This window comes from Cyclopterus lumpus, chromosome 6, assembly GCF_009769545.1.
Source record: "Cyclopterus lumpus isolate fCycLum1 chromosome 6, fCycLum1.pri, whole genome shotgun sequence".
Taxonomy (NCBI): Eukaryota; Metazoa; Chordata; class Actinopteri; order Perciformes; family Cyclopteridae; genus Cyclopterus; species Cyclopterus lumpus.
Genome location: NC_046971.1, coordinates 6,325,902 through 6,390,733, shown reverse-complemented (window position 1 = coordinate 6,390,733; position 64,832 = coordinate 6,325,902). Strand labels below are relative to the sequence as shown.

The window sequence follows — 64,832 nt, the reverse complement described above, 5'->3', positions numbered from 1 at the left end:
TCCATGTTGGTTTTCTCCAGTTACAAACCAGACGACTGGGCAAATAGTTTTATGCAATGTTAACCTAAACATTGTCCAATCTGTCTATCGTATCCTGATAATTAATATCCATTTTACACGGAAATTAGTGTCAGGCTTCATGCCAAAGGTATTCCTCTTCTATAAAACTGCAGATATAAAGTGATGCATATTATTTGGGTGAAAGCTACTCCAAGTAGTCCAAGTCAAACATGCTATTTCCTCAGTTTGCTTGAGAAAGTTGTTTTTTAAGTATCAAGATACCAAACTGTCTTTGTTATTAAGAAGGGCATGGATATTCTTTTTGAGACAGTACATATAAAGTCAAGAGCTTAAATTGAACTGCAATTTAAACTTAAATTGAACTGCAGTCTAATAAGGTTGAACCTTTTAGTATTATTCTAGCCACACAAATACAATTAAGTGTGAGAAAAAAAACAAAAAACAAAATATATTTTATTTAAATTTCCATTATTTTACTAAAGTATCCCTTCAGTGCTAACAATCTCCGTATAGGAGCAATCACATGACCAAATGTATCTCTCCGATCTACCCTGTCAGTTCAGATCTGCATTGACATAAACCACATCTCCCAGTTCCATTTCCCAGCACTGTGTCTTTTGCCAGCTTCCGAACATGCAGTACGGCCTAATTCTCAAGTGTTTATTTTTACAGAGGCCTTATATTCCAGAGATTATACTGTGGTCTTCTTCTTGCATATTAAAACAGCATGGAAATCGTAAATCAACATGGGAAGTGTCATCTCCAGTAAAGAGGAAAAAGAAAATAGAAAGATTGCAATAACACTATGACTTTACCAGGTCAGGAATTGGAATACCTCGGAGGGAATACTGACGTTTGGCAGGCTGAAAATCAGAAAATAATAATTTGCATTATGAACTCAGATGCAGTTAATTCATTATCGAAAGGGAGTGTTTAATGGCTACACTGCATTCCCTTGACAATACATAAAGCTGCACTTTAATGTATTCTTACCTTAGTTTTATAAATGCGTGATATTAAAACAAGTTTCAGTGCTAACAATCAAAGTTTTGTATGAATGTTGTACGTAGCCTCATCCATCACACTTGACCTGAGTGATGACTTTTCTTTCATGTGAATATAAGAGTGACTAAGAACGGTCTTTTCCTCTCACTGACTCTTTCTGGCTTGTTCATTTATTCTAATGAGTCATTTTCCACACACACACACACACACACTGAGCTGTGACATTCTCACCTCAAGAAAAAGAAGAAGAAAAGCAAATTTATGTTTTCCAGGTTTGTGGACCCGATATTAAATCCTGATGATTTACTCCTGGCGCTGTGTTTAACCGCAAAAAGCGCCATTGCTTCCATGACGGTAAGTCATTTTAAATAGTGAAGTCAAATTGTGGTCAGAGGTATAGTAGGTGAAGACGACCACAGGCAACACACGAGGGGCTCAGACTTTCCTAATTGCAGAGCAATTTTTCGTATATGACCTCAGGCAAATATAACAAATAAGGTAAATGAGACTTAAACTGCTTTAATGTATGGGTTGGAAAATGTCTCATCTACTATTACACACAAAAAAATGCAGAAATGTAGCTGCGATATCTTAAAAAAATAATAGCATGGGTGAACATTTACCATTCCTATCTTACATTTGCAGTTAATTTGCAGCTACATGTTTATTTTTACTGCAAAACATTTAGTCCCACAGCAGGAATCAATGTGGCACTCATACAGCAAAAAGGAAAAAAGGGAGGTGTGTTCGGTACTGATGCCATAAGCAGCTCAAATATAAGATTATTGTGCAACACAGCCTCAGATCTTATCACTGAAGTACTGTATCACTTACTATAGGTGGTCAAATGGACATTTGTGAAATAACTCCCCCCCCCCCATTGGGATACCACCACAGGCTCTTTTTAAATGAGGGTATTTCATCAAAATAGTGTTTTCTCGGTGTAAAAATTGAACTCTGTATCTGAGTGTGATAGTGTGTTGTATCCCTTCTCTCCATTCTCCACTGTGCATCATACAATTCCATGGGAATTCATTTGGTTCCCATTTGTTGTTGTTGTATGTTGTTGTTGTTCTTATTTTAACCCTCTGATGGCGCACGCACGCAAACCTTCCCCCAGTGAGAACGTGTGAGGACAAACAGCTCCTCCGCTGAGCCGGGTTTCTCACTCCGAACACTCGGCGCGGCAGGTGGGAACAGTTGGACTTCATCAGATGTGTTTATGTTATGAGGATGCTAAGCGTGTTTTGGTTGCCGTGTTTTGGTTGCGTTTCTATGTTTGTTTCTATGAATCAGTGAGCAAGTTATGTGACGGTTGGTTTTTAAAATTTTTTTAAAAAAAATGGTTGTTTTACATGTGTTTACATGTTTTTGTCCATTTTGGAAATGATGTGGTTTCAATTTTGGATCACAAAAACAAAAAAACAACGACGACTGTTTCTCATGTTGTGTAAAAAAAAAAGAAAGAATACACCTCTTAGTATAATTAAACAGCACTGAGCAATTGCAGCTTTCAACATAACAATAAAATGGAATCAACACTTCCTTAAAACAATTTAAACAAAAAACGGACCTTTTATATCCTTCGTTAATTTCACTTTTATTGCGGTGCTGTTGTATAGATGACATGTATAGTTATGAGGTGGACCTTAAAAACTGACGACTGAGAATACAATACTGTATCATTAGACAACCTTCACCCGTTAATGTGTTACTCATGGTCGGTGTCGACTCATTAAACATGAACCGTTCCATTGAGTAATTGCGTGCCCATTCACTCCCTCCCGACTGCTCAGCTGATGTGACTTGGGCTATTGCTGTGCTCTCCTGGCGGCGAGCAGATGATGAGAAACCAAATCCTTTCCAGATGTTCCTGCCGGTGGCTCGAATTTGAGTCTCAAAAGAACGGGCCGATCTCCTTTCATTGTACGGCAGCACTTGTCCCTGGTGTCCCCGATGAAAGGGGTGAAAACATATCTATATATATATGTGTATGAGTATGTGCGTGTGCGTGGCCTCACTCACTGACCCCCCCCCCCCCTCATGAATTCAATCACTACCCTGTCGCTTACATTGTATGTCAGCAGCAGACAATGTTTAAGAGAACGAAGAAAGCACATCTGACCATCAGATAGAACTGAACCTTTCCACTTCGTGAAAGAAATATTGTCTTAGCCTCAGTCAAGAAGCCCAATTCAAACCTTAGACGATGTGGCTTCAGACATCTGTACCGATATATAACTGCCTCTGCTTGCGTTGCTATCATTTTTCCTGCCTTTCTCTACCTCACTCATGCTGGCCATCGTGCCTCTGTAGGGAAAAGTGTGCACACTTATACGTTTTTTCTTATATTGGAAAAGATCACGTTGCTGCTTTTATTGTGATTAAAACTCTATACGCAAATCACTGGAGACTGATCCGGTTGATCAGAGAAACAAAAATAGGTTTTCCAGTGAAAACATGACTTGTCCCCCCCCCCCCCCCCCAGCCCCCCCCCACCCCCCCACAAAACACAGTATGTTATTGTTAAAGGATTATTGTAAAGGGTGACTGAAATGCAAAGCACAAGCCACAATTGGTCTGCTACGCTGTAAAATCAACAGTCCGCTTACGATTCACATTTCTGTCGAAAAAATGTGAATCGTAAGCAGCTTTTCACACTTCTGTTGGACAGAACATGTGCGGAGACTTGGATGTTATTCAGGCGGTCGCTTTTTTAGGGAGTTATGTTTGAGTTGAGTGTGTGTGGTAGTGACGATGTTGGTGTAGTGATTGTGATTACATTATCAGATCAGTCCCAGCTGGATGGTTTTTTTGGTAAATCTATCAGACTAACAAATTTACTTTGAGGCTCTGTCTCAAGATGTAGTTTTAAAACTCTTATAGTTCACACCACCGGGTCCCTTTAGTAGCTTTATATTGTCGCATCCTTTTCATGTGCAGATCTAGCATGCTCCCAGTCATGGAATTGTAGACGTTCATCTTGTCCATGTTGACTTAAAAGTTGCAGCTGGGAAGGCTTCATCTGCAGATGAAGATGATGTGAAACAATAGAAAAAGCTCCAGAACAGCTGCGGTGAGATTCTCTTTCGCAACTGTCTTTTCAAAAAGACCGAACTTTAGAACCTTTAGTTTATACGACCTTTGTTCTTTTTCTGTATTTGGTGCTCACGTGGTGCATATTGCGAAATAGAGTGATGTTTAATCAAATAACCACAGGCTATCTTCTGACCAGGTACAGTAGGATTCCAGCATAGGAGTACCGGTTGGTATTTGGGGTCTTTGGTTCACACTTGGAAGCAAAGGGCACTTTCACACTGCACAGTGGACAAGGCAAGTCAATATTATTCATAAAGCACATCAATTTGCCTCAAAAGGCTTTACAATATGTCTCTCAGTCTTTTTGACCCGTGGAAAAAACAGGGGAAGCGTGGAAAAAAACCCACGATGGACAAAATAACCAATTCTCTTCTCATGGGAAGAACTAATTGACGTTGAGGTTGCATGAGCAGAGCCACCAGGGACCCGAAGCAAATGCTTGACCCGCGGTGCCTCCCAGCTGGTTAACCTGGCAACGTCTGCAACGGGATTGAAAACCAAATGGCACATTTTCTCACGACTGGTTGTACAAATGTTTGAAAACCACAGTCCTGTTCAGATCTGGATGTTCCAGAAAGGCATTGTGTGGAACCTTTACACCGCAACTGCTTCTTTGGGCAAGTGTGTCTTCAAAACAAAGCACGTGCATCATGTTTACATTGAGTATTTATGATTCCATATCATGCAATGATGTTCATCCAAACTAAATACAGAATGGCACATGTTCTCTTGGCTTTTACATCAAGTTAACTCTCCTGAACTCTACTATCTTTTTTTTTTTTTTTTTAATAAAGATGCTATTAAAGCAACGTGACCATAAAATATTTTTACACTAAATCTTGGAAGATTCCCTGGTGGATCCGATGATTTTTCCACATTCGTACTGGTTATTGCTGTTATAAATTTAGGCTCCCGTGGGTTGTTAAAGCCCAAACATCATTTGAGTCTGATGGTCAACATCACATATCCCAGTTACGGCTTTTAGGTTCGCAACATAGCTTTCCAAATGTTGAATAAAGTGTGTTCAAAACAATATGAGGAAACCTTTAAATTCATAAATTCATCAGTAATCTCCTCATGTCACACTTGAAGTTTGTCACGTGGCATCCTGGAAAGTCCGTGCCACATTTCACATTCATTAGTAGACATTTGCGTGCACGGGTGCTTGTTTTGGTTGCAGAAATGTTTTTTTGGTTGCATTTTTTGTTGCATTGGTACGGTTGCAGGTTGCATTGATAATTCATTTGTTCAGAAAGTGAACCGTGCAGCGTTGACGTATCTCGGGAATAACCTGCTTCGAAATGACAGCAATACACCTCCGCATGAAGAGACAACTCTGGACATGAATGACATCAAAGCTTCTTTTAAAGGACCAACTATAGAGGGGAGACGTTAGTGAGGGGAAAGATGAGTAAAAACACTATGATGTATGGCCAGTGTACAAGCATTTAGGTGTTGCTCTTATCCCATATGTGCTTTCGTCATGTAGCAAATATGAATTCCTCTTACTTCCTGTGTGGGGCCTTTATTAACAATGGACACCATAACAGGAACTGGACATTGACCACCCCCTCTTTTTATTGTTAATTGTTTACTTTATTTACCTGGCATGTGTTTAACTGCAATGGAGGCTTGCATTGTGTGAGAGGTTAATGCTTGGTGACGATGAGTAAAGCTCATGCAGGCACTCGGGTCAGCTCAGTAGGTCCTTGGGGAACAAAGCGAGGACAAAAACGTGTGTCCCAAGTGTGCAACGCCTGCTGCATGCTCCATTTCTACATATCCTATTTGTATCGAGCAGTGTGATTCGTTTGACGTTTTACCCCCTTCTCAATTTTCCTAGAATTCAAAATAGCCCGTTTTCCAAATAGCTCGTTTTCCAGAGCAAATGAAGATGAATATGTTTTGGATCATGAATAATAAGAGTATTAGCAGAATTCAAATATCCCTGAAGGGACACAACGAAACAACAAGACAGTTGTTGAAGAGTAAAGTGACGTATTTTTATTAAGTCCTTATATTTGTTTACGCCACGATTAGATGTCTTTTTGGTTATCATCAAATAAGAGGCTTGTTTTATTCCGCTTGCATAACGCTGGTGTTTGCGCTGTACAGCTGCGAGTCAATTGCATGACTCCAACGAGCTCCTTCTGGTGCCAAAGACAAACAGAAAAAGTTTTACATTTTTCTTTGACAACTATTATTGATGAAGCTTCTTTTTTTCTTTTCTTCGCAGCAGCAGCCCTGCACGAATTTCATAAACACAGTGTGACTCGCAGATTAATCTGTATTTCGTCAGATGCTGTATACACAAGTATTCATAGTATATCCTTCCATCTATTCTTGGGGTCAGAGGGCAGAAATAAGAGACAATATGTGGAAGGGGATATTTCTAGATGCACTTCCTTTTTTTAAAAAAATGTAGCGGACTTCACCCCAACGCCACTTGAGTATTTTTAATTAATCGCACCAGCAATTTTTTTTAACATGAACGACATCATCTTCCGGATGAAAAACAGCAAATGGTTCAGACAAGGGCCATCACTGACTTCCTGCTTTGCGTCCAACTAACGTGACTCACAGTCATATATACATATATATAGTCATATACCATCAACGTGAGAGGCATATAGCAGCGTAGTCGCTGGCTGCACATAACGATCATGTGACACGTGAACAAAAAGGAAAACTTGAGAATCAAAGTCTCTACGAAGGTGAGAAATCCAACTGCCTTTCAAGCAAGATGGTGAAAGATTAAAGTATATTGAATATGGCTTCTTCTTTCTTTTTTTTCGGTGCATACTAAAGTTATTTTATTTTTTTACATGCATTCATTGATTATAGGCAATCTCCAAGCCTCCATTTCCTGTGTTGCTTCCCTTTGAACACTGAATCCTTCTGAAAAAGTTACTGATCCTGAATTCATGTTGTTTTTCTTGCATGTGAAGAACTATAATTGAGATAGAAACCTCCTCATATTTTCTTTATCTTTTTTGGGGCTATTTTTTAAGGTATCCGTGAAGGTCCTCAAGCCCCACCACTAAGTTGTATTTATTTATGAAATGTCTTAACAACAAGCAGACATATTGCTGTTAAATGTGGTACAGGTAACCATAGTGATTGTGATATGCCTAAATTCACACACATTCACGGTTCTGAGGATGACTACCAATGACTTTGACACTCTTCATCTAGCACCATCATCAATACTTTAGTTTAGGAACAAATACTAACCCTAACCCTAACCCTAACCCTGTACTTATTAAGTTTTGTGCTAATTATCAAACGTTAGCACGCTCACATGCTAAATGAAGCTGGTGGACAAGGTAAACACGACATGTCCCATTATAGATTTGAGCGTGTTGGCATACTGACGTTATAATTTGGAACAAAGCACTCACAGAGAAGCGCGTATGGTTGGAGACTCCAAGTCTTGTTCCTCGGTATGCTGCAGATTACAGAGCCTTACAAGGGTTCGGCCAATGACGATCCAAGTTGGCCCTCGGGTGGAGGAGATCAGCCTGTTAAGGTTATTGGTTGTGGTAAATCCAGTTATGTGATGATGATGAAAATGATAAGATGATCAAATAAATCACATGACAGATAAGCTGGAAGCATATTTATGCTACAGCACATACAGAACGTTGAACAACCTGATATGACTGCACTGATTAAGATGTTTTATGTTTATTGTGTACAGGACGGGAATGTTCATGAAGCTAAAGCATCCTGAAGAGACAGGAGACAACGAGATATTCCTCGGGCTTATGGAGGATGAGAGCCATATCTTCTGTGCAAACTCATATTGCGGATTGACGTATTGAACACATACTATATCCCTCATCTCCTTCCTCCCTCTGGGTATTTGAACGCATCACAATACGTTTGTATGGATAGTGTGAAGCATTGTGTGTGTGTGTGTGTTTTTCATAATTCACGTGTGATAATTGTCTTTTTAATAGTGGGTCGTGATGGTACCACCATCATTTTAATTTATTTTTTTAAAGCTTGAAGCAGATCTTTAAGGACCAGACGGATTGGATTTTAGATTTGTACCTTCAAGTCACACAAGTTCTGCGAACGTAGACTTAAACACGGCTTTGGGGGAGAGTGGTCGCCCCGTAACCACAAGGTACCCGGTTCGATCCCCGCTCTCCCCATATGTTGAAGTGTCCTTGAGCAAGATGCCGAACCCCCAGTTACTCCCTGGGTGCTTCACTGCAGCCCACTGCTCCTTAATAACTAAGGATGGGTAAAATGCAGAGAATAAAGGGATCAATAAAGAGTACATTAATATTATTATTATTAAAACACAAAAGAAACTCTTGAAGGAGATGGCCGGCTGGATGGCCTTGAAACAAGTACTCTTCGATTCGAGAAACACAGTGATGACAGAGTGATTGAGGCCCAGGAGCTGGAGGAGTGAATCATTCAGTTTGAGGAGGGCGGAGGCGAGAGACCCGGAGAGATGTGACAATGACGTAGCGTGAGTGTGTGTGTGTGTGTGTGTGTGTGTGTGTGTGTGTGTGTGTATGTCCCATCAACAATGATGACACAGAGCACAACAGCACAGAAGAATAAGTATAGGGGTCTTCATCACAAATCCACCTGCCATGATGCGGGGCATGTAATTGGTCGGAGCTGAGTGAGTGTGAAAGTGAGCAAGAGTGTGACGATAACAAAGCCAACAAATCATGGGGTCTGAGAACGTCCAGCTCAGTACTGCTCTGCGAAAGACATGAATGAATTTGCTGAAGTGTCAGCTCTTATTGGTTTGTTCAGTAACTCCTGCAACATAATCCTTTTAAAAAAAATAATAATAATAACAAAGTAATTGGCTTTTTAATACTTACTCTGTACTCTCCAACAAAACCACTATGTTTTCCAGAGCATAGAATTTCTGGGTGTTTACGATAGCATCTATGTCTTTGACGTCACAAATAACGTGTCATACATTGTTATACACTTTCATTTTTACTATATATACATTGTATACCCTTTTTTTTTAAAAATATTTCCTTTATTATTTAAATTCTTAAATGTAATAAGCCCTGCCCTTCTATTTTTATTTTATTGTATTGTATTGTACATATTGTAAACATGTTTGCTGCTGCTTCAAAGAAATTTCCCCCTGGGGATGAATACAATACATATCTAATCTATCTAATCTAATCAAAAGTATGGAGCATAAATATGTGCAGCAAATCTATTTGGGTCGTTTGAGACTTTTTTTTCTTCCTGTATTCAAGTTGTTAGGTAATATGTTAAAAGAAAAGAAATACATTGTATTACTTTTATTATTATTATTTTAACATTTGTATTATTGTTCTATTCATTACAATATATCTTTATTACATAGAGATACTTTACTACAGTATTTCAACGTGAAAGATAATTTAGTAGTTGGCAGAAATAAAATCTTAAATCAAGGTCCACTTGCTAGCTTTTTTTAAATCTCTCACAAACTGAAAGGGAAACATGTTTTGAGTTTACCTTGTTAAACGTATTCATTTAATTTGTCCCAACAATATCAATTCCCCCCCCCCCTGAGACAATGTAATATTGATTTACAAGACCAATAAAAACATTTAATTTCTAACAATGCTGTATTTGGCCGCAGCACAAAGCTATTTTAAACAGCTGTGCTCCAGTGGAAGTAAAAGAACGTTGTGCCAATTCAATTATCTGTATCACATTGCAATTAGAATTATAATTCATTAATTAGTTCTATTGGTTCTACTGTTCTATTGTTAATTAGTTCTATTGGTTCTACTGTTCTATTGTTAATCAGTTCTATTGGAATACATTCTCATGTTTTTATTTTCCATTCTGCTATAGTATAGATGCATTTATCAACCTGAACATATATCTCACTTACTATGTACAGTGGCATAACTTTTGCATAATTTGGTATTCAAAGTGCTTGCATACTCGAATAAGAACTATTTCCCCTGCACAATGTAAATATCATGACCGCGCATGTGGAATGAAGATCGATTTGAATTACTAGTAAATAAAAACAGCTCTATAGAGGATTGTTATGGACTTATCAAAGTCAAGGGGTTTTGGGGGCAAGATGCAACATTTGCTATTGATGGTAAAGCCTACATTTCTTGGAAATACATATTTTGTAGATGCCTCAGTGCTTCCAAATGTAAGCCTTTAACTTTAACTTTAAGCATCTTATTCCATCCAAAATCATGATTTACTATTTAGAGAGAAAGGTGTGTGTGTCTCTCTGTTTGAATGAGCACACACCCTGGATTCCTATTTTGTAACATAACAAATGTTCTACTAAATCTCAGAAATATTCATATTCTAAATTACGTATTGGGTTGACCAAGATAAATGTATGGGACTAGAGCTAGGGTATTTTGAAACTGCAGGGGCCACAAACATTTTAGACAAATGTCACCATCTAGTGGTGAACTGTTGCCATTACAAAACAAGGCTTCTTCGTTTCACCCGCAGTGATTTGTAAACCAACCTTCTTCACGCACAGAAGATGCCTATTGGTCAATAAAATAACTCGAAACCTCGAGCTCATTTCTGATTGGATCATTGAAACCCAGCAGCCAGCATGCTTTTCGTTAGTTTTAGCCATCTCGAGCTTTAGCTCTCTGATAAAAAGTCTGACTACGACAATCAACAGGTTGGTGTTTTAGTTTATATACTGCAAGTTAATTTACATTAATTAATTACGCACCTGCTTGCGTAGATTATTAAAGCCTCACGTGCCTTCTTAGTATTTGTCTCAAAGTTATCGTTCTCAGTGACCAGTTCTAATTTATAGAGTTCGCTAATTAGCATTGAGTTAGCACGGTTACGTTTGTTTCCCTAAGGTTAGCATTAGCCAACGACTCCTGTGTGCTGTTGCGAAGTGTCTCGCGGCACCGGGTCGTGAAACTCAGTCGCAGCAAGTCGCGACGGGACCCCACTGTGCTCCCCCCACTCTGCTCCCAATCCGGGTTTAAATGTGGCGGTTGGCGTGGTTTGTAAAGTGACGACGTGGGAGGCGCAGCTCGGAGCCAACTGAGGCTAGGTTGCTAGGCAACAAATAATCCAGATATTACGTTTAGTTTTGACTATAAAATTTAAGCTTTTTAATGTTAATTATATGATGAAATAAAAAAACGAGGCGGGGTGTAATGCGTACGTTAATAAACAATATACAAAAAACTGCACTTACAGAATATAAACGTCAACGGGATTGGATAACCAGTACGGCCAGTCACCATGGTAACAAGCCACAAGATATAACGCTCACCGCGCGCATGTAGCTAAACAACGTTAGCTTTACTGGTAATATGTTCGACTTGGTGCATCAACATTATTAACGTTATGAAGCGCTAAAATGCTTTGGTGCTCAACAACGCAGACGGCGTCCTGGCGTAAGGTAACGGCCAAGAACATGATGATAGCTAAGTTAACGTTAGCCTTTTTACGTTGCTGGATCGCAGACGTTAGCATGACAGCTGTGTTTGCCACCGTCCCGTTGAAGTAATTAATACGAAGCGTTATGTCTATTATCGCCCCTGCATAAGCAGTAGATATCTGCGTTTAACCTAGGTTATCTCACTTCAAGAAACACCGCAGTGTTCTCAGCACGGTTTTAAAGGCTTCTAATCCGCTTTGCACGTCTTAATTCTAGTGATGGGAGAGGCGCCTGCGGTGATCCTCCAGCACCTGAAGAGTGTCAGGTGGTGACGGTGCAAAAGCAATGGTGTTCTGTCTGACACAATGAAGAAGATATTCAGCTTCACCAAGAGGAAGAAACACCCGTCCGGTACTCCCGACAATGGGAGTGTGCTTTCTGTTGGCTATGAACTTAAAGAAAAGGACCTCGGGAAGGTTCACAAGGCTGCCTCAGTGGGTGATTTGGCAAAGCTCAAGCAGCTTGTCAAAAAGAATGATATCAATCAACTTGACAAGGAGAACAGGTAAGTGGGATTAAAGCACTTGTTCTCGCATCCTTGACAGTGTCTGACCTGTTTCCCTCAAAAAGAGGCCTGCTAATGACTGTAGCCATGCAGATGGACCTCTATCTTGTGCTTTTGAAATGAAGCACTAATAAGAATGTAGCAACTTTAGGGTATATTGTTCAGTATAGTATAGCATATCTTCTACATAGTTGAGCTGGGTTGTGGTAAAACAATGTCCAGTATGTTTTACTGGTAACAGCAAACCGACAGGTTATTTAAGCACCAAGTAAAAATACACTTGACACACCAATGTTTCTTTTCTACTTATGTTCCAAGGTAGGATCTAATTACCATTCAAAATTAGTGTGTGTCAGAAGTAAGAGTGGTGTAAGTATAGAGGCAAATTACAGAATGGAAACAATAAGTTGATTGTATTTAAGAACAAGCAAAGTAAGGCCTAGGATAACAATACCTTTCAAAATACTTCTATGGATCATTTGTAGTGTTTTTATTAAGTATAAGAATGCTTGTGTATGAAAAACTCTCCTCTCCTGTTACAGAACTGCACTTCATATTGCCTGCGCCAGTGGACATGTTGAGGTGGTGCAATTCCTCGTTGAGAGCAAAGCTAAGCTTAACCTATGCGACAATCAAAATAGATCTGCCTTAATGAAGGTAATCCTGGATGATGAGACTCCACCACAGAGTGATTCCTCATTTCATTTCCAAATATAATTGTGATGATCATAGTTGGCTACTTTCCTCACACATATTGTTTCAAGCCTCGTTCAGTCCTCTGCAATCACGTCATTCTCCTCTATATCAGGCAGTGCAGGGCCAACATGAGCGCTGTGTGAGCATACTGCTGGAGAATCATGCCGAGCCTAACCTCGTGGACGTCAACAGCAATACAGCCCTGCATTTGGCAGCGAACATCCCATCCATTTCCACTACTGTCCGGCTGCTGGAGCACGAGGCGGACATCAATGCACAAAATAAGGTGATTCTGTTGACCACAGAAACATTTCTTAGCCTTTTGGGATACCCTGTATCTTGTTTAAGAAAAAGCTATTAACACATATGCCATCACAGCTCCTAATAACGGTATTTATTGTATTAACCAAATGTGGCCAGTAGGGGGAGGACCTCTTAGTGGGTGTGATGGTTTTCAAGTCAGAATGTTTGCTGTGAGAAAGATGTATTGTGCTTGAGAGTTGTCTCGATGCATCTTATGCATTCAGTGACGTGTGTCTGTGGGCTTCAGTCAAAATCTTGTAAATAAAGACGGATATTAAATCAAAAATGTTTCGGTCACCTGTGATATTTGATCACACCTGTCCAATGAATGAGGTTGTTGACTGATCTAATTTTCAGGATGGATTCACACCCTTGATCGTGTCAGTGCGGGAGGACCATATCGAGATGGCTGAGTTTCTCCTCAAGGAGGGTGCTGGTGTAAATGTTATGGACCAAGCCCAAAGGTCCGCACTAAATAAGGACACATTTGCAATACATGTCCAATAATTTGAATGTTGCTGAATTCATTGTTTTTTTTACCTGCAGGTCCCCATTAATGATTGCTGCTGGTAATGGACAAATTAGTATGTTGCGACTGCTCCTGCGCTTTGCTGCAGATATCACACTAAAGGATACCAAAGGATGGTCAGCTGATGACTACGCAGTGATGAATGGTCATCATCCGTAAGCTTTTCTTTTCTGTACATATGTTCCTACAGTTGTATGTCTTCAGTAATTTATGCATTTATGGTGTTTTTTACAGTGTAATTCTTCCTCTTTTTCTTGTTAAGGCTCATGGCATTTTCACTGTCTTGACTCTCATGTAGTTGTTCCCTCCTCATCATTGAGCACAGCACTCAGAGGAATGATGGGCCTTCCCTCTCCAATCAAGATCCCAGCAAAAAGAAGAAAAAAACACTGTTAGGCAGTCCTTCCCAAGCTGCTGAAGCAGGCTTCTCTTTGGGAGGACCAGCCACTGACAAAGATGGTAGGGAGAGTTTTTGTCACCTAATAGTGGATTAAAGTGGTGGGAGGATATTTTTATGTCTATTCGTTATTGACTGTGATTATTTTATTTATTCCTCATGCATTACCTCTTGACTGGATCTAGAGCATGGAACAAATGAAGCAGGGCGAGGTATTACTTTGCTTAGATGCGCTTTGTGAGCAAAATCAGTCAAAAGCTGTCAGTTTTGTGCCAGTAGAGATCATTAATATTTCCTAAGAATGGATAATTAACCTGCTCTTCTCTTCAGGAAATGCACTTCTTTATGCCGCTTAGCACTTTGTGCATTATACTTTTTCTGCTTCTTAAGATTTAGATGCTCTCCAGAACTCACATTTGAAAGTTTTAATATTAAAATATGACTTGTACCTTTTTGTAAAATATATTCAAGAAATAAAATAAAATAAGCTTTGCCGCTTTGTTGCAGATTTTGAAGACAATTCTCAATCGGAGTCACTAAGTCGGTAAGCATCATTTTCTTGTAATGTGGAACTCACAATTACAATTGGCTATCCGGCTCAAACCATTCCTCCTTCCTCCTCCAGGGTTTCAAAAAGTGCTGCAGATGAATGGGCTTCGTCAGAAGATGATGATGAATCGGTTTTAATCGAAAAGGTTGGTGCTACTTTTTTTTTTTTTGCAACTGTGTTTTTCCTCAATTCTGCTCTGGCCTTCATCTCATATGCTGTCTTTCAGAAACCACATAAGGTAAACCTAAGGCAAATGATTGCATCTAAAAGAGGAGAAGGTACTGAGAAATTCTTTTGTACATTAATTATTGTCTTGCTGTTGTCCCTCCAGTTTGTGGTTTCTAGAAGTGATGTTTTATCCCTGCCTGCCCTGTAGCTTCCGCACTGCCTGACAGATCCTTGAGCGGTACAGAATCTGAGCCAGAGAGTGAGAATAGAGTCCAGAGAATTCCATCCCTCCCGAATGCTTTACCATCCAGCAAAGCTCTGCAGCACCCAGTAGATCCCTCTCCCATGTCCTTCCTTTCCAAAGCACCTCAGACGACATCTACCCCTCTTCCAAGCTACAGAAAGGTAAAATACTTGTGTTGAAGTTTTGCCACTTTCATTTCTATGACGCTTTTCTCTCCTTCTATTTTTCTCCCAAATGCCGGAGAAAGGCAAACGCATAGAGCAGCCTTCAAGTAGTAAAGCGGGGTCAGACTCTCAAGAGGGAAGCCCAGAAGCAGAGGACTCTGAGGAGGAAGTTGGAGAGGAAGAAGAAGATGATGATGATGATGAAGATGATGACGACGACGAGGATGAGGAGGAAGATGAAGAGGAGGAGGATGATGAAGAGGAGGAGGAGGAGGAGGAGGATGATGACGACGACGACGACGACGACGACGACGACGAAAGTGAAGAGGAGGATGGGGACGAGGATAAAGAAGAAAATGAATGTGATGAGGATGACAAATGTGTTGCATCTGTCGAGGCCAACCCTAATGAATTTAAAGATATACAAAAACCTTCTATTACCGGCGCCCTTAAAATGATTGACGACGACGATGCTCAAAACATACCTGGAAGTGACATCGCTCACGGCAGTGAAACTAGTCCTGGTACTGTAGGTGAGAGTCTGGATGCCAAAACGGAGACTAAAAAAAATGACACTGTCTGCCCAGCTGGAACAGCAAGTTACGCAATGCCAGCAACATTAGATGTAGAGGAGGATTGTGTCGTGTCAGCTATTAGGGTAGAATCAACATTTTCTGATGAAGATGACAGCCATGAGAAGGAATGCGCCCGGTCAGCGGACCTGGGTTCAGCAGGAGGCGCCACGACATCCAGACATCACACGCAAACTGGTTCCCCAACTGCGGTCAAGGAGGAAGAGTTTGAAACGGAGATGGGAATTGATGCCGACGGCTCCTGGAGCAATGAGCAAAACGGCGGCGATGCAGTGAGCAAGGACAGTGCTGATGAAGAGGATCACCAAACGGGGGGACTTGGTCGCAGCACAGTGCTAGCTAATCAGAGAAATGTTGAAAATACAGAAGGCTCGTCTGATGCTGGATCAAACAAAGAAGCTTTCAAAGGTGCCCAACGCAGATCCTCATGGGGCTCCTCATTAGAGGGCAGCGACACAGACCTACTCAAAGAAGAAGAGGGAACCGGGGAGACGCTTGACCAGAAAAGTGATGTTCTCAGATCATCCCATTTGAAACCAGAAGCAGCAACACTGGATTCAAAATGCTCATTACCTCAACCAAACAAAGACCACCTGGATACCTCATGGGATTCTTCATCCCCAGTTGTACCATCGCCACCTCAGCCAGTGAAAGATGAACCTTCGCCCTCTTTGGGATTATGTTCAACAAGCACTCCTCAGTCCAAAAACAGACCAGCCGAAGCAACAGTGGATGAATCCGAGTGGGATTCTTCTGAAAATAATGACCAGAACGATAATGACTCCTTCACTAAAGGTGATGTGCAGTCACCAGTTTCTAGAACCAACATCGTAACCCCAAACCAGACCAGGGAGCAGCAGCAGCGTTCTGATGGCTCCGGGGAAGAAGAAGATAAAGAAAGTGTCGTGAAAGTGTCAAATGAACCCTCCCCTGCAGTGTCACCAGTAGCTGAGGATGAAAAAACAACCATAGGCCAAACGCGAGATAACAATGATGTTCAATCAGTTGGACGGGCATCACAAATGGATGGAAAATTTGAGAATGAGAAAGGCGAGGATAGTAGTTGGGATGACAAAGATGAAAGTGATGAGTCGGAGAAGCAGAAGATCATGGAGAGAAAAGAAGATGAAGTTGAAGCCCGCAGTAACGTCTTGAAAACATCTCTTTCTACCCCAACTAAGTCGAAGCCCACAAGTGAAATAGACAGGAAGTCAGAGGGCGATGAAGACAATGAAAAGGCTCCTCAATCTATAATCGATGGAGAGGATGAGTATCCAGAGGGTAACATGTCGGAGGAAGAAATACTGGTGGGTGATCAGGAAGACAATCCCAGCACAGACGATGAGAGAAGTGACGACTCTGACAGCCTGGACCAAAAGCTGCAGTACGACTTCGCCAGCGCCACAGTCGTGATGTCTGACGATGACGATGAAGACGAAGCTAGATTAACTGCTTATGTTCCTCTCGAAAATAGAAGCGCCATCGTCCCCCAGCCAAGAGTGTCATCAGAGGACCTCAATGAAGACCCAGTAAGGGAACCGATTTCATCAAGGCCCGCCCCCAAAGACGGTGTCACCGCTGGTCAACGCCATGATTCGGTCGGGGGGACATCCTCCGGTGAGGCGCTACCTCAGACCGACATTGATGATGTCGATCTCGACTCACCCGATGAGGCAGAGAGCATAGGCACGAGAAGTCAAGAGCTCGGAAATGTTGCCGAGCCTGTCACTCAGGTAAAACAGGTAGTCTTTAGGTGTAGTGTAGCAGTTTGTGAAATGTAGTTTGGCCTCTTCAAGCACTCTGTTTTCATATGCCTGTTCCCAGTTTGTAGTCATTAGAGATGCCTCTTATGAGTACATTGCTTTTTTTATTTTGACACAGAAAGAAGATTCCACTGGGGATGAGGATGTTAATGAGGAGGAGGAGGAGGAGGAGGAGGAAGATGATGAAGAAGAAGAAGACGTCTCAGATGAAAACGATGAACCTGAAGAGAGCGGAGAGTCCCTTGACGCCACTCCAGCTGTTCCTGAAACAGAAGTCTCTAAAGATAAGAAAAGAGGTACGGATCACATCCTTTATAACAGCTGTTGTGAACATGCTATGAGCAACTGAATTCACACTAATATGACCTCCAGGTATCTTTTCCTTTGTTTACAACAACAACAACAACAACACAAACCCGCTCGCCCCCTTAGTTGCTGAGGCAACCTTGAACATCTTACAGGCAACAAGGGCTGCAGCTATTAATCATTCAAGTATTCTACCGATTATTTTATTGATTGAGTAATGCATAGTACATATGTTTGCTTATTAAAGAGCAATAGTAATTATACAAAATGAAAAAAATAGGACAGATGTTATAGAATGAGCAACTAATTTGTTTCCTTTTTATAATAAAACCAAGATTTGTATCGCTTCAATTGCATACAATAATATTATGTCAAAACTAAACCCATTTAGTGTATTTAAATGCAATAGTTCACTCTGGGTTTTAAAGAAAACATTTTCTGAAATGCAAAAACAAATGTCTTACTATTAATCCACTCCATGAAGGTACTACCATTTTTAATGATTGAATTGTGACGACGTGTTTTGAATTCAAAATTATTTTTAGTGTTTGAGTTTCTTCAGGGATTATGTCAACCCTACTGACAAACATTGGTCCCTGACTTTGTTTGATTTAACAACAGTCAAAAATAAATTGTATTTTTAAGACATTTGAGCTCAATGGAGAAAATTATACCATATCATTAATACTATCTATCAGGACTTTTTTATTTGAATAACTATGTTATTGTAAATATGGCCATACGGTGAGAATACATCAATAATTGATTTGTAGAACAATGAATTATAATAAAATTGTGGACAACTCGTATACAAGACATCCTGCATTGCTCTGCAACTACCACCACACGCCTTTTCAGTTATATCATCGTAATGAATCTGCACCCGTTGAAATAGATTTCCTGTCCGAGCTGGGTCTAGAGAAGGGAGAGGAGGAGCAGGATTCCTGGGACTCTGAGGTACGGTAAAAAAGACACACGTTGTAATATCTTGTAGGATCCGATGTTCGCCACACACATTCTCACAGGGAGGTTTTTCTCTTTCAGTCCCACTCCGAAAACCCCGATATGCCACGTGCAGAGAAACAAAGCCTGAACACTCAGAATCAAGAACAGATGACCACTGCTGAGCAGCAGATTAAAGAAAGTAGGTCTTTTTAATTTACTCCTTTTTAAAAAAAAAAAAAAAAATCATGCTACATAAACGGTGTGATCTTATTTAATCATAAAAAAAAAAAACCTGCGCTTTTGTGTGCATGAATTCTATTTGTCTGCGAGTAATGGTTCAAGCTTTCTGTTTTTCAGTCTAAATATGGTGAAGAATGTGCAATATCATTTCCATCAATCAAAAAAAAAAAAAAAAATCCTTTCCAACAATATGTTAATTTCTTTTGTAGACTTGTCTTACATTCCCTCTTTTTTAAGAGGGGAAGGAGACAATAGGATGGCAGCTCTAGAGCCTCGGAGGAGTGTAGGGAGGCCAAGAGGCCGCCAGGGAGAGGGTATGAATGTCTTGACTCAGGTCTGAGGAATAGCATGCTCACCATACCAGAGGCCTGAGAGACGTCAGAGAACGCATGCAGAATACACTACTCCTCCCTGCTTGCTGCCCCCCTTGAACCCCATTTGTATACTAAAAAAAACAACAACAAAAAACAACTTTTGGTTTCTGGTTTCAGTGGATTTTTGGCTCAAATTATATGATTGCAGCACTCATCAGAATTCTCGGCTGAAGAAATTTTTAAATGCTCGTCTGATGCCTTCCCAAGTATCGTCATGCTAATTAACCACAAGCTCATTTGCATGGGAATGCTTTGCACAATGTTCTGGCGAACCCACCCAGCTTCATTAGAATGCATTTTTAGTTTTTTTTTTTTTTTCCGTTAATTTTTCACAGAAGAAATTCCTTTCCGTGTCTAACATGACAGACATGTCTTGTCTCTTGCAGTTGAGATCAATAATGACGATAACGGGGCTGCACAAGTTGAGAGAGACGATTCTATACAGAAAGAGGTACGTTCAGCAACTAAATGCCGTAGACGGTCAAAGAAACTGATCTGTTGACGTCAAATGGCAACGTTTGTTTTCTTTTTCACCAGACGGAGAAGGCAAAATGGAAACCCCTCCGTGTTCTGAGCAAACTTGAAGGAGATGGCGAACGAAAGACGGGTAAAATGGTGTCACCTGGAGCATCGTGGGTCCTGATCTCACATTTACGAATGTATTTGAAGAGGAGCTTGTTTGTGTTGAACACGGTGCTTTTTGTTTTACTTTGACAGACTTAATGGAAGAGTTTGGTCTCGGTGACGTTGATGATCTTGAAGGTAAGATGAAATAATGATCTCTCTATTTAAACGGAAAGCAAATGTGGTTTATATAATGACAAGGCAGTTATACCATCTAATGCCACTGTCCCTGCTGGTAAATTGCTCGATACCTACAGAGTAGCACCCAATGTCGAGGTTATGAAAGGTTTACTTTAAAATGATTCGGGCCGACTCTTTTCTTAAGCTTTTGTACAAAACTGTCTATCTTCATGCAACACTGGCTTAATTACTCTTTGTATTTTTCTGTCTTGACACTTTTTGAAGCTAAAAAAGCAGGTCAGTAAACATGATCCAGCGGATTAGACCAGATGAACTGGTAGCTGTAGTTCCTCGTTGTGCAATAGCTTGACAGCCTTCCCCTGATCCTTTCCATTGAGTGGTGTTGCCGTTATCCGAAAGTTACCTGACCTCCTACCTTCAGCAACGTCAATGACATATATTGTTCATTGACCTATAACTTCTTGTGTTGATGACACAGATCCATCTGACTGGGACTCAGCCAGCACCGCCAGTAGGAGAACCCTGCCTGGCCGCAGAATGCCCTCCCCGGGCCTTGAGGAGTTCCCAGAATGCTCCAGAGAGCAGGATGAAGACATTGCTCCAGCAGCGCCCCCGATACCTCAGAGGAGCATCAACTCCGACAAGACGCTGCCCAGCACACCCCTTCAGCCCGTGCCCCAACCCCAGCCTCGACCAAGGAAGATGGCGCTTCAGAAACCAGACAGTGAAGAAGGTAAGGTTGACTCAGACAATTATTATTATTATTATTAATAATAAAAAAATGTCTCCAAACTTCTTCTCAAGAGGATGATTTGACAGCATTTATATGAGAATAATTATGTCTGTTTTTCTCTTTTTTTCTCTATATTCTTGCTCTCATTCAGAATCAGATTGGGAGCCAGACAATGTCGTGTCCTTTTGCAACAAAGCCAAAATTGACAATCAGTTGCAAAATATAGCTGAGCTCCAGACAGAGGTCACACCAGGTAAGCCTCAATGGAGTTGTTTGCCTACAGATATTTCTGTGCACATTCAATGTGCTCCGAGTAAAGACTCTCTGTCTCCTCAGGTTCCACCGAGCTCTCACCGATGTCTAAAGACGGTAAAAGTAGAAGAGTAGAGTCTGACGAGCAGCAGCAAAAGGTGAGAAATACTCTGAATACATTCATGCTTTACCAGTCACATCATCAAGTCATATCTAATGGTAAATATGTGCATATTTAAAAGTAGGGTGATATTAAAAACAACCTATCCAAATGTAATCAGAGTATCTACTGTGTGACATTGCTCGTCAAGGCTTGAGGGATCCTCAAAGACTGTGTTTCCCCTTTTGATCCATGTCAAGTGAAACCCATGAAAATGCAGTATTTTGGAAGACTCACAGTTTTTGTAGTTTTGGCTACTTGTTAATCATCCCAAATATTGGCGGAAAAATTTAAAATATTCATTTGTGGGACCACGGCTTTATATTCTTCACGCATGACGTATACATCTGTTGTTCTGGCCTTTGACAAGTTGTTACTTATCCCAAATAACATTCTGGTAAATAGTCTTTTCTATAATTAGGTGTGCTAACATTATAAGAAGGATCTGATAATGTGATGTTCAAATGCCTCCATATTTATTTTAATATTGTGTTACTTTATATGTCAGTTAGTTATGTATGTTAGTATTAAGTCCAAACTTCTTTTTTTTTGTTGCATTTTTGTCTTCTCTGTTTTATGCTTTTCCTTGCCCACCAATGCCATCAAAGGAGATAGATGATGCAATAGATACACGTGCGTTAGATCTGAATAACCCATATCCATCTGGCCGTGTGAGCTCTGATGGTAGAGAGAAAGAAACCGCCAGCGTTCCATGGGAGAATCGCTACGAGAAGCTCTGGGTGGAGGTGGAAAAAAGGGAGGTCAAATCCACCTTCAAGAATGTTGCCGGGGAATTGAAAGAGAAGTTCGGAGAACTGCTCGAATCGAGACACCCCGCTGAAGAAGAACGCGCCGCGGCTGAATCTACTTCTGCAGAAGAAGAGTCGAGCGATGAGGAAGATGGGGAAGCCATTGTGCGCCCCATGGCCAGAGCGAGAAGCACCGTCCTCCTCACCATACCTGAGCAGAGGGAGTCCGGGCCGGAAGACTCTGTCACGGAGTCAACGGACGACTCCTCGTGCGAGGACGCCATGCAGGTCCGCGAGCCCCCAGCTCGGGAGAGCGGCAAGTGTCGAGAGCCAGTTCTAGAGGAGTGCGGGTCTCCTCCACCTCAACGCGCCACAGCACGGGCAGACCGCTGCATAGCTCCTGTTACCACAGCTGTTACTGATGATCGACGCATACCCGTGTCTGATATTGACCGGAGCACATTCCGAAAAGAGGAGGCCACATGTGGGTCATTCCAGAAGCCACATCTGGACCTAATCCGGAGGGACAGCGCTGCCGACGTAGAGGAAGCTGAGAGGAACAATGCCAGTTCAGAAGAGGATCCTGAGGAAGTCACCAAGTCTCGCCGCCCCTCAGGAAGCAGACGTTCGGCATCTATCCCAGGTGTTTCTGATGAAGAGCTGGAAGAGGACATGGAAAGATTTAAACTTGAGGTAGGGCTCCTGAAGTATGTCTTCCTGGATTTGGAGAAAGAAAAGGCCCAACTCCAGAATGAGGTAGAGGATGGCCGCACCTCCCGTAGTGCCTTCTTGATCGCCTCACTTTCTCTTCATTTCCTCCATGCACTTAAATTTCATTTCTTTTAATCGGTTGTGTGAACTAGCCATACATCATAACGTCATCTTATTTCTTTCTGTTGGTGTTGTTCATTGTCCATGTCTTTTGTATATTTTCTTTAGTTTAGATTTCAAGTAGAAGAGTTCATCTCGCATGTTCTCTGTACATTTTCTGTGTTTTTTTTAATTTTTTTTAACTAACCTGCACATTTGCAGTGATGAAAATCTTGGTTGTTTGGCATTTGTAAGCGTACTTCAAAACTAAACGTTCACTCTTATGTGTGCTTTAGTTGTGACTTGTCCTTCATCATGCATGGACCTCGCATGTGTCTTTATTTCTAATAAGTTATGTTGTATGAACTCTCTCTTTCTAGGTTATGTTGGTGTGGAGATTGTACAAATAAAAGCCTTATTTTCCCTAAATAGAAGTGCTGTTATAATAATATGGCAATTAGCATTTGACATACAAATGATAATTTTGTGGGTGAAGTATTACTTTGGTTAGCCTTTATACACACATGGGATGAATATATTAACTTTTTTGGAGCCAGCCTTTTTTTGTGTGTTTTGTTGTTTTTGTGGAAAGAAACCATAAAAAGTAAATATAATTGTTGTACTTTAAAATCAAACTTTCCAAAACTGATGAGATTTTTTCTTCTATCCTTGTAATTAACTTACATTCTCACGTCAAATGGAGTAACCACAATAAGGTGTTAGGTCTCCGAAGGGACGGGTGACACTGAATTATGTATGACAAAGTGTACAAGTCCCTGCTCCAAAGTGCATCTTAAAAGGCCGGCCCCAACCCGTGTCATTGAGGAATAGTCTAAAGTCCAGTTATCAAAAATATTTACCCTTGTTCTTTTCAGGTTGCCGAGGAGACGACAGAGACCGCATCGGAGGCGCAAAAATCCATAACTTCCTGTGATACTGGTGGAATGGCTTTGGAAAAAGCGGATACTGAGAAACCTGAGACCAGGTCAGGATCCCTGTCAAGTGGAGCTGGAGCAACGCACCAGGAACAGCAGTCTGCGGCCAACATGAGGTATGCATGGTTATTCTTTAGTGCATTTCTAGGCCCTGACTGTGTGTGTGTGTGTGTGTGTGAGTGATTTTTATAAGGCTCTTTTTTTGATAAATGCACTTTTGCTTCATTTATTTTTGCTCAAAAGTTGTTCAACAAAAGGAACTGACTTGACTCCCAACTGTGTTTGTATTGATTCAATTCAACGAGCGTTTCTTCAGTAATACCTCCAAGGGCCCAAAGTGTAGATGCCACAACGTATTGACCATCAGGTTTATTGCTCTCCATAGCATCAACGGGGCACCAGTGCAATTGCATCTCCCGCCCCAGCGGACCGACAATAGCAACAAACAGGAGGGACACGCTGTAGAGGAGACCTTACAGCTGGAGCTGGTCAGGGGGGCCCGGCGCAGCAGAGCCCCTCAGACCAACACTCATGTCAATGGAGATCCTCTGTCGGTGTTTGATGATAGCTCTTTAAGTGATTTGTCCGACGATGAAGGAAGGTATATATGCAGTATGCTTTTCTTAAATTTTTTTATTATCAATTTAACCTCTCCGTCACTAACTCGTAAGGTGTGTGTGCAGACTGAACGCAAAGTGAATTAGACAGGCAGCACGACTTAACAAAAGCTAATGCAAAGAAGTGAGGAGAAACTAATGCAAAGAACCAGGTAGAAAAATAGATCACTTCAAAGAAAACTTCACTTAATAAACATACAAAGGAAAGGGGAGGAGAAAAAAAAGTAAACAAACAGGAGGAACATAAGAAAACTACTGGAGTTATTGGTAAGTTTACATCATGTTTGTGACAATAAACAGACTTCCAGAGAATAATCTGAGGTAGAACTTTGCTTTCAGTCCAAACAAACCATTACAATATTGTTGGTGGGTGATCAGAAGGATGCAAATCTTCTTGATTGTAAGGATTTTCTACCCACATAGTTGCATGACTAACTGCTGAATTTCCCAAAAATCAATAGTATACTGCATTATACCATTACACTTCTAACAACTCTCCAATACGGCTCTCTTATCTTGAGAACATGCACGTCAGTTTCCCAAATAACCCCTTTTTTCTTTTTATTTCTTCCCTGCATTTGTTGGTCTCGGGTTTCCAACCAGTGAAAGACACAAAAACAAGGTAAAACACAAAATCTGTTCATAACAAGGTTGGACATTTGAGTACAGGATAAGAAATGTAATATATGGTTCCATATTCAGAACCTTGATGAAGTCGGGATGACAGGAGACTTTGATGAGCTCACTCAGTCGTCCGACACAGCCACAGACGACATCGACTCTCCCACTTCAGGCTATCGCCACGCATCCCTCCTCATCCAGAAGCTGGACTCGGTCACTTTAGGTACTGATTGAGCCCATTCAAATGCTAACTTATATAATAATAATAAGTAATTATTTCTACCTTTTTTGTAACTTAATCAGTTTGTTAATCTTATTTGCAAAATACGTGCAGATGATTCACCTTTTTTTGAAAGCAAGCATCTAGTACATGCTCCTGAAGTGGTAAGGCTTTCCATATTCTACCTCACAGACTCGAGAAGCATGGTGAAGCTGCAGAACATTTTCCACGAATACGAGCGCTGCATCCAAAAGGCGAGGAGTCGCCACGGCTACCTGGCAGACAAGGTGAGCCAGCTGGACATAGAGAGGGCTGAGTTGAAGAGCTCCCTGGAGGAAGTTAAAGATGTGAAATCTGCCTTGGAGCGCAACCAGCTGGAGCTGCAGACTGAAGTCACAAACCTCAAGTGAGAACCACTTCCTTTAGTCTCTGGCCATTGATCGACATGGTCTTGCTGTCTCTTCTCATGTTTATGTGCATCACACTGCATCTTATGTGAATTGCCTAATTGTCTGTCTGAAACTTGGTATAGATTTCAGCTGAAGCAGGAGCAGGAGAATCGCCGAAACGCCACCATGATGTACAACACGACCAGAGATAAGCTGAGGAGGATGGAGGAGCAGCATCAGTTGGAGGTACAGGAGAGACAGAAGGTGGAGCTCTCCCTCAGGAATCTGGAGCTGGAGATGAGAACACTGGTCAACAACATGAAACAGGTACACCCTTTTTAAACTTCACGTGTTGTTCCGTCCAACGTGTGTTTTCATTATATTGATGTCGGCTAATGTATGTCAGCTTTATCGTTTGGATCATTTCAAATACAGTAATGTATTTTGGACGTAAATGTAATTCTCATTATTTTGTATTTCCGATGATGTGATGCCGTTGTAGAGAATTTGATTAGTCTCTAGCTTGTCCAGTTGTCGTTTGGTGGATATTTAAAGCACTAATGTCCCCGTCATGTGGACACCACCCAGCTTGAAGAGGACCACAGTGAGACCCAGAGACTGCTGGCTCAGGAGCGCAGTGCTCGGACGCTGCAGGAGAACCTGCTCAGCAGCCATCTTCGAAAGCAGCAGGAGATCGAGGCCGACAACAAAAGAAACATAAGCAGAAGCAATGAGGTAAACCTCACGTGGTGATATCCATTGTTTTAGTTTTGTTTCTGGTTTAGAGGATATAAGTTGCTGTAAATGAAAGCCATTTGGTTTCTGTAAGGTTTTGAACATGTTATGAGTTGTTAAGTAAGAGTGCTACAGTTTGGTTAAATCGAGACTAAATCATACATTTTTAAATGTTTTTTTTTTCTTCTCCTGTTCACAGGCCTTGTCTCAGCTCACTGAAGCCAGTGACAGGGAGCGGGAGTTGCTGCAGCAGAGTGCAACCTTCCAGGATCAGCTGACCATCCTGAGAACTGACCTCGAGCGATCGCACGCCAACAGCAGTCTGAAAGAGAGCCACCTTTTGGATGAGAACGAGGCTCTCAAGGAGCAGCTGGAAGATGCTCGGCGAGATCTCAAACTCAACGGCGAAGCCCTGACCCAGACTGTCTTCAACTGCAACAACCAGTTGACCACGCTGAAGTCGGAGTTAACTATGGCGACATCGCGTCTGGAAAACGAGCGGCAGACCCGCGAAACACTGGATGCGGAAGTTGAGTCCACTCGTATCCGCCTGGCCGGAGCCGTAAAGGAGGCGGAGCTCTGCATGGCAGCTCGCGCAGACACAGAGAAAGCTCTGCTCCGGGAGAAAGAGGAACACCAGCGTCTTAACGACAGACTCACAGGTCAGTACTGGGAAGAATGGATGGACAGCTCCAAGCACACCCAACCAGGCCAAGTGTTTTCTGCTTTGTTTTTAGAAACCTTCAATGCTTGGAGAGGTGAAGGTCATTTGAAAAACAAGCCCATCAGCTTGGAGGAGCTGTTTGTGATCACCTTATGTGTAATTCACTCGTTCATTTATGCATATCTGATTTAGGGGGAGATGGAGTGGAAAGGGCTTGACTGTAGCATATTTTAATCAATTTGGTTTTAATTAAATTGCGTAAGCAGCTGTTGTTATGCGCATCTTTTTGTCCCGCTATCTTTTTTTGCCTAACTGGGAGCTGGTTTGTAACTCCCAAGGTTTTTAATTTCTACAGGTGAAGCAGCCAGTCAACGCGAGGCAGTCAACGGCCTGTCCCAGAAGCTGGCCAAGGCGGAGACTCGTGCAAACAGCATGGAGAATGAAGTTCATCGGGCCACACTGCAGCTGACAGAGAAAAGCCTGCTGCTGGAGGTCCTACAGCGGGAGAAGGACCAGGCGGCGGTACGTATCAAGGAGCTAGAATCGTCCCTCCAGGTCGAGAGGGAGCAGATCAGCCGTGTCGGAGCGCGCCAGGAGGCCACGCAGGAGCGGCTAGCCCAAACCCAGAGCGAAGGCATGCTCCTGCGGCAACAGCTAGAGGAGGCCCAAAACAAAGGCGTTGCAAAGGAGCATGCTGTGACTGACGCCCAGGAGCGCTTCAGTGACATTCTGTCCAAGCTGCGCTCTGACAGCGAGGAGCGAGTGCAACTAGTGGAGGAGAGGACTAAGGAGCTCGCCACTAAAGCCGCTGATCTCCGAGATCAGATCTACAAATTAGAGGAAGAGAAGAACGAAAGAGAGGTAAGATGAGGACTCGGGAGTGTAAGAGGATTACCTAACTTCCTCTCCCAGACCCAATTGTAGCCTTTCTTCAGTGCCAGTTCAGGATATCCCTTTTTTTTAAAAATCTAATCAAAGCGTGCTTTCTTTGTAATCTGTCTGAGCACAGACTTGTCTAAGGCAGCTGCAGCAGGAGCTAGCTGACTCACTGAAGAAGCTGTCCATGAGCGAGGCCTCTCTGGAGGTCAACACACGCTATCGCAATGACCTGGAGGATGAGAAGGCCCGGCACTTTAAAGACTTGGACAGGGTCAAAGGAAAGGTAACAGCAGGGAACAGTGACATCTGGTGGCAGCATATTTTCACCACATCACACCATTCCAGCTGTATAAATGATTATGAAACAAACAATTTTAGCTGTACTAAAATTAGATGGCCCATTATTTTATTTTTTTAATTAAGTCCCCTGTAAGCAAATTCTGATGAGGAGGATTTATTTATTTTTTCTCTTATCGTGTAGCTGGAAGAAAGCGAAGACCAGTATGTGCAAGCTGAGAAACGTATTAACGGTCTCAAGAGCGTTCTGGATGAAAAGGAAAAGGAACTCGCCACCGCTGCTCAGAAACACCAGGAGGCGCTGTCAGCCTCAGCAGCTTCTGGGACCACCATCAAACAGCTGGAGGAAGCTGTGCAACAGTATGTACCAACACATTGCATGCAGTTTGAGCAAGTTATTTTTATTTCATCCCACATATAGAAAAACATCCTCTGAAATAAATCATGTCAGATAAAACGTGAAAAAACTCCATAACACAGGGAATGATTATATATTCACGGCAAAACGTTAAATGTATTGTCAGCCATGAGTCTAAATGGTATGTGTTCGGTACACCGTGTAATGAATATTTGTGATGTCAAATTAGGCTCGAGATAGAGAACGCCCGGCTGGAAGCTGCTGCAAAGCAACAGTCCAACAAAATTGAAGCGCTTCAGAAAGGGGCTCAGGAATCTGCCATGGTGAGTGCTGGACACTTAAAGTAGAGTATTGTGATACTCATCTTGTGACATCAAATCGCTGACTTTATGTTGTGAAGTCATTTTAAGGTATTCAATCTTTTTCCAGCTATCTGACTGTGCACCTGGAGGAGGGGTTGGTATTGTTGATGTAGGATGTAGGCTTAGTTTTCTCTGTGTGGGTTTACCTCTGTTTGTTTTGTTTTTACTATATAAATCGCCAGAAATCTAAATTTAAATGCATTTGTGGGCTTTTTGCACAAGCTGCTGGACCATAAATCAAACATGTGGAGGAAGTAAAAGCTTTGTGTCCGTTTGGGTGATGTAAAAAAAAACATTTTCCCCCCTTTTTTTTTAGCCTGGTTGTGGTAGATGGGGTCTTTCACTCATTTCTGTCTGAAGCTGCATGATGCATGTTACTTCTTTTAGTCTAAAGTGTCCTCAACTTTCCAAAAAATGATGAACAAAAGACAATCGAAAGATAAACAAAAACACCCTCTCTAAGTTATGTTAAAATACTTTTCTTATTTCTGTAGGTCAGAGGTCATTTGGAGAACTTGGTTACAAACCTCCAAAGCAGTAAGATGTCTTTGGAAGACCAGCTCACTCATGAGGTTGGTGGCATATTCAGCTCAGCTTCCATTTCTTACTTTCATCTGCTTTTCTAGCCTTTTTAATTCACCTTTTGACCTGTCGGGAGCAGGGCGGTCCGACATATTTGAGAAGCCAGCTAAATGGGGAATGTTTGGACAGTCATCAAATTGACAGCGCCAGATTTCCCCTTCTCGTTATCACCTAAAGGGTCCTCATTTGTTATCGCGTTAAGATAATTAGAATACCACGCAATATTAAGTTTACACATAAAACAGAAAGGTAGGCCCTTTTGGGGAGAATGCAAGCAGTGGACAAACTATGTTGATTGTGACTGTTTGTCAAAGCAGAGCAATATAAAACAGAATCAATAAGTTGACTAAAAAAATAACTATTTCAGCTAAAAGGGCGTTACGATCTGGATTGATGAAATTACTCAAACAATTCAATATTGTCAATGCAGAGTTAAAAATCCCAACTTATCATCTTTAGGATGTGCCTTTTTATTTTGAAATTCCTATGGAAAGTCACCTCCTTCCTACAGGGCCCAGAAACGAAATTGTCAAATCATATTTTAGTCAATGATATTCAAGTAACTCATTGTGTTATTTGGACTTATGACACAACGAATAGAATAGGATAAAAATCGCATCGTCGCAGACATTTTATCATTGTCCAAAGAATCGATATATTGCATCATGGCAAAACTTGTGATTCATAACCCAAACCCTTTCTGGGAAATAAGAACCAAGTGAAGGTTTTAGTCTTTAAGTTAAACTAATGAGAAATGAGGCCATATTTGAACAGTTCGCTGTTTAACCAGCTGCCTGAAATGTGATCATCGTAACAAGCTGACGGGACATCATTTTTATATATGTGATACTTACATTTCTCACTTCCGTCTTTCTCGTTCTCAGGTCCAGAAGCAAAGCTTGCTGTCTCACACAGCCCAGGACTCTCAGGCCTTGTGGGAGGAGGAGCTGAAGAGCCGCTCTAAGTTGAGTCTGCGCCTGGCAGAGCTTGAAAAGGAAAAGGGAGACCTGAGCACCCAGGTGATCACAGTGAGGTGTCCACATACAGGCTAACGTTGTACAGGATGGATTAGATAATATAATGCCAGTCTTTGGCTCTCACGAGTTCTTGGCCTGTTGCCTCTGTTGCAGATGGTAATAGAAAAGAAGAAAGCCAAAAAAATAGCGGAGCAAAAGAAGGCTGTCGACACCCGGCTGGATCAGGAGATGAATAGAAACACAGAGCTCCAAAAAGAAATGTACAGGTGACTCCTAGCCTCCTCCTCGCACCCTCCTCCTCACCCAGCAGCACTCCTTCCTCCTGTTTAGACACAATTAAGATCCAGTAGCGCGCACTCTTTTCCGGCTTATGTGGCTGTAGTGAACCAATGTGTGTATCTGGTGTCCACTCCTGTTGTTGCGTAATAAGCCCCTGTAGTGTGTGTTTTTGTGTGCTAATTTCATTGCGACTGGTTTCTTATTATTTGATGTACCTTTTTTTTTTTATTATGAGAATATTTTGTGCACGTATTGTTTTTTGATGCGTTTTTTTAATCTGAATTTGTCACAGTTGGTATAAATGAGTTGCATGTAGTCAAAACCGGTTGCAACTTTGTTCAGTAGGTGAATAATGAAACCGTTTGGAACTTAACTCTCAGTTGTTAGATATTCACTTTGTATTTATTTATTTATTTGTACTTATAGTATTTGCGTATGTGTTTTTAGGTTGCGTACTTTATTGAAGACCGCTAAGAAGAAGTTGCGGGATCAGGACACGGGTGGAGCTGAGTTTGGCTCTCCTATGAGTAGTCTACGGATGGACCAAGGCAGACACGGCCAGGCCGAGGGTTCCTTTGGACGAATGAAAGATAAGGTTAAAAAACTCTATGATTTTGTTTTTAAATCCCCCAAAATAATGCACTGCTGCTAGCGGTAATCCTTCTCATGTTACCAGGTGGACGACCTGCAGGTGGAGCTGGAGAAGGAGGGGTCCCGTCGCAGCCAGCTAGAGAAGGTGAACGGAGACCTCAAGGATCAGCTGGCCTCCCTGAAGAGCTCCAGCAGCAGTAGTGACCAACTGGAGAGGAGCAAGAGGCAGCTGGAGGAGGAAGTGCTGGACCTTAGACGGCGAATGGAGGCTTCTCAGATGGAGCAGAGCCACGTGGAGCAGTACCGCCTCGACGCAGAGGAGCGGGCTCGTTACGAGATAAAACAGAAACTGGAGCAGGTCAACATCTTCCTGCAGGTAAAAAGCTCCGTCGGGTGTGTTTTGTTGCAACTATTACACACCCTGTTTTTTGGCAACACAACAGAAATGTCAAAAGAAATTATAAAACAGACTAAAATCTGAATAATAAATAGTTGACTGAATAAATGAGTTTCAGTTGTTGTGTATTTATGTGGCTCTCCACGTGTCTGTTAAAACATCGCGAAGCCTGATTTTAAATGTACTTGCACCTGTTGGCCTCTCAGTCCCAGGCAGCATCCCAAGAAGCACTGGATCAGATCAAAGCGGCCAATGAGACCAACCTGCGCTCCCAGCTGGAGCAGAAGATCCGGGAGCTGGAGGGGGAACTGGGCCGCGCTCGCACCACCCACCACGACAGCCTCAACCAAAGAGACTCCACCCGCACGGAGCTCGAGCGATACCGCCAACTCTACACAGAGGAGCTGCGGCTCCGCAAGTCGCTGGTTGCCAAACTAGAGAGGTGAGACCAGGTGGTTCAGACCAGGATACTCTGAGCAGTCTTTTAAGACTGGATTTTGATGGTGTAATCGGACATGAACCGTGCTGATGCTGACAATCGTCTATTGTATCAATGATTTTCCCCACAGGGCCAACAGTCGGCTCGCAGAAGCCAATTCCAAGTTGCTCAATGAGCGCAGCAAGTCTCTGATCACCAGCGGCATCGCAAACGGTAGCCTTGGAGGGCCCTCGCTGGACGTGGGCTCTTTGGGTTCACCAGCACACTACGGGGCCACACTGGGGCCCCTCAATCGGAGCCTAGGCCTGGGACTCTCCCTCCTCAGCCCTGTAACTGAGGGGCAGAACAGCAGGGTGGAGGATTACCTAGCCAGGGTCTGTACGCTCATTAATTGATGTAGTCTAGGTGCTCGCAGGGGAATATTCCCTTATGGAGGCCATTTTCATTTCCCATAGCGTCGTGGTTGTTATTGTGTAACTGTTTTTCATACACATGTTGGTGTGTTGTCGCATCGTCATGACTGCAGAGACGTGTTGTTGTGTCAGTTTTAAGGCATTACGCGTCAGATATTTCAGATTGTGGAGAAGGAATTGTGAATCTCTAAATTCGCTTAACACCTGTTCGCCCTCTCCAAGCACACCTTCAAAACTGAAGTCATCTCTTCCCCCTCTTCTTTACTCCTCCTGCACATTGTTTCTTCCTCACTCCATCTCTGGCCTTTCACGGCAGTGGGACTTTACCTCTAACCTGTCTTCTATTTCTCACTCTTATAGCTTCTAGCTCAAAAGTCTGTCTCTCACCTCTCCTCTCTTCAGCCAGACCCATAACCAGGTTTGTAGACGTGTTCAGCTCAGTGTCTGATTGGCTGCTCTCCCCTTCACCCTGCCGCTGGGCCTCCCATGTATAGCTCTGTTCACATGCCAACCGCGTTGTTCAGGGTTTGCACATTGGAAATGTAGTCGGCGTAGAATGTCAACTTTAAAAACAACGAACTGAAATAATGATAGTGGTTCGTGCAGAGCTTTTTCCTGCTTAAAGGATGATACGGAAATAACAAATTGTTTAAAAGTGACATAACAAATGTGTCATAACTTAAAGGTTAAATGGCAAATGAATAGGATTGAATTGTGCAAGATTGTTTTGCGTTGTGTGGTTTTTGACGTGAGTGAAATCTCAACCCCGCTCTGCTTTGACGAGACTTTCTCCATGCTGTAGAGACGATGGGGGCAGAATAAGAATAATTTGTACTCTGATAATTTGTCTAATCTAAAGCAGATTTGGGATTTTATGTGAAGAGAAATTTTGTTCAGACGGAATTGCCCAACGGAGCGACAAAATGGACATATTCAATAATATTCATAATAGGGTTTAAAACAGACGAATGAAGCTCAAGTAAAGAGTTTAGCTAAACGGGTCCTTTTTTGGAATTTTTGGAATATTTTTCGAACGTGTTCAATTTAACTACTAAAAAATGTCTCTATAGTTGTGTAAATACTATATTACCACCGATACAACTTAATGTATACAGCGCTTTTCAAAACAACGTGGATCACGATTACAACATTTTAGGAGCGCAATGAGGCGAATCAAATCAGACCCTTCAAATAATACAAAACTGAAATGGCGTAAACGCGCTCCACGTGGATACTGTATGTATGTAATGTCTTTATGTACATCGGCACATTTTAAATTGTGCATGCATAGAGTAAATACAGTTCTGGAATAATACCGTCATTCTTGATATGTTGCATGGAGACATGGTTTTACATGATGGTTATCAAAAACATGTTATTTCTTAAAATGCATCTTGGTCAAACTATTTGCATCGTTTGGTGAGATCAAAGCAGCCTGCAGGAAAACTCTCAGAGCTTGCATGCTTGGCATGTCCCACTGTGTGTCACCAAATAGTCCTGGTTTCCTTGCAGTGTTTTCTTCTTCTTTTTTTTCCACGATCCATTCACCATTGTATTGTGTTTGATGGTGAAATATTTGTTTGTTTTAAAAAAAAAAATATTTTACGTTTTTGTTTTTCAATTTATGTTTGCTGATATTTCCCACCAAAACATAAGATCTGAAATCTAACAACATATTTGCCTCTTTTTTTTTCTTTTTTTTCAGATGCAGAGTGAGTTGGATAGAAACATATCAAAGGAACTGAACAGCGGTGAGTGCACTGAAGCTCAAAGCACACATCTTGGCTGTCTTAAAGAAAGCTTGATATCTTCATCATGTGACTCGAAGCCGCTGCTCACTCAGCGTAACTTTGATCTCTCTCTGGTCGTCAGCCACGGCGGAGCTGGACGTGACTTCGGCCCGGCTGTCGCCCGTGGGCTCCGCCTCCAGGGTGGAGCTGGACCCCGTCAGCAGGGCGACGCAGCAGTACTTGGAGGTACTCAAGATGAACAATATGATCTGAACGCGATTCACAGCTGCTCACAGTCACCGTTATGCTTATAAATGGTGTCTGCACCAAGAATAAGGCCAACGCCACCGTCCAGTCATGTGACTCCAAGAATCCAACTTCCTACGTATTTACTCTCCCTCCTTTTATGAAAGAAAGCAAAACATAATGCACATTGCACTTAACCACTCAGGAGCAAAGGGAATGAGTCATATATATATACATACATACATACATATATGTATATGTATATGTATGTATATATGTATATGTATATGTATGTGTATATATATATATATATATATATATATATATATATATATATATATATATTTATATTTGCGTCATTGACAATTAGCGAGAAGCTCAAAAGTATTTGTTCTGTCTGACTAAATACATAAAATCTGTACGTTTTATTTTTCATTAGGACAATATAATGTTTTGGGGTTTTATTTGTGAATATCGGTGTTGCTAAATTTGAATTTATAAGTATTTGATGTATGCATCATTAATAATTTTGCCAAGATGTTACCTTTGGTACGTGCCATCAAATGGTGCAATATCTGTCTTGGTCTCACTTAGACTCATTGGAGTATTGTGTTAATGATCATTTTATTTATTCGTCGTTTTAGTTTTTTATGAACATGATATACTTGAATAAGACGAGCTGGATTAATCTCCGGCTATTGAAACAGGGTGACTACATTTATACAACTGTCGTTTCAGCTTTTGGTTCGCTCGCTTTTTAAGGCCACCAAAAGTGAAACGCGCGGGGGGGGGGGTTTTCTTTTGTTTCTCGTTAATTCATTTCATAAATACTGTAAGATTACATAAAGGGAAACATTTATGACGCCTGTACATTGCAGAAGACTCTAAAGTTGTAAATAAAAGATAAAAGTAAAGAAAACCTGTTTTGAGTGGACTTGATAAAAAAAAAAAATGACCCGATAAAATGACCCCGGGATTTGTGCCGGCTTTTCATAAATACATCACTTATGTTGTAGTGAAATGTGACCGATGTGATCTGTTTTAATATGTCCGAAAACAAAAATTGTCCAAATATTGACAAAACAAAAACATATAAGTGTAAAAGTAAACCAAAACAATCCAACGTGGGAGAATGTGTGGTTGACAAAAAATGAAATAATAATTACGATATATTTATATAAATGTCTAACATGCATATTTAACTATTACAGATGTCACTTATTGAACAAATAGTACATTAACTTAAATATGAAGTACATTTACAGTATGTCTCAGTAAACCTCTGATAGATTCCAAGTATGAGTTATGAAAAGATGATGAACTGAAACTGATGTGATCAAAAGAGTATATGTTTAATACTGACCTCTTATGCTTGAATCACTTCATATTCTTATAGTTTTTGTGTGTGCAGAACTTGCTTTAGCTATCTTAAATTCAAGGTAATATGACGCTTTTTCCATCAATATTTCATGCGCAGACATTTTTAGCCCACCCCTCATTAGTTATGTTTTGATGTACTTCACTGTACCCCCCCCCCCCCCACCCCCCCTCCCCTCACGTCTAGCACTCCCAAACACATGAAACTTGATGATATGCGCTGGTTTAGAAACCATTCCCCTCACTTATTAAAATGAGACAATGTGTTTATGATTGCCCCCCTCTGGTGTGTCTCTCTTCCCTTTGATCCGTCCTCTCCGCGTCAGCCTCAAATGTTAGATATTCAAATCTGGTTACATTTATTTTTGTTTCCTTTACAGCAGATGGGCACATCTGACAGACTGACTATTAGGTGTTATTATTTCCCCTTTTTTTTTATTCTCCCAATAGACGCCACTTCATACACTACACGTAAACCTCGTTTTGATTGAGGAGGTTACAACCGTTCTCGTAAAGCTTTGGAGGCGTGCGAGAATACAAATAGACAGATTCAGAATTTTTTTTATTTTTTTAAAGAAGTGTTTGAAAGGGTTGTTTGTGAAAAGCAGCTCGGCTTTTAAAACAAAACCCGCTCCTCAGCGGGTCATCCTCCATCTGAGATGCCCGGTCTTGTTATCTCAAGACTGGCAGTCCAACAGCTGTTGAGGGAAGAACAAGGTGTCGGACGCACAATGAGGTTGTCAAAGTGAATTTACTAATCTTTACTTGCCACGATACCAATATGAGCATCTCTCAAACGCAAATTTAAGCATGACACAAAAACAATAAAAGAAAAAGTCACATTTTTTTTCAAGCCGTATCAATAAGAATGTCGCGCTTAGAAAGTATTGTCCCGGACCCAAAAAAAGGTCTCATTTATACTTGATGAAGGTCTAATTTAGGGGATATCAATCTACACGAGACATTCTTCACAGATAAGACGCTAGAACGGGGACATAATTTGTAATATTTTTGGTATCGACACTATAGTTACAAACTAATTGCCGTTCGGTCGACCAAATTACAGAACCGGAATTTCTCCGTTTCCTGCATCCTATTTTACCAAAAGCTGCTAGTTTTAATTGTTTTTTTTTTTTTACCATTTTCATCCAAATATTGTTAGGTGGTGATTTTTCAAATCAATACATCCGTCTTCAAACACGTTCTCACTGCGTGTTTTCCAAATTCCCTCTGACAATATCGTCTGTTTGTGATTTGCGGAGGTAGACATCACCCTTGTAGAGGGTATAACAAATTGAGGGGGACAAGTGGAACAAACCAGAGTGTTTATTTGTTGGTGAACGCTCGCCACGCTCTAAATTGGACGTCACTGCTGTTTCTTGTCAGTAGCAGAATCGAAATGTGTTGTGGGCAAAAAAAAAAAAAAGATACTTAAATTTGATTTACTCGCTCTAACATGATTTAAATGAGCCTCTTGGCTCGGCCCCGGACAGATTGACAGCGCTGTCTTTATCGCCGCTTTGTTTTATTTTTGGCTGTTTACTCTGCCTGTCTGCTGTCATCTCACGCGACGACTTTAAAGGAGCCGGGCCTTCGATCTTCCAACATCTGGAGAGAACGAGCAATCCTTTTATGTTCCAAGTGCTTTTCATGCCGTGTGTGCGGGGAAGAAAAAAAGGATTCGCGAGAGAGCTGACAAGTTTTTCCGTGGCCCTGTTCCTCAGCTGCAAAGAGCCGCGCGGGAAGAAGTCAAACCTGCAATCTTATAACATGAGAACCCGCACGAAACCGAGCAAAGAGGCAGAACCCTCCTCGTTCGGGGGTCCCCGTTGGGTCAAAGTCATTTAAATGCAACTTGATGTACAAACGAACGTCTGTATTTCTGTAGAATAAAGCCGGAATCTTTGAATGCGCTGTCGTTCGTACAAGCGGCACGTTTCTGTTCTCGTTTTCTTGTTTTGGTATTAATGAACTCCACTCTGGCTTCGATTTTTATTCAGCCCCGTCTGTCCAAAGAGATTTAACAAGCGGAACAAATGACCTTGACATATTTCTCTTAATATTTCAAAAGGTCCTTGAATCTAATTTCCGCTAAATCAACCAGGCGATAAATAATGCATTCGATTCCCTTTCTCTCGTCAGCGTGGTTGCTGTTGCAATCGTATGAGAATGCACAGATGTTCAAAGGAACGGGAAAACGCACTCATTTACAAGTTGGATAAGAAGATTGACACCGCTCTCATGACCGGAGCCAGGAGGCTGTTAGCATAGCATAGCTTAGCATGAAGACTGTGAACAGTGGTTAACAGCTAGCCTGGGAACGACGAGACTCCAGGAAGTCAATGCTCCAAGGCCAAAAATAGTCCATCAGATAACCCCTGTGTACTAATTAAACACTGAACAATGAGTGAGCTGTTGAGGTGTTGAAAGGTCGATTTTATTTGGGTTTTCCAGCTTTTATGCTAAGCTAAACTAACTTTCTCTAGGCTGTAGCTTACCAGAAAGAATATGAGAGATCAAGATGGTCATCTAACTCGACTAAAAGCAAATATGCATATCTGCCCAAATGTTAAGCTATTTATTTTGGTATGGATACGGGAGGGGATTAGTTTAGCTTAGCATAAAGACTGGAAGAGTGGGGAAACTGTCTAAAGTTCAGAATTGAGCCGCACAGCACCTCTAAATCTCCCATAATTAGCATACTGTATCTCGTTTGTTTAATCTGTACACAATCTGTAAATACAAAGGAAGTGTAAAAAGGCCCGTTTGTGCTTTAGCATAGATTAACACCACATTAGCATAACTCCCGGTGTAGTTGCCAGGCAATGACGGACTCAAAAAAAACGTGCCCCATGCTGTCTGCAGTGGCTTGGCAGGTGATTGGATGAACCAGCTGTCCATCAAACTCTTGCAAACATCTTTTCCATTGAGATGAGGTGGAAGAATTATTCGTAGATGGGTAGGTGATCACAAAGGATTGTTGAGCTGGGCGGCACAACTTTGAGAATAAGATGATGTTCAGTCAAAAGACTTCCACGTTGGCTTTAACGTCGTTCGTTTCAGTCCCGTCAGGTGTCTTGATAGGTCAGCCCACTCGGGCCTGGCGGGGTCCTAGCTGCGATGGCAGATCTCACAGCACTCCAGGCAAAACTCGAGACACTCGGCCGGCTCGCAGCAAGACTCGAACAGCACCGAGTGGCAGTGGGCGTGGCAGTTGAGCTCCTCCACGGGCGCCTCCCGGATGGCCGAACAGCAGCGGGCGCACGCGCGGCAGCAGCAGGAGCAGGAGGCGTCGAGGCAGGAGGAACAGGCCTCCAGCAGACCCAGGACCAGCACGGAGCACTGGCACCAAAGGCACGCCAGCAGCAGGTGCAGGCAGGAGTCTGCCAGGTGAGCAGAACAAGAGCCAGAAAAAGGGCATTTAACCCACCAATATCACATTTGAGTTCACAGAATTGCTATCGTACGTTCTCAAAGCCTGTCAACACGGCGGATTAATGATTCATATTAACCCCCGAAATTAATCTATTTGTTGTGCCAACTAGAACTTAAAAGAGAAACTACGCCGCTTTCGTGATCAAGTGTGATTGTGTTTACTTAATCACAGAGGCGCCGTTCAGTCCTCAGGGGAAAATATATTTAAAAAAGGCCAGCGGGGCTTCCAGCGATGAACAACAACGAGGAGGAGGCTGTCACCAGATAATTGCTCTCCCCGCCCCAAATTAGGTGCAGATGAAATTGCATGCGTTGACCCCGCCGGTGTGTTACAGTGCTTCTCCCGCGATCCTAACTGCCGCATTTCTTCCTCCGCTACCGTCTTCATCCTCACGAGGACCAGAAAGTGAGTGAGCTCATGCAAATTGAGCTGTTTTATCCTGTTTACTCAAGGAAGTAAATGAAAAGCAGGTGGCACAATTCCCCGGGGAGTGGGGTTCAGCGTTTCCCTGCTCAGCCTCTCGAATTATACACCCCCCCTCGCACATAACTTATGGTAATAATCTGTACATGTGTGCAGATGAAAAAGGAGCATTATGTGTGGCTACAGTATTGATTTAATGCATCACTTCAGAGAGATAACAACATGAACACAAGGATAAACAAGGAGATGCCCATTGCACGCTTTGAAAGTCTTCAAGGGAAAACTTTTTGGAGATTCTTTGGTGGGAACAGAAATCAATTATTTCAATGTTTCACACGGGTTTTTTATTACTTATTTTCCCACGAGGTTGAATGAAAAACCAAATGTATCAAATTAATGGCATACGGTCATACTGTAATTAATGCATTTATACATGTAAAAGTGAAAAAGTAAGTTTGAGGACGGAAATGTTTCATATATATCGATGTAAAAAGTATGTAGTTAATATCGTTATTGTAATAAACGTGTTATTGTTCCTACCAGCAGGTGTAGCAGTAGGTTGGTGTGAGCCAGACTCGCTGCTCCTTCTGCTCCTCCTGCTCCTCCTGCTGCTGCCGTGCACCGACGAGCTGGAGCCCTGCAGTCGGCTCAGGCCCGGTGACGGATGGGGGGGTCCGTGGTCTGGGACTGTGAGGCCACATCGGAGGCAGGTGGGCTTCTGCTGGTCCAGCTGAGGCTTCTTAAACCCCGCTGCCTCCTGTGAGGCCTGTGCTGGTGTGGCGGCAGCAGGCCGAGGCTGAGCTGAGTCAAAAGACACACACACAAACAAACAAACAAATTAGAAACTCATGAATCAAAAGCCCATACATGAACCGATCACAACCTTTTAGTTTTGATCACTGTATTGTTCGCTTCCCACTCACTGCTGATGAGGTCCGTGGCGGTGGTATCTCCTCTAACAGGGTCACACGGCGAAAGGATTTCCCGTGCTGATTTTACAGGCTCACTAACTTGGGTCAAAAGAAAGTAACGTTAGCTGACAAGCAATCAAAAGGTAAGACTCATTCCTCACTTGACCACACCGACATGACAACAATTCGCGTGCATTGTTCCACATAAAGGCAGTCGTCATTTATAGAAATCACTAATGTATGCAGCGTAATCCTGTCTTGAAGGGCTTCTCCCATCATTAATTAAGACGCTTCGGTGTCCCACGATGCTCACTGCGTTTCAGGATCACCGCGACACAAGTTTCATCAGGAAACACTGACAACAACACTTTATAATAACAGCACGCTATGAAGCATTATATAATACTTAATTTACTATTTTTAAAGTGTGGAACAATGCTTTTATAAATGATGAATTAAGTGTTTACTCTTACTTAACTAATGGTTAATAGCGTGCAACTATTTTAAAGTGTTACCAACATTTTTAATAACGCTGGGAAAGAAACGGTACTTGAAAATATTGGCCATAGCAGCAGTTCATATGTGTTTCAGAAAAGATAAGCGGCCTCTATACGGCTTATTTCAGGTCAGATCACGAGTACTTGCCTTTAGTCGGGTCGCTCGGTTCCTCCGTCCCGTCCACGTGTGGATGGTCTCCAGGCAACATGTCCGATACTCATGACTGCTCAGCATCTCTGTTACACTTCTTACGCTTCTGATAGGAAAACCTCCAGCAACACCCAACATGCCGGCCTGAGTCACCGCTCAGGACTGTGTGTGTGTGTGTGTGTGTGTGTGTGTGTGTGTGTGTGTGTGTGTGTGTGTGTGTGTGTGTGTGTGTGTGTGTGTGTGTGTGTGTGTGTGTGTGTGTGTGTGTGTGTGTGTGTGTGTGTGTGTGTGTGTGTGTGTGTGTGTGTGTGTGTGTGTGTGTGTGTGTGTGTGTGTGTGTGTGTGTGTGTGTGTGTGTGTGTGTGTGTGTGTGTGTGTGTGTGTGTGTGTGTGTGTGTGTGTGTGTGTGTGTGTGTGTGTGACTTGACGTCGCCTCCTCTGTTCTGCTTTTAGTCGCCTAACACAACGGAGACACATACCCCACAAGCGTGTCAGCTGAATACTGTGTGTTTGCAATCCGATCTGTCAAAGTTGTTCACTATCAGGCATTCATTATGCAACTACTAATTTGCTCTGTAATTATGCAATCAATCAGGTTTTTTATCGTCAGTATTTTTCTCAATTTCATGCCAAATATTTGGTCCATCCCCCCCTCGTGTGATAAGAAGACACAACTTTATGTCTTTGAGAGTCTCATTGAGTGTCCTGGCCAAGACACCTGGAAAATATAACGCAAACAAAGAGCAAATTACAGAATCATTGAAATATCAAAAACAATCATCATCATTCTTCACAAGTCATCAAAGCATAAGGGAACAATCAATCAAAACATCAACAGCCAGATGTGCCCGCCAGTCATTTCATTAAGATGCCTTTAAATGCATCCAGAGAGAGCAGCTCCCCTCAACTGATTCCAGTCCGAAGAAACCAATTACAAACCAATACTTACACACAATCCTGGGAGCGAAGGCAATAACTTAATCTTAAGGCTCTTGTAGTACCATATTACCCCACTAGAGAGCTTGTAGAGAGCTTGTAGTACCATATTACCCCACTAGAGAGCTTGTAGTACCATATTACCCCACCAGAGAGCTTGTAGTACCATATTACCCCACTAGAGAGCTTGTAGCACCATATTGACCCACTTGAGAACTGCGCTCACGAAATGCGGGGCTACTCGTGGTTCCTAGAGAAAAAGTAGGAGCCAGAGCCGTCAGCTATCAAGCTCCTCTTTTATGGAACCAGCTTCCACTTTCAGTCCGGGGGGGGCAGACACAGTCACCTCATTTAAGAATAGATTAAGACTTTCCTGTTTGACAGTGCTTATAGTTAGGGCTGAATCAGGTTTGCCCTGGTCGAGCCCCTTTATATGCTGCTATAGGCTTATAGGCTGCTGGGGGATGTTTTTAGGATACACTGAGCACCTCTCTCCTCTTCTCTCTCTACTTATGGATACATGTACATCTCTCCATTGCACCTTATTAACTCTGCTTCCTATGGACCTGATGTGAGGTCCTGGGACAGGGACGTCGTATGTGTACCGATTGTAAAACCCTCTGAGGCAAATGTGTGGAAGGATAGGTAAAATGGAAGCATAAATAAGAATATGACAATTAAACAATAATAATTTAATCAAACACAATGTATATAAAAAAACATTTTAATTAAAACAAACGGTACAAAACAACAAAAAACATCAGTTGTAAAAAATGTCTTCATACTTAAAAAAAACAAAACACTTATGAGCAAAACTTCACGTAAGCGGATCATTAATGCACACAGGCTCGTTGTTTTATGATTATTATTTTTGAACTACTGTTTGACGACGAAACTTACAACTCTTTACTACTCGCACTACGTTTTGAACCTGATCACCATGGTTTGCAAACGCCACGTCTTATGTAAATGAGCCGTGTTGTGATACCAGTCAACATACATGTATGAGGCATTTAAAACACCGAGTGTGTACAAGTAAGTAATCAATCAATCACCACGTCGGAGTGTGTACGTCAGCCCTCTTCTGAGTGGCTTGTTGACTATGGGCTGTCAGAAGTGCCGCGCAGACTCGGCCCCGCCCCTCACTTTGAGTGTTTCGGCACATCAAAGCGACGCACGAGGGAAGCTGTTGGAAGTTGTCTCGCGCCACGCTACTTTCGAGTCAGTGAACGCAGCGCGGAGAGGAAAATGTCATCTAATGGGGCTGTCGGCGAATCAAAGGAAGCCCTGAGAGGCAAACAGCAAACTTAGAGCTAACTTGTTATCAGCAAAGACAATTACTGACATTAGTCAAAACAGGGAGCAGAGACGTCGGAGGCCTTTTTTGTTCTTTGTGTTTGGCAAGTGACGTCTCCGGTTTCCCTTCATGGCGCTCGTCAGCGGATGAGGCGGTGTGATGCCATATAGTTTTTTTTTTTTTTTTTTTATATTTTATTATTTTTACATGACGGCGCAATGAAAAAGGAGAATAAAGTTTTTTTTTGTTTTTTTCAGCGATCGTCAAAAGACAAACAACCATAAATATTTGCGAGAGTGTTTAAACACGATTGTTAATTTTTCCGAAACAACAACCTGCTCTTTATATAATAATGTTAATTGTTGTTATTTGTATTAGGCCTTTTTAAAGTATGCCGCCTGACGTTTATTTAGTTACGTCCTCATATACAACATAACTATCGTTGTTTTCACAGCGACTACATAAACACATCAAAATTGCACATTGTAGCAATATTGTGGAGGATGTGGATTGCACTGGATATCTAATGTATCTACATAGATTTTAAATTACCTTATTTTCTTATTTCCTATTAGAATGACACAAACTGAGCAACATGACCGCCATGAATATCTATATTTATTTTGTATGTAAAATACCCATGTACACTGCAGCGGGTGTTGTGTGCTAGAAGTATCGCGGAGGGTAACAGCGCATAACACTTAACTAAACACATTTATTTTTTTCCAACGCCATTTAATCCCGATGATAAAAAATAAACAGCATTCATTTACAAAACGGTGAACGTTTACATATATTTATTACATTGCAATCAGTCACTTTGGATCACATAATTACGGACACATTTTATAAATACAGATAGTTGTATGTGCACAGCCATCTACTGTAAATACTCAATGTTATAAAAGTGGAATGTGTGGACTCCTGTATGCGCTGTATTGAAGACATAAGTTTCACACACGAGACAGATAAAGACTTTACGTTTTAAGAAATGAACGTTGATAAATCGCATCTCAACAGCCTCATGAACAAAGACAACAGAGACACAGCGCATGTTATCAAATATTTCATCAACGGAAAACCGTCACCACAAAACATTTCTCTCTCGCCGCTGTAATGTCACATTCTCACCCCGTGCTATTTATTTCATATAATAACACAATAAACAGACAACACATGCATTCTCTACGTCATATTATGTCATTTACATTTGTTCATGGTGAAAAACTATCAGATGCCAACTATATTTCTGACTGTGTACATTCTCCTTGTTAATTTTTACTTGACACTTGTCATGATGCACTTTTTCTTCTCCTTTTTGAAACAAAAAATATCATAATTTTCTTATACGGATAGATTTAAACACATTAAATCACATATTTACTTGTCATAACTTGTAATCCTTTTATCACATCTTCGAACTTTTATATTTAAATATTTTTCTTTTTCAAAAATCTCTAGCTGATCAGAAGAGCAGAAAATGATCAAATAACAGGCCGACACAGCTAGCGGCACTATATTGTACGTTCTTTTCAAGTTGAAAATGTTTAAAAGCCTTTTAAATACAATCAGTTTTCATGTGTAAAAACATAATAATGAACCACGATTCGGAATATGTCCATTTTCATGTATGTTTGATCGGATCTTGACGTCCTTGGTGAGGATATTCAGGAGCGATGCGTCATCTGTGGTCCACAGCCCCCGGATGTTCACAGGAGGATTAGCCTGCTTCAGTTCTCGTGTCATTCAAGGTCAAACAGATGCTCCTCGACATCGTGCCGGCCGGCTGCTTTTACGTTTGGCATCAGAGATTCTCGGTCGTCCAGATTCAGCGCTTCGTCTTTGAGGAAAAGAGACCTGCGAGGGGTGAACGACAAAGACATTTCGATCAATTATGGGCAGCACATCGGTGGGGGGTGGTGGGGAGTTCACGTTAAGTAAAACTCGCTGCTGGACTTACGCGGGAGAGAAGTTCTGTTGGCTGTGGCTGTTTGTGGAGTTTCTTCCAACGCACTCAGACACTGCCGTCTAAGAAGAAGAAGAAAAAGAAGAAGAAATGAAACCGTGACTCAACCAGTTCAAACTCCTCATCAGGTGTGCTCTAGCTCGTCCTCTCACCTGTAAGCTGGCATTCAGAACGGTCCCAAAGTCCAGCGTGGAGGACACGTTTTTCATCAGCAATGGACTCCTGTGGAATAACGAAGGGAACATAATTAAAAAATGGACACAATCCATGTCTGATTCATGGCAAGCAAATCAATACCTTGTACATATTAAACAAGCCACGGTGTGGTAAACAGCGATAGTTTGAGGCGAGGTCAGCGAAGAAGAACCTTGAAACTGTCAACAGTCATATTTATGTGCAGTAATAATAATATGACACAGGAGTACCCAGTACTGCGCTGTACACAAGACTCTATATATTGTGTCAATTTTGACTTGATGGCAACAAAAAAAGATCTAATAAAATAGACGATAATTTTGTGGCAATTGCAAGAATTTTCATTTTAATTAGCCTACACAAAAATGGGAAACCCTTTTGTGTACCTTTTTTTTAGGTTCGGCAACTTCTTTTTTTTGCCAATAAAATGGTACCAATTATTGTCTTGGACGAATGCAAGAAACGTCTTTAAATATCGTTTATATTTTTAAAACGCATGCGCATGCCCGACGCCAAACCTGCGCTGAACAGGAAGTGGTCTACCGTACCCTGTGATCCTCTGGGACCTCCTCCTCTGGTACTCCTCCTCGTCCACCGTCCACACCGCGCCTTTCACATTCTCCACACGCACGAAACACTTGTGCAGGCTCAGGTTGTGGCGCACCGCGTTCTGATCCACAGAAAAATCAGAGATATTACTGAATACATGCTGCCTAAATCAGGTATGACGCACACTGGGATCACAGAGTTAATTATCTTGGCGGGGGGGGGGGGGTAGGGCAGTACCTTCCAAGTGGCAGCGTTGCGTCTGAAATAGGCAAACGTCCGTGTGAACCAGTTGTATATCTCGTTGAGTGTTAGCTGCATGTCTGATGTTTCCATAATAGCCTGAAGATGGAGAGGACATTTAAAACCATGACTGATGTCTGATCCAAGGAGAGAGGACACAGCCTCGCACTACTAAACTTCATCTTTTTTTTAAGGATGAAAAGGTTTATTTCCATCATCGATCAATCTGCCTAAGTATGATTTAATCCTTCATCCCAATCCATTATTTGATGTTAGAAATGTCAGTAAAGTTGACCTATAATTCTTTTTTAATTTTTGGTTTGATGAACACAAAGATATCAACTTTCCTTTCACAAAACCAGAAAATTATCATATTTTAAGAGACTGGAACCAGAAGGTATTTTAAATAATATAAACGCAAGCCATCGTTCTTAAAGTTCATCTATTCCAATTCCCAGGGCGTACCTGTCTGATCAGCGTTGCATAGGTGAAAGGTGGTCTGATATCCGTGTTCTTGTAAAGCTCGTATTCATTTTCTGAAAAGGAGACGAAGCGCATTGAGTGGACGATGAAGCGTTCGTCTCCCGCGTGAACGCGTGAATGTCGACGGCATATCTGGTCTACCTGAAGACAGCGAGTAGACCAAAGGGTGATGGCGACGTCTTCCGGCGCCGGCACACGACTCGCCGTGAGCGGGCGACTCTTCTTCGCACACCTTGGGGGCCAGAGGTCGCGGGGTCACCCGGGCCGAGTCCGACGGGCTCGGCGAGGGCAGGTCGTCGGGCTGAGAAGACGCACAAGCAAGTTAACAAAAGGGAGAGCGAGTGGAATGAAAAGACGTGAGGCGGAGAAACAAAAACAGAGCGTGACCGAGCAATTCGATTCGCCTCCTCCAGAGGCCATTCCACTAATATCGCAAGAGGAAGGAAACCAATTACTGTTAATTATAGGGTGAAATTGTTTGGTGGGTGTTTTGATTATGGTGCAATATTTGGGAGATTAACATCTGATTAGCTTCCCCATTGCGAGAGCATGTCTGCTGTCTGAAAACACAATGGCGGCCATCTGGTGCCAACAGCTGGGCGCCCAAAGGAAGCATGAGAACGGAGAACCTCAACAAAGGAAGAAAGCTGCAAGATGATGAAACCTTTTTCAAGAAAAATGCACTTGTGATACCATCTGTAATATTTTTTTTCTGGCCAGGTTCAAATATTTCTGTGTGGGGGGGTGGGGGGGGCTGTTCCTTTGTGCTACTCATCCAACTGTAAAAGTGTACCGGGGTCAAGTACAGGCTGGTGGTTTCTACATCTGTGCTCCATTTTGCTTCTTTTTTTTTTTTTTTCACTCTCCACCACATATTTGGTGCTCCCGAAAAAAAAGCCGAACCCTTCACGTCTCATTTGCTTCGTCTACCTGGAGCCCGCGTGGGTCAGCAGCCGGATCACAGCGTGGCAGCTGGAGACTCGCGGGTGCAGAGATGGACTGAGACTCTGAGGATGGCAGATGCAGGTGAGCCATCATCGCTCGCAGACGCTCCCGTTCTTTGCAGAGCTGTTAGAGGAGATGAAGGAAGAGAAGGTGGTGTGGTGTGGTGTGGGGGGGGGGGGGGGGGGGGGTGTATCAGAGAGGATGGTGTCGCATAAAAAAACACTGAACACAGATTGTTGAACGCTGTGAACCAAACACATTTTGCAAAATGCCTTTTCTTTAAGGGTCAAACGCCAGGGAAGACGTTGGCAGAACATGAATATGTTCATCACGAGGAGACTATTGCAACTCTCAATATTACAGGTGACATTTTCTTCTTTTTTTTTTGCCATTTAAACCTGTCCAAAGTGGACTCAAATGTACGCTGCAGCTCCAGCGTTTGGTCTTTCCCGGACTCACCTGCAGCTCCAGCTGCTGCACCACCTGCATCTGGACTCTGCACTGCGCTGTACTTCGGTCATCCAGAGTGTGCTCGCTGCCGATGTGCCTGAAACGCACAGAGGGCCGTTAGACGAGTGCTCCACTATAAGGATCTGTCGATTTTTGAGTATCAAATACTCTTGAGAAGTCTTGATTCACAGCAGCTGTAGTTAAAATAAATGTGTCAAAGTTCATCCAAACATTTATGGACACTTCATTCAAACCACTGGCGCAGGAATGAATTTGAGGATTGTTTGAAGCGTACTGAACATATGCATCAACAGCAGAGATGTGGATGATGCTCGAGAGGTTTCTATGCATGTTTTGATATGACGCGTTTGTTTTTAGCGTCTTTTTTTGTTTTTCACCAATGAAATGTGGCTTTTTAGCCCCAGTTCGTGCTTCTCGTGTCTTATCCTTACTTTTATGTCACTGAGATGAGCATCGGTTCATCTGAAGGATAAATCACGAGTGAAGAAAAGTCATTTGACAATTGTTTTTTTTTTAAAGTATCTCCAGAATCCTCAAATATTCGTCTGTCTGTTTGGATTGAATAATATCGTAACTTGAGAAACGGGTGTGCAGCAGACGGAATGTTTTTTTCTTGATCCAAATGTTCATAAGAGTTCTTGATAATCGTTTATTATTTGTAACTGTGGCACGGCCCGCACTGCCTTTTTCAAAGATCACTATGATGCATCTTTCAGAAAAGAATGGATGCACAGCTCGTGACTTGAATGTAATGATGAGCATGTCGGGGTCACCTTTCAAGCCCCCCCCCCCCCCCCCCCCCCCCCCCCCCATAAACAGAAAGGTGCAAAGAGTCAAAAAGAATTAGGATTATGATTTAAAAACCTACCTGAGGAACTGGCTGAAGTTGTCACACACCGACTCGCATCCGGGCCAATTACACACACCGTGGGCGTAGAGGGAGTGTGTGGCGGCGCGATCAGCTTCGACAGCACTGGAGTGAAAGTATTGTCATGATTAAAAAAAAAATAATTTAAAAAATCAGAGCGGCAATAAAACCGATATAAAATTCTTTTTCTTTTTTTTTTTCTTCTTTTCAGGTGGCAAGAAAATGACAGAGAAAGGGGTGGAGGGGAGCAAGTGTGAAACAAATGGAGAGCCATTTACTTTTGATTTGGCGACGTGCATTCGTGTAAACTTTTTCCTTTTGCTTCGCCACTTCGCGCGGCGGAACACACAAAGCAAACAAACAAGACAAATCTATCGTCCCGAGGGGAATTAGTCTCGCCGCAAAAAAAAAAAATAATAAAGAGGCAAACATCTCCTTGAGAGAAAGAACGACACGTCTTTGATGTTTAGACAGAAGCGGCGGCGTCTCAGTTCTCGCACACAGACAGATCGTACCGTTCAGCGCTGTGAGGGGAAGACGGACGCCGGTCGCCACTCTGCCTCCCCGTGTTGCTCGAGGACGAGTCCTGGTGGCTCTTCGATGTGGTTTTATCTTCAGTTACTCCATTTGTGAGCTCTTTCCATATCTGCTGCATCTCTGCAGGGCTGAAACCTGCTAAACACATTTTTTTTTAAAAAAGCATTCAGTGTGTTGTAAAGAAACTGCAACAACAATGCCTGGTTAATTATCTATTCAAACCCCATAAGCAACTACATGGCATATTCTTTCGTGAATCATATTTACTCTAATGAGTGTCTTTGTGCTGTTTACACCTGCAGCTTTTTTTGAAAAATGTTTTTATCTGTGCTCCACAGTTTCTACTCATTGGGGTAGAGCAACTCTTTCTCGTGACCTCGTGTTGCCTCCTCTTTGTAATACAGGAATAATTATCACAGCTTCAAGATGAGCAAGGATCATATTTCTTTTTGCTTTCATCGTCGTCTCTTTTGAGTTTAGTGCAGTTGTGTAAGCGCGCGCAAAATCAACAAGAAACCAATCGTTCAGTGTGGAGGTCTCTGTGACAAAATCCATGTCCATGTTTGTCTATGTTTGTGTCCTCGTGAGATGATGAAACATTAACCTCAAATTACAACACACACACACACACAACAACAACAACAGAAAAAATACAGATTCTAAGCCATTAAATTGAATTGAAACACACACGGCACATTAAGAAACGAAGCGGCTGACATCACCATTGCTTCCAGACATCGCCACTGAGGGAGAAGAAACATAGTGACCTGGACCGAGGGCAGGAGAGGACAGGACCGGCCTCTGCAACCGGAGGAGCTGCTGCTGCTGCAGCTGGAGGAGCTTCTGGAACACCAGCTGCTGTGCAGGGAGCTGGAGGAAGGAGGGAGACAACTTCACACAAGGGTTGAGGTCATGGGAAAACTCTGCTCACGGTTAGTTAGTTTCTCCAGGTTTTGATCCTGGGCTAAGATCAGTGGCATATAAATATATATATATTTATTTTATATATATATATATATATATATATTTATTTTATATATTTATATATATATATATTTATTTTATATATTTATATATATATGTTATATATGTGTGTGTGTATATATATGTATATATATATGTATATATATATATATATGTATATATACATGTGTATATATATATATATAAATGTGTGTATGTATATATATATGTATGTATATATATATGTATGTATATATATATGTATGTATGTATGTATATGTATATATATGTATGTATATATATATGTATATATATATATATATACGTATATACATGTATGTGTGTATATATATATATGTATGTGTGTATATATATATATATATATATATATATATATATATATATCAATGCATACTTCTACAATTACTTCACTGGATACAAATCATTGTTCTTGAATCTCGTCACACGGGAACAGGTCACTACTTACCTCTCTGACTTTCTTGCTGGGCTTTTGTTGAAGCAGCTGCAGATGAATCTGTTGTTGTTGCTTCTTGTAAAACTCTTTCAGATGTTGCTGGAAAAAAAACAGTGACGGACCATTTCTATAACTAGTATAGATATTTGCTTAATTCTCAAACAACGTCCAGCATAATATATTATAAAGAGCACAGATACAGTTTCCATGAGTGAAAACATTTCTGCATCCCTTAAGTCCGTCTTGAGAGAAGTTCGACACATTTTCTTTTGGTGACTGCCAATCAACAAATAAGCTAAATTGAAAGTACAATTCCACTATTATTGTTGTTTAAAGATTATTTTCATTTAGTGCCAGTGACGTGAAACTATGAAGCTAAAATCAAGTGTGATATTATAATATATCATAACTGTAGTTTTCCTACTATGACAAGTCAAAATGTGAAAAGGTCGGTATCTATACATTTAACTTGGTCGGGTCGGCTGAATAGCTGAAAGTTAATGTTAACCAAAGCACACAAATGACAAATAGCTTTACTATATGTTATTATTTAATTTTGCCCGCGCAGTTGCCTCAGTAAGCTAACGTAGTTTTGTGCTATCATTGGAAGAGTAGCAGCTAATGCTAGGCTAACTGACTGACGTCACAGTAACATAAACCATAATATCCAAAATACCAAACTGTATATATATATAATATGAATTGCTCGGGTTTGAGTTAGAAATTCTTGCTGAACAACATTATAAGCCCCAAAAAAACATTTTCTCGTAAGAGTTTTGTTTTTGCTAGTTAGCTAATTTACACCATAGCTCACCTTGATTGCAATATTAAAATGTTTTTGTTTTTTTTCTGCTCCGGTATAGTCCAGTTAACCACAGTGCAGTGTATTGTTATTATTAATATCAGTCGTACCCGGTGTGATCTATTTTAGTATTGCATAAATACCTGCTGCAGCAGAAGGGCTTGTTGCTTCTGGTGGATCAGAGCCTGCAGCTGGTTCGGGGACAGCAGCTGCTGCATCTGCTGAGGAGCCATCATAGCCAGAAAAAGCTTTTGAACAGAAGAGGAAGGAGGATGAAATGATTAAGGACCACGGTCTACAGAGGGAAGGCGAGAGGACGAGTGAGCGAGGCAGGAGGCAAGTGTCAAGTGTTAAACAGTAATAACCGTCGAATGGGATTCTTTCCAATCCAATTACAAAACAGTGCTGTCAACCTTTTGTGAACATCATCATGCCGGATTGTGTCATTGACCGTAAATGAGATGGGGGTGGGGGGAGAGATAGGCCGAACAGTTAATTAGCAACACAATTACATGCTTGTTGTGACTCCTAATAGAAGTGTATGGGTATTAATGAAGGCAAACACCCGCAGAATAATAACTGATCTGCACTGTTACTGATTGAGCGACAATAACAGAGCGGCTCCTTTTGTATTCAAACCGAGGCCACAGCAATTGCCACGAGTGCATTAAGAAACAACACATGCAAATTCAACATGCTTGTATTACAAACACTGCCAAAGACAATACTAATGCTGTCAATTGATTGCTAGGGGAAATAAAGAAAAATGTGTTGTATGAATAATATGTTTAGTTTTATTTTGTAGATTTAAAATATCACTTTGCTGTCTACAGACGTGTGTAAAGGCTGTGAAGCCTTATGTCTATATTGGAGTCATTCTTAGCAGGATGTAATGAAAGAGGACCTCAAGTTTGTCCTTTTGAGTCATCAGATAATACCTTTTTTTTAAATTAATTTTTTTAACCAGATTGATAAAGTAACTCGAGAGTTAAGAAGAGTGGGAATGAGATCACAGATTCACCCGTTGGCACAGCAGGTGTAACCACGCGCATTTCATAAGCATCTATGATTCGGTTTTATTGTTACAGTAGTCGACTAATTTAGTAGTCGATTGTCAAAATTGACAATTTTGAAGATTTTACATTGACAGCATTTACATACAGCCTCCTAAATGTGAGGATTTTCTACTTTTCTATATGTTATTTTCGACTGAAAGGAACCAGAGACAGTGACAGAAACATGCTTCAAAGGAATACGACAGAGGAAGTGGTGGAATAAGCAGAACATGTGCAGCACATAAAGAAAGGTGCTCTTAATGTGAGGGGAACAGGAGAAAGTGCCAAAATTTTAAAAAAAACGTATTCAACTCATCAAACTAAATTTAACAATATGAACCAGCCAATGAGTAGTGTGTCTACTAAAAATCACCTATAGGGTACTGTAACGTAAACCCCACCACATACCTATTTAATTTAGTGACACATAACAAGCAGTTTAAAGAGTTCTCTTTGGGATCTGAGATACTGGGATTTTCTGACAATGTATTCATTTAAAATGAAAACAATTGCAAGTGGATCCCCAGTTTGACCCTTTTTTGTGTGTGTGTGTGTGTGTCTTCCCTGAATCTTCTTGTTTTAAAGAAGGCGTTGACACACAGCCAGCTTCATTATCATGCTTTTACAAATCCCTGAGAAACCATTCGCTGTGTGTGGATCGGATGCTACAGCTAGAAAAGAAGTACATTACAGACGGAGGAGGTCCTTCTCTTTCATTAAAAGTTAAAAGAGTTTTGCGGGTTGAAAAACATTCATATCACAAGCCATTATTATTATTACCACACTCTCTCTCTCTCTCTCTCTCTCTCTCTCAGACAGGCTGCGTTTCATCTGTGGCGTTATGACATTTTCACCTGCTATTGTTCGACTGAAAAAAAATTGCATGTTTAAAAAAAAAATTTTAAAAGACATTGCTAGCAGAACCTTTTTCCACAGGGTTAGAAGGTGAATTAGGAAGAAAAGAGCACAGCAAAGCTCTGATGGAAATGCCGGTGACCATGGCGTTCACTATCTTAGATTAAGATTCCCAGGGGACAGAATCACAACAGGCAACCATAAAAATTGTGTCGGGGTCATGCTTTTTTTGTTGTTGTTGCCTTTCACTTGCATCTGTTTGGCCTCTAGGGCTGTGGGCCATTGTTCCCTCCCCGACAAACTATTAATGAAGGACAAACAGAGTTACGCATGTCAACTCCCAAACCGGATCACATCTCATGTGCTGCAGGCTCCCGAGTTCGGTGTCCCGTCAGAGGACGTCCAATATAGAGCCGTCGTCGCCTGGTTATCCTCCTGACATCTGTTTGCCTAAGACGGTTCTATTTCCCACTTATGAAGAGGAGGATGGGGGTGGTGGGGGGAGGTCGGGGGAGAAGGAGGTGGATGAAGATACCTGTTTATGGTGCAGACTCTGCCAGTTTTCCGCACTCACTCCGCTGCAGGAGGCCCCATTAGCTACTCTCTCTCCTGCCCCGGTGTCGGTGTGACTGAGGAGGCTGCTGGCTGGGGTTTGACGGGCTGTCGGGGGGCTGAGAGGAGACTCAGGCATTCCAGCTCCTAAAAGAAAACAATCAACCCCCCTAAATAAACTGTAGGATTCAAAACAACGCGAATACACTTCAGCGTCATTGCTGAATTACACCTGCGTGTAAACGACACGTCAAGAACTAAAAAAAAATACCAACGAGCTGCTGGCTAATTGGACATACAAAGAGAAAACTAAATGAATAATAAGTACAAACTTTTCTTTTCACAACATGCAGTCAAACAACACAACTTACAACAAAAAAAAAACAGACGAGAGGACGTTAATAAATCTAATGACAAAATGACAAATGATGATAAATGACATGTAAAATCTGTGATTTCCATGTGAGACTTTAGTTGCGTGTGAGTGGAAACGGCAAAGCATATGTACCATATGTAATTGACATTTACAAATACCAATTTCTGGAAATCAAAATCATCCAGACTTCACGCACAACATAACTTACATAACTTTACATAACTAACATACTATGAGTTTACAGTGGGTTCTTAAAGGAACGTCCAAATGCATACAAACATCTTTTGATATGTTGAAGCAATACAGTCAGTAAATGTATTTGAAGGGCGTGCAGATCCAGGAAAGCTTGCATTGAGTTTTTAAAATCCAACTTGCTGCATGTATTAACTTATCTCGGTAGCGCATGAAGAAGAAACCTAAAAGGTAAAACAATTCTACACGGGGAGCTTTAAAATGCATCCTATTGCTCTGCCACTGAGCACATATACATAAGTTTAACTTTAAGTATCGCCTCTTAAAAAACATACAAGAAGTACAATCTCTTCAAAGCTCTCCGACTCCTCTATTTCTGTCATAATTGTGTTAAAGCTATACGTACCGTGAAGGTGAATTGTCGAATTTAGAGCAGCCAGGCAGAGTTGATGTCTCCAAGTCAGGCAGTTTGAAGTGAGGAGAGATCTGATGGAGTTGTGTGTCTACCTGAGGGGGAGGAGTCACAGTGTCAGTGAATTAGACAGTGAGAATAGATGTTGATGACCAGAATGTGCAAAACAGGAAAATCTGCTTGAGCTGTTAACCAATTATTGTCGGCTCAAATGTTTACCTGCTGTGTGTGTTTATTTACAGTTGTCGTGGTGATTTTGTTTTCACCATTTGCAAAAGCTGTCCTTTGCATGATCAATAAATATCTATCGCAATAAATAATACAATCTATTTGTGACATACGGGGGGGGTTATGATGTTGTGCTTTCCAGTCGCCTATTTTGCGGGCATTGCTTTTATTTGTTGATATTCATAGGCATAAACAATGCAATAAAAGGAATAAATTCCTCGAAACAAGCATCATTTATTGGCCTTCATGATTTAAACAAAGGGTTCTCTTTGAGAAAAAGATAAGTATAGTTGTGTCTGTGACTTTTTTTAGATATTCGTCAACAACGAAAAAGAACTCCGCAGCCACACGACTGTCAAACTGTTATCAAAGAGCTATTTACAGCGGTGTCAGCACTTTTATTTGAATAGCACATCAGTACACCTGTTAAAAATATATTAAGTGTTTTAATTTTGGCTGTTGATAAATGCAATGAACCCTATTGTGTCAAACTTCAACACTGAGAAACAACTGAAATTACTCTTAACTTTGTAGAGAACGTGTCTTCATGTTTTTTTTAAATCATTTCTGTTCAGTGTTTTCATTCTGTGTTTTTTTTTTTTTTTTTTTTACTGTATGTTTCTTCTTCTTTTTGTTTACCATTGTGTCTCTAATTATGCTCCTCTCTTCTTTTTCACACACCTTGCAGTGGCTTCCCGTAATGTCAGGTCGTTATATCCAAATCTCTTTTTACAGATCGCAAAGTACGTGATGAAGGAAGACGACGAGGACCTAAGGCCACGCTGCATATAGCTTCAGGATGAATCGGTGAGACGAGAAGGAACATCAAGGTAAAGAACAGAGAACGCACCCGTTTGTATAATTGCACACGCACACAATGTTAAGTGTTTCTTAAGAATGGAAACACAACAACGCAACAATAACTTAAAGGTGCAGCTATTTACATGCTGTAGCTGTGTGTTTAGATATGACGGAGCAATTAATGATTGAAATGTAGATATTGTTACCAAGGTAACTTTCTGCCACCTACTGGATTAGTAGTTCCTTGCCATCCATTTTTTTTTTTTTATTGGAAGACAAAAGTAATGTCAATTTCTTCTGTAGAGTCAGAAACAGGTAAACAAAATCCATACAGTGTCCTTGTTCTTCGTTATGCTGCTTCAAGGCTTTTTCAGGGATACAATTAAAAGTTGACTTAAAGGTAAAGGTCTTATCAACTCTTTGACTTCTGAAGACCAGCATCCAGGGAACCTGAGCTCTTGCACCGGTGGTGTCGTGAACCTGCTGTCATCTGACTCTCTCATGCCATCCAGTACATGCGTCATTCATCTCCCCAACTGTGCAGACTGTGGGTTGACTGTCCTGCGCTCTCCCAGCTGTGGCCTTACACGATTATAATAGTAACGTGTCATCCAGCTGGAGGGTTGTACCCAGCCCGCATCGACGCTCTGAGGCTGATAGCGTGGTGGGGTCCAGTCCAAAGAACTCACCTGATACCTCCTTTGTTCCTGCACAGGGCCTTGAGGCTCCACACGACCCATGGATCTGCTCTCACAGAGCCTACCCGGGCAGCAGCTGGTCTCCGTCCAGGGCCGACACCCCTCATCTTCTCCGTCTTCCTCCTTGTTATGGCTGAGGTTCCCCTGCTGGAGGTCTCTCGGGTGAGCTTGGTGGACCACCATGAGTTTCTTGGACAAGGGGAGAACAGGAGGACTTTGGCAATCAGGGCGATGTCGGAGACAGTGGGGGCTTGGAGAGGAGCTGTGTGTCCTCAGAGGAGGGATTGCCCGAGGAGCTGCTTGTGTTATCTAGAGGATGAGTTGGGTTGGCGAGGACACTCTCATAGCTACCGACAGCATCTGCCATCGTTGCAGCCGTTTCTTGTCCTATAATTTGGAGCTGGACATGCCACTTTGTCACAGCTGTGAGATAAACGCAGGAAACGGTACAAACACCAGATCAATCTTGATGTGTTCATGAGCAGATAAAAGAATGAGCTCATGTGGAATGGGTTGGGTTTTTTTTCTTCACACTATCAGGCTTTCACAGTTATTGGGCCATCAAGAGAGTCAGCGATTGGTCAGGGGAAATTATTAAATAGGCCTAAACCTCATGTGACCCCCCCCATTGTGCGCCAAAAGCAACAAAAACACAAATAGCTGCCGTGGTAAATCTCATGCTTGTTATACAAATGGGATTACAGCTCTCCAGGGAGACGTTACAGTTACACAAGAACAATGTCCACAAAATGTTTCGGACTGGTTTTGCTGTAAGATAATTAGATGATTATCAATCTGTATTGAAGATTATGTCACACAAATTCTCTTCCTCAAAGAGGCACGAGGATTATGTTTTCTATTCCTGAGTTTAGACTACTTTACATAGTTTGAATCCCCTCTGGCCTATTTATAGTGTTGGCCCTTGCAACAATGTCATCTGTAACTCGACTCCATCTGTTAAATCATGTTGAATGTCAGTTGCCAGAAGCAGACGCACTGCAGTTCACTTCCAGCTGACTCTCCTGCAGAGAGCCCCATGGAGTCCGTGGGACAACCAGGACTTTCTGGGTCCTGCAACCTCTTAGGAGTGCCAGGCCTCGACCCCCTGGAAGCGGACGACGATGAGTGCGAGGTGGTGATCGGCATCCGGCCCAAATCTTCTCCTCTCCCTCGGAGAAGGAGCTCTGACAGTGACGAGGATTGGGGGCCTGAGCCACCCCTGTCTGGCTCCAGGAGAGTGTCCTTCGCAGACGCCAAGGGCCTCAGTTTGGTGCGCGTGAAGCAGTTCGAAACTTGGGATGTACCCAAGCTGCCAGATTGTGACACTTGTGAGGGCGCCGGTAGAGATGCAGAGGTATACTTCCTATCTCCTCTCACTTTCTCCCTCCCGTTGTCGACTGAGGAGCTGTTCGTCAGAGTCCGAGAGCAGAGAATGGAACTGGAGACCATCGAGTTACTTCCGGGCACCACGATACTGAGAGGAGTGATCCGTGTCCTCAACATCTCCTTCAATAAAGCGGTATACGTCCGGACCACTTTGGACACCTGGTCGAGCCACTTTGACCTCCTGGCAGAGTACATGCCCGGTTCCAGTGACAGTCTGACGGACCGTTTCTCGTTTAAGCTCACCCTAGTGCCCCCTTTCGGAGAGCAGGGAGCCAGAGTGGACTTCTGCCTGCGATATGAGACTCCGGTGGGCACATTCTGGGCCAACAATAACGACAGGAACTACGTGCTGTTCTGTCAGCGGAGAGAGAAAGAGAGGACAGAAGCGTCCCAGAAGGAAAGAGTGAACAAAAAAAGCTGCCTTAGGACTGTCAGGTGAGGATAGGAAGTGTTTAATTGGTAAGGATTTTCTTAAAGCTCAATACCAATGAAGTGTAGACTACAAGAGGTCTGTATTTTCTTTAAGTTTGAACTGGTGCAAAGATCCTTTATGTTATTGCTGAATTGACAACATGTGGTGAGGTGCAGTGGATGTGCAACCAATCCAGGCTGTTTGTGACAGAAAAGTAGTAATTTTTTAAAAATCAAAATATGGGTTATCACATCTTGCAAAAACTATTTGTGGGATTGATTACACTATTTCAGAATTGTGGTCACATGAAAGTCTGACTGATCAGGATGTCATTGTTTCACAGTCGGAGCGTCTCCATTGTAGAAAGCATTTCTTCTACGGAAGCTTCATCTCAGGAAAACTCAACAAAAATGTCAACAGGTGAATGTTCATTCTGCCGATTGTGATATTAAGTAGAAGAAATGTGGAATGAAGAAAGACACGGCTGCAATAGTCCAGCCTCAGGCTACATTTAAATGTCTCTTTTGTCTCCAAATGTTTCAGAGCGTGGAGAGATGGCGGACGCTGTGAAAGCCGAGCAGATCTCTGACGGACAGTCAGGAACTTCAGAGGAGGATCGACAGGAATTACTGGCGAGTAAAAAGAAAAAACACAAATACGTCACATTTCTGATTCTCTCTGATTCACGTCCAGTTCACTAATACATGTGTTTCATCTTGATAAAGCTTTTAAATCCAGTTCAGTAAATGTGTGCTTGCAACTCAAGTGTATTTGCAGGTTAAGATGGCCTAATACTAAACTTACTGAGACCTAATTGTTCTCATCAGTCACTACAGGTTATTTTTTTATTGATGAAACAATCTCTTATATTCAAACTTGATTTGACAGGTTTGATGTATTATTGCCTATTAAAATGAGCTTAAAGACACCACGATATGTCTAAGAGGTACAAGAGTAACAGAGAACTCTGGTGTACTTTCTGAGAGAATATCACATGACCAGTGACATAACGTACTGTGCAGCTAAAGGACACTCAGTGCATTCCTTAGTGTCTTTTATTTTTTCATGCAGGCTATTTTAGTATCTTAGTCGTTTATCCGGCTGTATTTAATAAGAAATGCCGTTTTTACGGGCCCGATTCTGTGTGAGATACAACTTTAAGTCACCCCACTCCTTTTTCTTGAAACGGCAACTGTTGTGTGAGCAAACTGAAATGAATCTATCCCTGTGGTTGACGGACAGACCGAGAACCGGCGGAACTGCAGCCGAAGACGTGGCAGAAAGGGCGCCCGGATGGCTCGCGTGAGGGACTACTTTTCTCAGAGAAACGGAGGACCGGATGACTCTGAAAGAGATGAATCCCCTCCAGAGGTAAACCAGGCAGCTCAAGAAGAAACCCCGGAGCCAAAGCACTCATGTGTGCCATCCTTTCCCGAAGAGACCAGTAAATCAGAAGGTTCTCATTTTGTTTCTGAAACTCTGGGAACACGCAGCGAACTTTTCGTGGAACATGTTCCACGTGATACATCGCCAGCACGCGGCCACGCGTCTGACGGCGAGACGGATGAATCCGAGAGCGTCGATCTGGCCGACTGGGCCACATTAACAGGAGGTGGGAGGGACACAGTTATCCCATACAACCCGTCAAATGACGAGCCCGCTTCTGCAGAAAATATCAACAAGCCTGTCTCGGAAGCCGAGGAAAGCGCAGCGCAACCGGCTGACAGTGATATTTCAGAAGGGAGCAGCGGAGGCCCTGATAGCCAGACCAACAGCTTCTCATTTGGAACGGTGTTGGCGCCGTTGTATCATCAGGCGTTCGGCAGGGTAGGAAATGAAAGTGATTGGAGGAATCCAGTCCAGGCTACGCTGCATGCTGGAGACTTAAGTTACCGTGACGCTGAAAGAAGGCAGACTCGCTGCTGTGTCACATCAGATGACGAGGTTTCTCAGGGACATGCGAGTCGGGAGTCAAGCCAAGAATACTTAGTTACAAATAGTCTTCCTATGGAAAAAGAAGAAACGAGTTTCAGCGTGACGGCGAACGGCATCCGTGCAGAAACTCTGCGGGATCCAGATGAGGTTATACGTTCAGACCGCAGACGGACAAATTCACCTGAGGTTCCTGAAACTATTCCCGGAGCCGCCGTCGCACATCCACATGCTGCGAACATTTCAAACACAGATTTGTTGAAACTCCAAAAACCCGCTGAGAGTTCACATCTCCAGGGAGAAGCACGGGAAGACGATCTGACCCTTGACCCCAAACTGCCAGAGCATACGTGTACGCGAACCAAAGCTCGTCGAGATGAAACACGGGAAGTCGTGTCCTCATTTATGTCACTTCGACCTCCCGGGAGTGTCTCGGAGCGCGTTAGTGACGAGACGGGCCGACACGCCAGCGGCAAGGGAGCAGGCGACTGTGAGGATGATGTTTGCGAAACAGTAACGACATCAACGACCGCCGCCGTTTCAGAGGGGGGTAACGCATTCGAAGCCTTACACCATTTGAATCCGAAACGCATGAATGATTCAGCAACGGGAGAAACTGAGGTTGGCTGCGTTTCTTCCTTTGATATTGTGGAGGAAACGGATGTCACGATGCCTCAGATGCCTCTTGAAACTAATAACGTGGAAGAAGGAAATAAAGTGGCGAACAACTCGGCTGAAACAGAGATCATCGGTGAAACGTTCGTGGAGCTCGTGGACGAGGACGAGGAAAACGTAGAGCGTCGTGAAATTGAAGCCGCCGACGCGAAACGGGGGGATTCCCGTGTCGCAGACACTCCTGAGGTAAATTGGGAAATGATGGTTGAAGAAGAGGAGAAAAGCATATCAACAGATGAAGAGGAGAGTAAGGCGACGCGTTCACAGACAGTAGGAAGAGACCGTGGACGGTTGGAGGACGCAGGGACACTAGAGAGCAAAGATACAACAGAGGACCAAGTGGTTTGGGAGATTAAAGCTGCGAGAGAGAGAATGAACGAGGCTGAGGACGTAGATGTTTCAGAGGGCGTGCAGAAGATCGGAGAGGAAATTGGTGAGATTGTGGCAGGAAAAGACGGGGTGGAAGTCGCAAAAGAATCACAATATGTTCGAGCCGCGAATGAAGCTGGAGACGAAGATCTAGCTGAGGACGTTGAGGAAGAGAAAAGAGAGAAAGAAAAGGAGACTGAGCTGGAGGAAGAACATCACTTTGCAGAGGAGGTCGATATTGAAGACACAAATGTCCAAAATGGAGAGGATGTGGAGGAGGGGGAGGACACGGAAATAGACCCGAGCGATGACGATGGAGCAGGTGTGGAGTGGGAGGATCAGGTGAAGCCAAGGGGGGTAGACCTAGAAGAGGAGAATCCAGATTACAAGGAGGAATGTTTTGGAGAGTCAGAGATCACGACGAGAGAGGACGGGCAAAATGAAGCGGGGTGCTTTGAAGTGAGTTCAGACATTAGTCAAAACAAGGTCGGGGACGCTTCGTCTGCTCCGGTGAACAATGTCCAGGGCAAGAGAGTAATGCACAGAGAAAATGGACGCATCCCAACTGAAATGCGTCTTTACGAAGAGGAGGATTTCCAACAAAGCGAGGAGATTGTTCCACGTGACCTCACAAAAGCTGCAGGAGATGAGAGCGAATCCCCTGCGGGAGGTTCGCTCGTTTTCACATACAAACCTGAAAACGACGAGACGAGCGACGACGACAGCGCTTCGGCGGAGTCCGACTCGGACGACGAGGTGGAGCTGTACATGCACTGCCTCAGGGCCGTGCACACGGGGGCGCAGGCCCAGGCGGACAGGAACAAGGACGCGGGTTTCGATGCGGGCAAATTAAGGCAAACCAGAGGCAAACTGCTGCCCATGCCATCCATCAGTGAGTCTCAGGATGAAGAAGACTTCCCCGGCCGCCTTCTGGACACTCATGAGGACGTGGAGACGGCAGACGTCCAACCCGCAGCTCCGCCAGCGTCAAATGGACAGGAGAGCATCGAGAGAAATGTTTCACGGTGGAGGGAGACTTTTTCCTGCGGCAATATCTCAAAAACATTGTTATACGCCACCTTGTTAGTGGTATTTTTAGTTGTGGCCCACCGTTATGATTTTCTTGCCTGTTTTGGGCTCTACTTGATATCAGTGGTTTGGCTCTACTGTCAAGGAGAGAGGCAGCCAAAGCAACAAAGAAAACAACAGAATAAGTTGAATTAAACCATAAACTGCAATACTATCATCCCATCATTTGATAGTTCCCTTCATCGGAAGGTATTTGAACAAGATCTATTAGTAATGGTCTAAATAGAAGAAGAAAAAAACGTACAAAAGTGAATGGCAATGGGCATTAATTTAAAGTAAATAGGACACATCAGAATGAATGCTGTATATTCCCTATGGGAGGATGCTAACTCTCTGTTGTCAAGCGTATGAACCAATTTTCTTTATTCTTTACTGTACATAAGACTCAGACAACAGGATGCGGACCGTGGGTCACACTGATCGGCTCTGCAGAACGTTAATGCTCTCTTTGTGGCGCAAATGAAACCAGTCAGTGTGTCGTGTGTATGGATGCCGCTTATCAATGTGTTTTTTTTTGTAGTGTACATTTAGTTTTCATGGAATTAATAAATTGTACGAGACAAAAATGTAGGACAATGGCTTTTTATTCGCGTTCAAAGTGCATAACACCATCTCATCATGAGCTCTCAACAAAAAAGTACAGTCCGTCTTCAGGGGACAATGAATGTCTGTACAGAGTGTCATGGCGATATATCCTGTAGACGTCGAGATATTTGGGTCACTGTGGCTAAAAACCGGGTTAACGTGTCAGTGAATACAACCGTTAAGTGACTGATGTTATCTTTCTCTGGGAAAGTTGACAAATCTCGAGCCCAGTCCATGTGCATTTCTAACATACCGTCTTTAGTGCCAGTCCACAATAAGTTTCAGGGCCGTCCACTGAGAGGATTACCACTCTCTTTTCCCGGATGATCAGGATTTCTTTTGCCAAGTGAGACACACAGACTGGTATGAGAGCAATAATAATTCATGTTTATTAGCTGTGGAGGTTATATTGGCTATCAGAGCATGTTGGCTGACGCCGACTGCTGTTGGACTCTATATTTTGATATGGACTCCAACAGACCCCTGTCTGACCTCTTTCTAGGACTTTTATTACTCGAGTGCAGTGGCAAATTAAATGTACTACGAGTATGTGGCCCAATGTTTGAAACCAGCGAGTATTTTTCTGAGAAGCAGTGGTGCTGTCTTTACACATAAAGAGCGTGAGAGACGTCTTCATGTCTATTTAATTACATATTATTGTGAAAAATTGTCAAAAAATGTACGATCCAACCCAGACAATATCTAGTACATATCGCGCAAATACAAAAAATAATAAAACTTTTCTCATTTAGGTCCATGAGTCTATGTAAAGTCTCACATTATGATGCTCTATATACTAACATTAATATGTTTTTATATGCTGGAATTACATCCCACCCATGACAGTGCAACAAGCAAGCGTATCTGCAGCTAAAAATAAACACGCCGTTACCATCATGTGACTTTTGGATTAGACGAGTAGTTATGTAAAACTTTAGATACTACGTTGTCAAATTCAACATTTGATAAAAGCAACGTGTAAGCAGGAAAATGATTTGCGTTTTTTAAATATTTTTTCCATGTTGCAACACCAACAACAAAAAAACAATGTAGACTTTGACAAAAGTAGATCTTGTCTTTGTGATTGAAGGGACCACACATCACTGACACCAGTGGGTGGCACTATATACACAGTACAGATCAAATTTGGTAATGA

General features: G+C 42.2%; 4 protein-coding genes across 6 annotated transcripts; 2 read left to right on the top strand and 2 right to left on the bottom strand.

Moving 5' to 3' along the window:
* The first annotated feature begins 10,670 nt into the window (after nt 1-10,670).
* Nucleotides 10,671-34,564, top strand: si:ch211-272n13.3 (ankyrin repeat domain-containing protein 26). Of its 3 annotated transcripts, XM_034535857.1 has the most exons (43): nt 10,671-10,777; nt 11,777-12,065; nt 12,608-12,722; nt 12,874-13,047; nt 13,422-13,528; nt 13,611-13,748; nt 13,892-14,052; nt 14,498-14,534; nt 14,616-14,685; nt 14,767-14,818; nt 14,917-15,113; nt 17,591-17,768; nt 18,674-18,735; nt 18,823-18,922; nt 19,724-19,788; nt 19,875-19,944; nt 20,055-20,099; nt 20,581-20,835; nt 20,987-21,088; nt 21,172-21,245; nt 21,856-22,752; nt 23,682-23,857; nt 24,127-24,342; nt 24,962-24,980; nt 25,061-25,202; nt 25,392-25,605; nt 25,732-25,915; nt 26,177-26,323; nt 26,523-26,985; nt 27,343-27,848; nt 27,997-28,149; nt 28,348-28,523; nt 28,751-28,844; nt 28,951-28,977; nt 29,378-29,455; nt 30,350-30,484; nt 30,596-30,708; nt 31,169-31,316; nt 31,398-31,688; nt 31,916-32,151; nt 32,279-32,522; nt 34,267-34,312; nt 34,434-34,564. In XM_034535857.1, exons 2-43 carry the CDS (start codon nt 11,866-11,868, stop codon nt 34,562-34,564), a joined length of 7,038 nt encoding a protein of 2,345 aa, XP_034391748.1. In that variant the 5' UTR covers nt 10,671-10,777; nt 11,777-11,865. The 3 variants fall into 3 exon arrangements, with proteins under 3 accessions (XP_034391748.1, XP_034391749.1, XP_034391750.1); XM_034535858.1 differs by lacking the exon at nt 21,856-22,752; XM_034535859.1 differs by lacking the exons at nt 21,856-22,752; nt 28,951-28,977.
* Nucleotides 34,565-39,025: 4,461 nt separating this feature from the next.
* Nucleotides 39,026-41,390, bottom strand: LOC117731966 (myoD family inhibitor domain-containing protein-like). The gene is made up of 3 exons (XM_034534549.1): nt 41,330-41,390; nt 40,314-40,574; nt 39,026-39,297 (listed from the first exon to the last, which is right to left on the bottom strand). Exons 1-3 carry the CDS (start codon nt 41,388-41,390, stop codon nt 39,026-39,028), a joined length of 594 nt encoding a protein of 197 aa, XP_034390440.1.
* Nucleotides 41,391-45,268: 3,878 nt separating this feature from the next.
* On the bottom strand, nt 45,269-54,660 carry LOC117732736 (forkhead box protein P2-like). The gene is made up of 16 exons (XM_034535869.1): nt 54,505-54,660; nt 52,203-52,307; nt 51,270-51,356; nt 50,587-50,689; nt 49,798-49,957; nt 49,283-49,387; nt 48,403-48,490; nt 47,929-48,066; nt 47,634-47,645; nt 47,140-47,299; nt 46,981-47,051; nt 46,513-46,614; nt 46,275-46,396; nt 45,684-45,753; nt 45,526-45,593; nt 45,269-45,422 (listed from the first exon to the last, which is right to left on the bottom strand). The coding sequence occupies exons 1-16, from the start codon at nt 54,658-54,660 to the stop codon at nt 45,308-45,310; spliced, it is 1,662 nt and encodes a 553-aa protein (XP_034391760.1). The 3' UTR covers nt 45,269-45,307.
* Nucleotides 54,661-58,158: 3,498 nt separating this feature from the next.
* On the top strand, nt 58,159-63,226 carry ppp1r3ab (protein phosphatase 1, regulatory subunit 3Ab). The gene is given in 5 exon segments (XM_034534548.1): nt 58,159-58,190; nt 58,192-59,049; nt 59,370-59,426; nt 59,550-59,658; nt 60,269-63,226. Coding segments are annotated over 5 exon segments (4,014 nt in total).
* The last annotated feature ends 1,606 nt before the right edge of the window (nt 63,227-64,832 follow it).

Bases quoted from the DNA above. Each gene is read 5' to 3' on its own strand.
- si:ch211-272n13.3 (XM_034535857.1), top strand. From the start codon at position 11,866: ATGAAGAAGATATTCAGCTTCACCAAGAGGAAGAAACACCCGTCCGGT. The intron at 21,089-21,171 runs GTAAGCCTCAAT...CTGTCTCCTCAG, and splicing joins CCAGACAGAGGTCACACCAG to GTTCCACCGAGCTCTCACCG. The intron at 25,606-25,731 runs GTGAGAACCACT...AACTTGGTATAG, and splicing joins ACTGAAGTCACAAACCTCAA to ATTTCAGCTGAAGCAGGAGC.
- LOC117732736 (XM_034535869.1), bottom strand. From the start codon at position 54,660: ATGCCTGAGTCTCCTCTCAGCCCCCCGACAGCCCGTCAAACCCCAGCC. The intron at 49,958-50,586 runs GTCACTATGTTT...AAATGTGTTTAG, and splicing joins CTCTCCTGCCCTCGGTCCAG to CAGGTTTCAGCCCTGCAGAG. The intron at 45,754-46,274 runs GTACGGTAGACC...GTTATTCCACAG, and splicing joins AGGTCCCAGAGGATCACAGG to GAGTCCATTGCTGATGAAAA.
- LOC117731966 (XM_034534549.1), bottom strand. From the start codon at position 41,390: ATGTTGCCTGGAGACCATCCACACGTGGACGGGACGGAGGAACCGAGC. The intron at 40,575-41,329 runs GCAAGTACTCGT...CTTTTGACTCAG, and splicing joins ACCGAGCGACCCGACTAAAG to CTCAGCCTCGGCCTGCTGCC. The intron at 39,298-40,313 runs GTAGGAACAATA...CTCACCTGGCAG, and splicing joins ACCTACTGCTACACCTGCTG to ACTCCTGCCTGCACCTGCTG.